Below are 72,089 nucleotides of genomic sequence, written 5' to 3' on the forward strand. Positions count from 1 at the left end.
TCAGGAAAGTCCCTGGACTGGATGGGAGACAGGAAAAAAAAGCTGAATAGAACTGTATAAATTAGACCTAGAATTGATGGAAAAAAGCATTCTCCCTTGTGTTGTCTAGACAAATGGGCCAAAACTAAAACAGTTATTTGAAAACGCCTAAGCCCCCTAAATACTGTGGTCAGTCTTAGGTTGGAGTTTTCTTTCAAGTGCAATTGACTTATATTTTATATCCTTTTGCTAAGACTCAGATATCTTCTTACCAGACATTCCTAAGAACATGGACAAAATAGTGATTTTTAAAAAGCCCTTTTACTCCAGAAAAGTACCTCAAAACCAAAAAAAGTCTTGAATTTGATGAAAGACCAAGAGCTGTGCAATTATTTATGTTGCTTAAAATAATGTTTTCCTATTACAAATGAATATGCAGAACTGAGCTAAGCAACATAAAATATAAATAGAAATTTGTCTTGTTAAAAAAATCACATGTTTTTAACTTTGGTGATCTAGTCATAGTCAACAGAAGTCTCTTAATCTATATATGTTCTTAATTAATTTAGTGCATTATCTCTACCTCTTGTTATAACTCTTCTCACTGTAGAAGACCTGCAGTTTTAAAATATCAGAAAGGATTTAATATGTAAGGAAAGCATCAATTGTATTTCACATTTGCTGATGTGACACTAAGAGTAAATACAAACTGGACAACATATGTAGAATCTGGTCAAGAAATAGAGTGTTACGGAGATGAAGCTTTGTAATAATTGAAAGAGAGTCTATCAGAAAGAGATTTTCAAAGACAGCATACTCTGACTCTCTGAGTTTCAAACTCTTAAAAGAATTAGACAGAAAACTCTATGAAATGGGTCAGGTGCAACATCACCTGGAAATGGAAATATTTAAGCATAAATATACCTTTATAGCTTCAAGATTCTATGGGAGATGATATTCAAATATAATATAAAGCAACTGGATTTTTGTTTCACAAACACATATTCTCGAGCCCACTTCCTGCAAGTCAGAGGTGAAAAGATGGCACATCTTCCAGTTCACTGATTGACTAAAAGATACCTCTTCCTCCAGCTCTACACTGCTGGCCAGATGCCCAAAGAGCAGTAATGAATAACTGGGCTAATGAAACAAAAGATGGTTTATTTTAATATATTTGATTATTAAGAGATCCCAAACTGATATTCCTTTTTCAAACAAAGATTTAAAAGGAAATCAGATAGCATTAAAAAAAAAAAAAAAAGCATTTTTGGTACATGATTCTTCTCTATATTACCTTTCACCAGCTCCTCCTCTTGCCCCCATTTCTTCAACCCCCTCAAATACACACCCAGAATCGAAACCACTGGCGCCTTTGCACAGAAGAGGAAATGTGTGTGCTGCACAGATGTATTGCTGCCTTTGGGATTTGGATCACCCAAACAATCTGAGTTAATTACATCAACTGATGTAACCTAATTCCTTTAAAAGGGATGTCTGGCTGTGAAGAATTTTGAATGGATATTTAAAGCTTTCCTCAGCCCTCTGGAGAGAGTTTGAAATTAGGAGGCTATTTTTTCCTAAAGAAAGCAGTCTATCTTTGTAAATTCAACATTTCCATGCTCTTTACTCACTGATACTTTATTGTCTTAAAAAAATTGGACCTCTTACAGACCCTCCTAATAGCATAGGTGTGAAACTTTCACTAAAAAGAGAAGGGAAGCTAATACTTAGCCAGTAAGGCAGCAGTAAACCATGTTGTGTAAACAAAGCCCACAAAAATAAGCATTATCCTAAAAACCTGAACATGTCCTCCCACCAGGTAAAGTCAGTTCTGTAAAGCTGTTCCCCCAACCTACCCCACCTCACCCCACCCCCAGCCCAGTGATTTTCTCACAAAGCGTGGGTGATCTCAGAGGCTTCCTGAGCTCTTTCTGCTTTCGATGCCCAAGGGTCTCTATCAGCCCTTTGAATCTGTCTTCTGCAGCACAGATGGTGGGGGTGACTGTTTTGAAAACAATTTCTTGCATGACCACCCCTCTGAAACCACCAAAAGCAAAATGCATCCCACGCTTCTGTATTTGTACATTGAGAAAAATCTCCAAAGTTACAAGGATTTATAATATTAGCAGCATGTTTTAGCATGGTGGAGTCAAGCCATCCTAAATACTGCCTAAAACATTTTAGCCATGACCAGACTGGAAAATTGTAGCAATGGCCTGGATGCTGAACAAAGAAAACAACATCATTAAAATACAGTAATTCCATTATTCTGTCCACTAAAACAAATGCATTTTTATGGTACTTGAATGAAAATCTGCCATGTTGGCAGAAGAATTGGTGAAAGTGAACATGAGTATAAACACATATCTAGTAAAGATAACTAGGTGAATCATTTTTTTAAAATTCTAATTGTAGGATAGGGTTATCATAAAAACATCTCAGGAAATTCAATTAAAGCTCATAGTGGATTCTTAACTTATGTGCTTGTAATAAAAAAGTGAGCTAAGAGGAAGAATGTCAGATTTAACTTAGGATTCCATGTTTGTAATATTCCAATGCTACTGAAAATTTAAACATCATCTTTCCCTAAAAACCATTCTAACAGGGGAGTGGGAGAAGAGGATAAGTGGAGAGTGTTACAGAAAACTATAATTCATTCAGGAAAAAAAATTCACTAATACAAGAAATATAGCATCTGACAGTACCTAGGAGTCATGAAACAGTACATCAAGGAAGAAGAAAGAAATCTCCTCAATCAAAACAACTGCAAAATGGCCAAAGGCTATCAGGCACCTTAGTAGCCCCTCATTGCATTATGATATCCATGCATTTATATTGAAGTGCTGAGTATATGGCATTTCATAGAACTTCAGGTCATACTCATGAGTCAGTCACCACCTTCTGTAAACAATGCAAAGGTAAGGTCATTTGGAAATCCTAAGTGATGGTTTGTTGATGCCAGTTTTAGTACTGTGGATAAATATAATATCCTGCCATCACAGTCATTCAAATGCAATCAGTATCTCAGGGTCTGTCTTACCTATTTTATAACCTTGTGGAGGTTATATGGTTTTGGTTGTAAGTGACAAACTGCAACTTGAACTAAGTTTAAGCAAAAGAAGTGAGTTTACTAGCTCATGTAATTGAACTATCAAGAGATAGAGCTGTATTTAGGCAAAACTCTATGCAGAAAGCTTGTCCCTCCATATCTCAACTCCAGTTCTCTTTGCTTGACTTTGTTGTACATGTAGACTTTCTCCACCTTAGAGGCAAGTTGACCGTTGACAAATGAAGTCTCAAAACTTTCTAATGTAACAGTAGGTTCCTCTGCTTACCTGCATAAAGTGAGGGAGGTATATTTTAACATTATCTTTTCCTATTTAGCATAGCTTTCTGTGCCTTACTACATAAAGCAAGAAAGGTACACCCCTCCAAGAAAGGTACACCTTGGTACGCAGCCATCTGTGCTGGCAGATGAGAACAACAAGTCCTCTATGAGAGGTCTTAATGAGCCACATGTTTGAAGTTCTGTGAATATTTCTTCAGAAGAGATCCCCAAAACAATGACCCAAACACACACACACACACACACACACACACACACACACTCCAGATTGGGAAACCCCTTTTATGACTGAATAAGCCAAAGTGGGCTGTGACTCAATGAGGGACTCCTCTTTCTTCCTGCTACACCTCCAAATTTCAGTTTGTGAGAAGGGAGGGGAAAGAGCAGCCCCGCCACCATCCCTACAGTCCCACAATAAGTTTTGTGTTTTCAGGGTAAAGGGAGATCTAAAATTCAATCACAATAAGAGTAATTGTTAGGTATTGGTTATTAAAAAAATTAAAATGACATACTTAGAAGTCAACTAGCCAAGTTGGAATTCAACCCCTACAAAACTGAAGGGCAGAGTGTACACTCATTCAAAATGTCAGCAAGAACTTTAGGGATGATGAGATCCCAACATCACTGCTCTACATCCTCAGGTTTTTTTGTTTTTTGTTTGTTTGTTTGTTTGTTTGCATTTGTTTTTGTTTTTGTTTTTTGAGGTCAAATTTTTCCATGCCTTTTCTTAACAATGAGATGGCTACTAGAAGCCTCAGCAAAACCTATTCACCCAAACAAAGCCATTTTTCACCAGTGACATGAACCCAATGGGTTTCAGTCAATTCAAACAAAGATTCAGATTTGGCGTGTTTACTTTGAAGCTCATCCAATTCAACCAAATGCCATCAAATTTGGCTTGGAAATCTCACTAGAAAGCTTGCTCCCAGGAAAGTTCCATCAAGCTCAAGTTTGTGGAAAATACCCTGGAATTAGTGCATCTCAAGTCAGAATATCAGAATGTCACATTTCTGTCCTCCCAGGTTCAGGACCACAATGAATCTTTTTAGCATTTAGTAGTCTTTAGAGTTTTAAGTTAGTGCAAAGTCAGAGTAGAGATATGTTCAATTTTCATTTTGCATAAAATAATTTTTATCCATGCATCTTCTCTCCACTTCCCTCTGAAATGTCACTTTACACCAACTGATTTACTAAAAGAAATATTCCAAATTATGCTTATTTTCATTCAGTAGTAGTATGTTCAAGCTGTGCCTCGCCTATTAGACAAATCAATATTAAGGTTTATTATCAGAATTTGTATAAGAATATCCAACACCATCAGACTTTATAAAAGAATCAAATGCAAAAAAGAAAAAGAAGAACAATTAACTATGGACCAAATACAAAAGAAGAGAAATTACATAAAAATTAATAAAGGCTCACTTTGTATACTGGAAACTATTAGTTCTAAAAAAAATTACTGACAAAATTCACTTGGGGAAATTTACTTTTATGCATGAAGAAGGCTTCTTTTAGGTTCTAGGTTTTTGGAAAAGTAGAAGGAGCAACGGCTTTACTGAAATTCTGTGTGCGTGTGTGTGAATATATGTATATATAATACATGTATATATCAGATATATGTGTGTGTGTGTGTATATATGTATATATATACCTTTGCTGATTTTGGCTTTTGATATTTTACACCACTATTATAAGATAGAAAGGACTTCTTTGTGCAGATTTGACAAGATTAGAAATGAGTCGATGACTCTCATTCTGGAATTCTGTGAGGCATAAAGAAAAGTCTCCCACTTTAGAATGAGGCACTCCTGGAATTCTATCCCCACACAAGCTGCATATCCTCAACAAGGCACTTAAACGTCTAAACTTTAGCATCTTCAAAAACAGGGATAATACTTATCTGATGATGTTGATGCAAAGATTGAATAAAGTCATGTCTATAAGGTGATTAGAACATTTTAAAAAATCGTTACTATTATTTTAAAATCTTTGACTTGGCAAAGAGTTTATTCAGTTCATTTAGTCCAACTTTTGCTTCACTAACCCATACCAAAGTTTCCTGATAGATGATCCTATGACCTCTGAAGGAGAGCTCAGTATCTCACATGGAGCCATTCCATTCTTATAAATATTCTCCTTACAATAAACCCCCAAACCACCTCCCCAAACTCATATCCATAGCCGGTTCAACTTTCTAACATAAAATAAGGAGTACAGTGGGGGGCGGAGCAAGATGGCCTAATAGGAACAGCTCCACTCTCCAACTCCCAGCGCGAGCGACACAGAAGACCGGTGATTTCTGCATTTTCAACTGAGGTACTGGGTTCATCTCACTGGGGAGTGCCGGACGATCGGTGCTGGTCAGCTGCTGCAGCCCGACCAGCGAGAGCTGAAGCAGGGTGAGGCATTGCCTCACCTGGGAAGTGCAAGGGGGAAGGGAATCCCTTTTCCTAGCCAGGGGAACTGAGACACACAACACCTGGAAAATCGGGTAACTCCCACCCCAATACTGAGCTTTAAGCAAACAGGCACACCAGGAGATCATATCCCACACCTGGCCGGGAGGGTCCCACACCCACGGAGCCTCCCTCATTGCTAGCACAGCAGTCTGTGATCTACCGGCAAGGCAGCAGTGAGGCTGGGGGAGGGGCGCCCGCCATTGCTGAGGCTTAAGTAGGTAAACAAAGCTGCTGGGAAGCTCGAACTGGGTGGAGCTCACAGCAGCTCAAGGAAACCTGCCTGTCTCTGTAGACTCCACCTCTGGGGACAGGGCAATAACAAACACAGCCGAAACCTCTGCAGACGCAAACGACTCTGTCTGACAGCTTTGAAGAGAGCAGTGGATCTCCCAACACGGAGGTTGAGATCTGAGAAGGGACAGACTCCCTGCTCAAGTGGGTCCCTGACCCCTGAGTAGCCTAACTGGGAGACATCCCCCACTAGGGGCAGTCTGACACCCAACACCTCACAGGGTGGAGTACACCCCTGAGAGGAAGCTTCCAAAGCAAGAATCAGACAGGTACACTCGCTGTTCAGAAATACTCTATCTTCTGCAGCCTCTGCTGCTGATACCCAGGCAAACAGGGTCTGGAGTGGACCTCAAGCAATCTCCAACAGACCTACAGCTGAGGGTCCTGACTGTTAGAAGGAAAACTATCAAACAGGAAGGACACCTACACCAAAACCCCATCAGTACATCACCATCATCAAAGACCAGAGGCAGATAAAACCACAAAGATGGGGAAAAAGCAGGGCAGAAAAGCTGGAAATTCAAAAAATAAGAGCGCATCTCCCCCGGCAAAGGAGCGCAGCTCATCGCCAGCAACGGATCAAAGCTGGACGGAGAATGACTTTGACGAGATGAGAGAAGAAGGCTTCAGTCCATCAAATTTCTCAGAGCTAAAGGAGGAATTACATACCCAGCGTAAAGAAACTAAAAATCTTGAAAAAAAAGTGGAAGAATTGATGGCTAGAGTAATTAATGCAGAGAAGGTCATAAACGAAATGAAAGAGATGAAAACCATGACACGAGAAATACGTGACAAATGCACAAGCTTCAGTAACCGACTCGATCAACTGGAAGAAAGAGTATCTGCGATTGAGGATCAAATGAATGAAATGAAGCGAGAAGAGAAACCAAAAGAACAAAGAAGAAAAAGAAATGAACAAAGCCTACAAGAAGTATGGGATTATGTAAAAAGACCAAATCTACGTCTGATTGGGGTGCCTGAAAGTGAGGGGGAAAATGGAACCAAGTTGGAAAACACTCTTCAGGATATCATCCAGGAGAACTTCCCCAACCTAGTAGGGCAGGCCAACATTCAAATCCAGGAAATAAAGAGAATGCCACAAAGATACTCCTCGAGAAGAGCAACTCCAAGACACATAATTGCCAGATTCACCAAAGTTGAAATGAAGGAAAAAATCTTAAGGGCAGCCAGAGAGAAAGGTCGGGTTACCCACAAAGGGAAGCCCATCAGACTAACAGCAGATCTCTCGGCAGAAACTCTCCAAGCCAGAAGAGAGTGGGGGCCAATATTCAACATTCTTAAAGAAAAGAATTTTAAACCCAGAATTTCATATCCAGCCAAACTAAGTTTCATAAGTGAAGGAGAAATAAAATCCTTTACAGATAAGCAAATGCTTAGAGATTTTGTCACCACCAGGCCTGCCTTACAAGAGACCCTGAAGGAAGCACTAAACATGGAAAGGAACAACCGGTACCAGCCATTGCAAAAACATGCCAAAATGTAAAGACCATCGAGGCTAGGAAGAAACTGCATCAACTAACGAGCAAAATAACCAGTTAATATCATAATGGCAGGATCAAGTTCACACATAACAATCTTAACCTTAAATGTAAATGGGCTAAATGCTCCAATTAAAAGACACAGACTGGCAAACTGGATAAAGAGTCAAGACCCATCAGTCTGCTGTATTCAGGAGACCCATCTCACACGCAGAGACATACATAGGCTCAAAATAAAGGGATGGAGGAAGATTTACCAAGCAAATGGAGAACAAAAAAAAGCGGGGGTTGCAATACTAGTCTCTGATAAAACAGACTTTAAACCATCAAAGATCAAAAGAGACAAAGAAGGCCATTACATAATGGTAAAGGGATCAATTCAACAGGAAGAGCTAACTATCCTAAATATATATGCACCCAATACAGGAGCACCCAGATTCATAAAGCAAGTCCTTAGAGACTTACAAAGAGACTTAGACTCCCATACAATAATAATGGGAGACTTCAACACTCCACTGTCAACATTAGACAGATCAACGAGACAGAAAGTTAACAAGGATATCCAGGAATTGAACTCATCTCTGCAGCAAGCAGACCTAATAGACATCTATAGAACTCTCCACCCCAAATCAACAGAATATACACTCTTCTCAGCACCACATCGTACTTACTCCAAAATCGACCATGTAATTGGAAGTAAAGCACTCCTCAGCAAATGTACAGGAACAGAAATTATAACAAACTGTCTCTCAGACCACAGTGCAATCAAACTAGAACTCAGGACTAAGAAACTCAATCAAAACCGCTCAACTACATGGAAACTGAACAACCTGCTCCTGAATGACTACTGGGTACATAACGAAATGAAGGCAGAAATAAAGATGTTCTTTGAAACCAATGAGAACAAAGATACAACATACCAGAATCTCCGGGACACATTTAAAGCAGTGTGTAGAGGGAAATTTATAGCACTAAATGCCCACAAGAGAAAGCAGGAAAGATCTAAAATTGACACTCTAACATCACAATTAAAAGAACTAGAGAAGCAAGAGCAAACACATTCAAAAGCTAGCAGAAGGCTAGAAATAACTAAGATCAGAGCAGAACTGAAGGAGATAGAGACACAAAAAACTCTCCAAAAAATCAATGAATCCAGGAGTTGGTTTTTTGAAAAGATCAACAAAATTGACAGACCACTAGCAAGACTAATAAAGAAGAAAAGAGAGAAGAATCAAATCGACGCAATTAAAAATGATAAAGGGGATATCACCACCGACCCCACAGAAATACAAACTACCATCAGAGAATACTATAAACACCTCTACGCAAATAAACTGGAAAATCTAGAAGAAATGGATAATTTCCTGGACACTTACACTCTTCCAAGACTAAACCAGGAAGAAGTTGAATCCCTGAATAGACCAATAGCAGGCTCTGAAATTGAGGCAATAATTAATAGCCTACCAACCAAAAAAAGTCCAGGACCAGATGGATTCACAGCTGAATTCTACCAGAGGTACAAGGAGGAGTTGGTACCATTCCTTCTGAAACTATTCCAATCAATAGAAAAAGAGGGAATCCTCCCTAACTCATTTTATGAGGCCAACATCATCCTGATACCAAAGCCTGGCAGAGACACAACAAAAAAAGAGAATTTTAGACCAATATCCCTGATGAACATCGATGCAAAAATCCTCAATAAAATACTGGCAAACCGGATTCAGCAACACATCAAAAAGCTTATCCACCATGATCAAGTGGGCTTCATCCCTGGGATGCAAGGCTGGTTCAACATTCGCAAATCAATAAACATAATCCAGCATATAAACAGAACCAAAGACAAGAACCACATGATTATCTCAATAGATGCAGAAAAGGCTTTTGACAAAATTCAACAGCCCTTCATGCTAAAAACGCTCAATAAATTTGGTATTAATGGAACGTACCTCAAAATAATAACAGCTATTTATGACAAACCCACAGCCAATATCATACTGAATGGGCAAAAACTGGAAACATTCCCTTTGAAAACTGGCACAAGACAGGGATGCCCTCTCTCACCACTCCTATTCAACATAGTGTTGGAAGTTCTGGCTAGGGCAATTAGGCAAGAGAAAGAAATCAAGGGTATTCAGTTAGGAAAAGAAGAAGTCAAACTGTCCCTGTTTGCAGATGACATGATTGTATATTTAGAAAACCCCATTGTCTCAGCCCAAAATCTCCTTAAGCTGATAAGCAACTTCAGCAAAGTCTCAGGATACAAAATTAATGTGCAAAAATCACAAGCATTCTTATACACCAGTAACAGACAAACAGAGAGCCAAATCAGGAATGAACTTCCATTCACAATTGCTTCAAAGAGAATAAAATACCTAGGAATCCAACTTACAAGGGATGTAAAGGACCTCTTCAAGGAGAACTACAAACCACTGCTCAGTGAAATAAAACAGGACACAAACAAATGGAAGAATATACCATGCTCATGGATAGGAAGAATCAATATTGTGAAAATGGCCATACTGCCCAAGGTAATTTATAGATTCAATGCCATCCCCATCAAGCTACCAATGAGTTTCTTCACAGAATTGGAAAGAACTGCTTTAAAGTTCATATGGAACCAAAAAAGAGCCCGCATCTCCAAGACAATCCTAAGTCAAAAGAACAAAGCTGGAGGCATCATGCTACCTGACTTCAAACTATACTACAAGGCTACAGTAACCAAAACAGCATGGTACTGGTACCAAAACAGAGATATAGACCAATGGAACAGAACAGAGTCCTCAGAAATAATACCACACATCTACAGCCATCTGATCTTTGACAAACCTGAGAGAAACAAGAAATGGGGAAAGGATTCCCTATTTAATAAATGGTGCTGGGAAAATTGGCTAGCCATAAGTAGAAAGCTGAAACTGGATCCTTTCCTTACTCCTTATACGAAAATTAATTCAAGATGGATTAGAGACTTAAATGTTAGACCTAATACCATAAAAATCCTAGAGGAAAACCTAGGTAGTACCATTCAGGACATAGGCATGGGAAAAGACTTCATATCTAAAACACCAAAAGCAACGGCAGCAAAAGCCAAAATTGACAAATGGGATCTCATTAAATTAAAGAGCTTCTGCACAGCAAAAGAAACTACCATCAGAGTGAACAGGCAACCTACAGAATGGGAGAAAATTTTTGCAATCTACTCATCTGCCAAAGGGCTAATATCCAGAACCTACAAAGAACTCAAACAAATTTACAAGAAAAAAACAAACAACCCCATCAAAAAGTGGGCAAAGGATATGAACAGACATTTCTCAAAAGAAGACATTCATACAGCCAACAGACACATGAAAAAATGCTCATCATCACTGGCCATCAGAGAAATGCAAATCAAAACCACAATGAGATACCATCTCACACCAGTTAGAATGGCGATCATTAAAAAGTCAGGAAACAACAGGTGCTGGAGAGAATGTGGAGAAATAGGAACACTTTTACACTGTTGGTGGGATTGTAAACTAGTTCAACCATTATGGAAAACAGTATGGCGATTCCTCAAAGATCTAGAACTAGATGTACCATATGACCCAGCCATCCCATTACTGGGTATATACCCAAAGGATTATAAATTATGCTGCTATAAAGACACATGCACACGTATGTTTATTGCAGCACTCTTCACAATAGCATAGACTTGGAATCAACCCAAATGTCCATCAGTGACAGATTGGATTAAGAAAATGTGGCACATATACACCATGGAATACTATGCAGCCATCAAAAAGGATGAGTTTGCGTCCTTTGTAGGGACATGGATGCAGCTGGAAACCATCATTCTTAGCAAACTATCACAAGAACAGAAAACCAAACACCGCATGTTCTCACTCATAGGTGGGAACTGAACAATAAGATCACTTGGACTCAGGAAGGGGAACATCACACACAGGGGCCTATCATGGGGAGGGGGGAGGGGGGAGGGATTGCATTGGGAGTTATACCTGATGTAAATGATGAGTTGATGGGTGCAGCACACCAACATGGTACAAGTATACATATGTAACAAACCTGCACGTTATGCACATGTACCCTAGAACTTAAAGTATAATAATAATAAATAAATTTAAAAAAATAAGGAGTACATTTAATCCCTTCCCCTGCTTATGATAGATCTTAAAATATTTAAAAACTACCAAATTGAAGAAATAATTTCAGCATTAAGTCCTTCAAAGAAAATGACTTTTCTTACCAAAACTATATATTTTATGCTTTTAACCATTGTTTTCAGACCCTTAAACATCTGGTTGCTCTTCCCTATCTACTATTCTAGTAGATAAAGCTGTTTTATATTTGCAATTCCATTATTTTTCCTGTAATAGACTATTATACACACTTTATTTTTTTGTTTTAGAGATTGCACTTAAAATTTTTAACTTTCATAATTAAACAGTGTGAAGTTAATAAAAATTTTTATCCACCTTGAAAAACTATACAAATCTTATAACAATTTAACCTTAATTATTTCCCTCCCAAGTTACATGCTTTTGATTATCTGTATTTTCATTTACCTTTTTATAAGCCCATACATTTCAGATTATCTGGCCCTATTTTTATTTATATGTGACAGATATTTGAAATTTCAATGTTATTATCTAGTATATCAGCTATTTTTACCAAATTTGCAATATTTATTAATGTCTTCCTCCAGGGCATGGATGGAAATATTGAGGCTTCTTTTCTGTTCTAGCTATGGTCGATATTGCTACCTGTCCACTAGACCCCATTCCTGTCATCCAAGAACATTCCTCCGGACATCATTTTTTCTACAAATCACATCAATAATTTTTTTCTTTTCTACTGAATCATTCTCATACCAACAGGCTATTATTTGGGGAACCATTAAAAATATAAAAAACTCTTTATGACCTTACACTCCATTTCTCTTCTTTCTTTATAACAAAAGTTTATGAAAGTATTGTCTATACCAATTGTCCCCTATATGTATTTACTCTCATTTTATCTTAACTTTATTTCAGTAAAGTTTTGCCTCACCAATCTATTGAAGCTTCTTTTATGAAAGTCATCAACAACCTCCTCCTTACTATTGCTTCATTAGTTGAGTTATAAACTAGACCAGCAAAGTTTATCACTTGCCCTTGAACACTTTTGTAGCCTGGTTTTCTCTGCTTCTCTGGAATTTTGTGTTCAGTCTCCTTTACTACTACTTCTGCATCTCCTTGATCTCCAATGCCAGATTTAAGAGGTTTTTGTAAACTTTATCCCACATACTTTTCACAGGAACTCAGCAAAATAAGCAGTATCAACCCAAGTAATAAATTTTAGCAGATGATTTTGGAGCCCTCTTGGAAGCATATGGTTATCAATTTATCAAGTTTTTCCAGGAAAATCTGATCTTTATTGCCATGCATGTTTGATATAGATCAGAGGAAAATAGATATAATTAACTGTGTTTTCACCATGTCTTCAGGCACCATCGTACCTGACATTTTTGGAGAAGAGATGATAAAATGTCTAGAAATCTGAAAAAACAGATGCAATTAGAACTGATTAATGGATCCAAATAAAAAACAAGAGGGGTCTTTAGTGCCACTTCATTATTATGTTTTGCTTCCAATTGCTTCATTCATTAATTGATTGGTTAGAAATATTTATTGAGTGCCTATTTCCAGGCATTTTTTTAAAATGCTGGGTCTGTGAACACAAAAAACTAAAAATCCCTAGCTTCATGAAATTTACATTATAGTGGGAGAGACAAGTAGTAAATAAATAAAATATATCACATATTAGATGTGAGTAAGGGTTAAAGATAGTTAAAGCAGGGAAGAGTGATAATAAGTGTGTGCGTACGTTGTAATTATGAATAGGTTGACCAGGATAGGATTTAGTATTACAGTACATGTAAGTAAAGAACTGAAGAAAGAGAAAGAAGGAGCTCCTTGTTGCTCAACTCACAATTACTACACACCACTTAACATAATGTCTCACACAAGCTGGCACTCAATAGTATTTTTTAAAATGTGAACAAGGAAATAGAGGAAGGTGGATTATTTGTAAAGGTCTTATTAACCACAGCAGAATCATAATGAGCATTTCCTATAGAGCAAAGTCATATGCCTGTGATTTTTCACTTATTTTTTGGTAGCTCAATAGAGCCACAAAGTGAAGAAAGCAATAATTCTCTGGCCACCAGAGCTGCTATTACCGTGTCACCTGTTGTTATATCCATTGTCTCAAAGACGGTTTTAAAAAAGACCCTATATGCTTCATTAAGAGCATTTGTTGACTGTGGGGTGGAGGCTGTGATATATCAGGGAGTGTATCAGGCCATTCTTGCATTGCTATAAAGAAATACCTGAGACTGGGTAGTTTATAAAGAAAAGGGGTTTAATTGGTTTATTGTTCTGCAGGCTGTACAGGAAGCTTTTACTCATGTTGGAAGGCAAAGCAGATGCAGGCACTTCACAGGATGAAAACAAGGGCAAGAGAGAGAATGTAGTGGGAGGTGGCACACACTTTTAAATGATCAGATCTTGTGAAAACTCACTTACTACACAAGGACAGCACCAAGACGATGGTACTAAACCATTCATGAGAAATCCAGCTCCATTATCCAATCACCTCCCACCAGGACCCATATTCTGCCCACAGCCCCTCCCAAATCTCATGTCATTTTTTTTTTTTTTTTTTTTTTTGATGGAGTCTTGCTCTGTCACCTAGGCTGGAGTGCAGTAGTGTGATCTCAGCTCACTGCAACCTCCACCTCCCAGGTTCAAGCGATTCTCCTGCCTCAGCCTCCCAAGTAGCTGGGACTACAGGCATGTGCCACCATGCCCAGCTAATTTTTTGTATTTTTTAATAGAGACGGGGTTTCACCATGTTAGCCAGGATGGTCTCGATCTCCTGACCTCATGATCTGCCCACCTCAGTTTCCCAAAGTGCTGGGATTATGGGTGTGAGCCATCACGCCCTGCCTCTCATGTCTTTTTCACATTTTTAAATACAATCACTTCTCAGTGTACCCGCAAAGTCTTAACTCATTCCAGCATTAACTCAAAAGTCCCAAGTACAAAATTCAAAGTCTCATCTAGAGATGAGTTCCTTCCACCTATCAACCTGTAAAATCCAAACAAGTTATTAACTTCCAAGATACAACAGAGGTAGCAGCATTAGGTAAACATTCCCATTCCAAAAGGGAGAAATTGGCCAAAAGAAAAGGGCTACAGGACCCACACAAGCTCAAAATTCAGCAAAGCAGTCATTAAGTCTTAAATCTCCAAAATAATCTCCTTTGACTCCAAGTCCCACATCAGGGTACACCGCTACAAGGGGTAGAATCCCAAAGTCTTGGGCAGCTTCATCCCTGAGATTTTGCAAGGTTCAGCCCCAAGGCTGCTCTGACAGATTATTGACTTCCTATGACTTTTCCAGGCACAGGGTGCAAGCTGCCGGTGGATTTATCATTCTCAGGTCTGGAGAGTGGTAGCCACCTTCTCACAGCTCCACTAGGCAGTGACCCAGTGGAGACTCTGTGTGGCAGGTCCAACCCCACATTTCCCCCTTGGCATTGCCCTAGAAGAGGTTCTCTGTGAGAGCTCTGTCTCTGCAACAGCCTTCTGCCTGGACACCCAGGCTTTTCCATACATGCTCTACAATCTAGGCAGTGGCTGCCAGGCCTCAACTCTTGCACTCTGTGCACTGCAGGCTTAACACCACATGGAAGCTGCCAAGGCTTATGGCTTACACTCTCTGGTGCTGCAGCTTGAGCTGTATCTGGGTCCCTTTGAGCTTAGAATGGAGCCAGAGTGGCCAGGATATGAGGAACAGTGTCTTGAGACTGAGCAGGGCAGCAAGACTCTGGGTCTGGCCCACTAAACCACTCTTCTGTCCTAGGCCTCTAGGCTTTTGATGGAAAAGCCTGCCTTGAAGATCCCTGAAATGTCTTTGAAGTCTTTTCCCATTGTCTTGGATATTAGTATTTGGCTCCTTTTTAGTTATGCAAATATCTAGCAAGTGGTTTCTCCATGGTCTACTTGAATTCCTGTCCTAAAAAAGTTTTTTCTTCTTTTGCCACATGACTAGGCTACAAAATTTCCAAACTTCACATTTTAATTCCTGTTTGAATATTACTTCAACTTCAAGTTATTTATTTGTTCCTGCATCTGAGGATGAGCTGTTAGAAGCAGCCAGTCCAAATTTTGAACACTTTGCTGCTTAAAAATGTTTTTCTGCCAGATACCCTAAATCATCACTCTGAAGTTCAAACTTCCACAGATCCCTAGGGCAGGGGCACAAGGCAGCCAAGTTCTTTGCTAAGGTATAACATGCATGAATTTTGCTCCAGTTCCCAATGAGTTCCTCATTTCCATCTGAGACATCAGCAGCCTGGACATTACTATCCATATCACTATCAGCATTTTGGTTACAACCATTTAACCAGTCTCTAAGAAAATCAAAGCTTTCTCTCATTTTCTTGTCTTCTCCTGAGCCCTCCAAACGTTTCCAACCTCTGCCTGTTACCTACTTCCAAAGTCACTTCCACATTTTTAGATATGTTTATAGCAATACCCCACTCCTTGTACCAATTTTCTATATTAGGCCATTCTTGCATTCTTATAAAGAAATATCTAAGACTGGGTAATGTATATAGAAAAGAGATTAAATTGGCTCACAGTTCTGAAGGCTTTATAGAAAACATATCACTAGCATCTGCTTCTGGAAAGGCCTCGGGAAGCTTTTACTCATGGTGGAAGGTGAAGCAGGAGCAGGCACTTCATATTGTAAAAACAGGAGCAAGAAAGAAAGTTCAGGGGGAGGTCCACACACTTTTAAATGACCAGATCTTGTGAGAATTCACTGTTGTGAGGACAGCACCAAGAGGAGGAAGCTAACGCATTCGTGAGAAATCCACCCCCATGATCCAATCACCTCCTATCAGGTTCCACCCGTAATACTGGAGATTACAATTCAACATGATATTTAGGTGAGGACAAATATGCAAACTGTATTAGGGAGCATGAATATTAGTGCTTTTATTCCTTTTGAGATTCCCGTAACTATATTCTGTAATGACTTGAGTTGGAGTCAGTCCTGAGGGCTGTCTAAAGAGGACAAGGGAAGGAAGGATGAGACTGGTTCCATTGACCCTACACATAAAGTAGACTCAATCTAATAAAGTATTTTCTAATAGGGTGAAATAAATATCTCCAAAGAGTTTTTACAATGTCCTCTAATATTGATAAGCTTTTTCTTCAGTGGTTTCACCAAGGTTCCTCAAGCTCATGGCTTCTTAAAACAGCCTGGGTTTCCCAAGAGAAACTAATGCATGTATCACTGGTATTCTTTGTCTCATTCTCTAGCTCCCTGGTGATATACTCAGCAGGCCCCTTTCTTTTTTGGACTGTCTGAAATGGCAAAAAAAAAAAAAAAAAAAAAGAAAACTATTTTTAAAACTGCTATGACTACCTTTGTAACAGCAACAGCCATTAGGGAATTCTCTCCTCTTCCATTTCTTGTGATTAAATTGCTTGTGATTTTTTTTTAATGCAGTTACATCAAGCTAACCCGTCAAAGCAAATTCAACAAAGTTAAATTTTCCTAAAAGACTAAGGATGAAAAGTCAGCAACCCACAACTAGGAAAAAAGTGATAGGGTTGGCCTTATTGTTTTCCAGAGGTTTACCAGTAGACATTAAGTTGTTCCTGAACTAGAGTGGTCATGAATCATATAGGTCCTAAATATCAATTTACAGGGCATTGCTGTTCTTCCTGATTTTTAATATATGTCATAGGGTCAAAAAGTATAAAGGGCTGCTTTTCCTTTAAAATATCTACAGTCTAAAAATAAATTGTCCTTATCATATTTTATTTCCCACTTTTCTATTCCAAACTCCTGAAGAACTAAATGAAAAGTAAATGGAAAGAGCAGGGTATGATCTCCTAAGTCAGTTTAGAATTAGTGTTTGGGGAACAGCACCCTCCCCTTCCTTCTTTGTCCTGAGATTCAGATTCCCATCAGCAAAATGTGGTCCATAGATAATAATGACACTCATCTAATGATTAAATTAAAGCACGTTGAGATCTGTCAGCAAAATACATGATTTTAAAACCAAAATATTCAAAACTATATAAACTTTTAAGTCTGAGCATACTAAAAATTGCTATTCATTAGAAAAAGGTCTGGAATGAAGTTAGTTTTACCCTATCCCCATTTCTGGATGATTTTATATATACTCCAAAAGCAAAATTGATGACCACAAAAAATAACATATTAAATAGTATATTAATTAAATACTTAAAATGAGTTTCCTTAAAAACACCATTAGATAAATGTGTTGGCCTGGCTCTATTTGTTTTATGTACTTGAAGGCAATGAATTGTGCGTCTTTGTTCTACAAATTGTTTCTTTTTATCAACTCATGTATCTCTCTAAAATGAATGAGAGCTTGGGGTTTACCACTAATATTCATCTTTTCTTCCTCCATTTAACCAGTCAGGGGAATATTATCCAATTTTATAGTGAGAAGTCTAAGGGTCTAAACAACGTTAAAAAACATTACCACAATTTGGATAAAGTTATTTTCACTTCACAAAATAGATGAGGCAAACATTTTAAAACCTTCCAGAATACTGGATTATTTTTGCCTTCTAACTTGGTTTTCTAATTATGATTTTAATGTACTTATTTGGAAATTAAACTCTGCTCTTTACCAGAGAAAATGGGGAGGGGTTAGATATGGGGAGCAAATGTTTCAGAGATAGTTTGCCAGAGCCATGTCATCACTCTTCGAGTGAGTCTACCTGAATTATTTTGGTTCTGCCTTTAATTGCCTTTGTGATCTTGGCCAGGACATTTGTTTATCAGATTCCTGATCTTTAAAATGTGGAGGGTCATCTAAATACTATCCAAAGTTGCTTTCAGCTTCCATAGAAGCTAAATTCTTCCACGTTATTCTTTCATAAGTTGATACGGGAGAATGAACAGAATTAAACAAGCCAGGTTTCTGATTCTACCCTGTACTGAACACGCCAAGCTTCTGAATCACTGCCATGTGCATGACTTCTTCTGAGGAAAAATTTCTGTTTAGGCATCTCCAGGGCCAGCCTCACGAGAGCCAACATGAGTGAATCCAACATGGCCACTTGGCCCATAAGTAGGAATCCAGGCCATGTTCTTTTGCAACTCAATGAGGAAGACCAATAAGATACTCTGAATGCCTGGAATTTTTGAATTAGAAAAAAGAGTAAGTCAATTACTCATAGGATTTGGAGGTCTACAGTCATTACCAGCAGAGAAGCTGGAGAGGCCATGGTGGATTATATGCAAGCTCAAGAAACTTCAAATAATTTTATTCAAAGATTAGGGAGGCTTGATTATCATTAGTATCACATTAATTAGGCTTTTTATAAGTTAGCAAATAGAAGGTTTGGAATTCTTTGAGACAGACATTATTCAAATTCTTTCAAAAAGGCCCCTTTGTTTTCTCCTTGGGATAATATTTTTAAAAAATGAGTTATTAGTCACAAGGGTTGTGATTAGTCACAGCCCCCTGTGGTGAGATTTCCCTCCATAACTGCTTCAGAAATGCAAGTACAGCTTGGAGACATCCCTGTCTTCAGGGGGCAGAGGTTGGACCTGTCATGGGTTCTCTTATGTGGAATGACTGTCTCCCTCTTCCATTTCCACAAGGACCAACAGAAACGATTTCAGTTACAACTTCTCCTCTCATGAAGCATGAAGAGGTTACCTTCCTCACTCTATAGCAGGGCAAATATAAAATAGCAATGTAAAAAATTCTTATGATAAAATGTAATCTGTCTTTACCATAAACTTTCATTTCCTGGGATAATCTGAGTGATTTTCTGATCAGAATCTTAAAATTAAAAAAGACTAGTTAAAACAACTCTCAAATCAACTATCTAGGGGTACTTTAATGAGGGGAAATCAGAGAACTGCAGAATTAGATGGTCATTAAAGAAGAGAACTAATTGAGGCCTCTGCCTGCAAACTTACACCGCACACAATGGATGATTGTTGTTTCTATTTTGAAGCTCTCTGATGAGGCTGATCCTAATGAATGTAAAAGCTCCCCAAATCATGGTTATTGAAAGTAGGCTGGAAGGTCATCGACCTTCTAATTTCTTTTGTCTAGTCTTTCTCCTGCCTAATCCCAAGATATTGGTTAAGCTGACCTCAGAGGGGTCAGACTGATCTATTGCAACTCTAGGGCTTTTGTCCCAGTGCCATTGTCCTCTCTGTCAAGAATCCAAGGGTCTAATGTAGCTTCCAGAAGTACCCTTTATTGGTAGAGACTTCCCTTCATTTGTTCTTTGATTCACTCAGTTAACCTTCTATCTCAAATTGCTTACAATATCCAAACATTGCTTAGGACCAGGGAACACAAGACAGTAACAAGAGCTTTGCTGTCACAGCTCTTACATTCAATACGAGGAGAGAAAAATAAAAACAATTCAATGAGAAATGACAATATACAGAGAATAACTTACTCATGAGTGTCTGGGTGTCTTCTTCAGATTATGAAGAGGTTTTCTCAAAAGAGGTTGAGATCTGAAATTATGAGAAAAATAGTCAAAAACTGTTTAAAATATATCCTTTTCTTTTTGCAGACCTGTGCTACAGTGACTATTTCTAAAGCGGCACCTGAAGACTCTAGAACAGGTAAGACCAGCAGCCGGTCTGCCTCATCCCCAGTAGACACAAATCTGCACATGTCACCAAGAATACCCCTGGTTGCTATAGGTCCCAGAGGACTAGGGAAGTGGAGGTGATGACTCCAGATGGCTGTGCACTCTATGCCCTGAAAGCCAGACTCTAGGCTTCTGAGGAAGAGGAAGTAGTATAGCACCTTCATCCACTGGGGATAGAGAGGGTGCAGGACACCTCTCCAGTTTCTATGTAGTGCCAAACCACCCTGGAAAAAGTACCCAGAGGATGAAACGTCAACCCTTCATTTTGGAGGGTAATCATTCACAATCCCCCACACTAAGAAGCCTACCTTATTATTCCACAACTAAAGTTAATTTCAAAGTCTTTTCTCCACAGTGGACCTAATATGAAGCAGATGTGGGAACCACCTCAGGACCAGGAGAAGCCCATTCTCCTATCTCTCCCAATCTCTGTCTGTTGCAAATAAGCCAAATTTAAACCAGCAATAACGCATGTTTCCAATCAGCACTCCAGCTTTCTCCCCACGGAAGTAACTCCTTGGCTTGCACAAGGGAAGGAAATGTTTTCTTCAAAAAGCAGTGCCAGGACAGGGAGCAGCTTATTCTCACGATAGTTAACACGCTCACCAGCCAGTGCAGTGAGAAAATCAGTGCAGCAGCAGCCAGGGCAAGACAGGAGAGGCCTTATGCCAGCTGAAACAATGGGAAAGACAGAGGAGGATTGGGAAACACATCTATAAAGTTTAAGAACATGAAGCTTGTCTTCCTAAGCTATTGCGGATTCATAAGGAAGTGTGGTTCATGTTGAGAATGTTTTCTCTGTCTTATCTCACACAGGCCTGATCAGAAACTTAACAGATGGAAGTGATATCCTGAAGCCCATGGAGAGGGTGGGGGCTGGCTTTTGGAGTATGTAATAGGAGGACATTAAACTAGAGTAGACTAAAACCAAAAATGTCCTTAATGTGTTTTATGACAACTCTTCCTGCTCAGGAGTAAGAAAATTTTAGTATTTTGCCATACCATGAAAACTAAGAAGACGTCTTGGTTGCCCAAATAGGTCCCCACGAACAAAACCTATTTGGAAGGAAAAGCAAATACAAACATAAGAAGTCGTCACTCTTCCTTCTAGCCTCACACGCACCTTTCTGGATCTGCCCCCTTCAGTGCTTTTCACCCATCCTTAAAAAATGTATCAACTCAGGTGTGAAAAACTGAGCTATTCGAGGATTCTGGACGTTTTGTGAAAGAAATAAGCTATCTGGGAATATTGTTGTTGACATTGGCTTTTGTTTGAGGTTTTACGTATGCATGCAGAGAAAGATTATGTGTGAGAATGTTAGAGGCAAGTTTCGCTGTCTGCAGTCTTTATCAAAAGTAATTAGTAATAAGCCAGTCTTCCATTTACAAGTCTTTTCTCCGAAGAGACCACCAGTTCAGTTGTGTGTGATTGCCTCTTTCTGACAGCAGTTCTCAGAGCGAAGCAAAGCAGTGGCATCTGTAGTAACAATCAAAACACCAAAAGCCTGGTGGTTAATTCAATAAAATTCTTGAGTACACAAATAGCTGATGATGTTTAATTGACTGAACAGATAGTGAGTAGCTGACAGTTCTGGGAATTACACTGGATATTTATTTTAATCTGTTTAATTTAAAATTGGAACAACATTTTATTGTGCAGTAAGTTTATATAAATTTTTTAATGGTTGGTTAAGTTACATGCTTGTTTTTAGATGGCAATTTTAAAACATTTATCACATGTAGCTTTTAAAGATATTTTCAATTTTCCCAAAGCATTGCAGAAATGAGTTTAATGGAATAAACATAAAAAGTCAACAGACCATCACACTATGTTTAAAAGAGCCTTCTCAGCAATAAGCAACTTGCATTCAAATCTTGTCCCTGCCACCTTCTAGCTCTGTGAGCTTGGACAAATTATTCTCTAAGCCTCACCACAACTATTTATTAAACAAGATCAAAATATTCTCAAACTCCTAGGTTTTTTTTTTTTTTTTTTTTTTTGAGACAGAGTCTCGCTCTGTCGCCCAGGCTGGAGTGCAGTGGCGCGATCTCGGCTCACTGCAAGCTCCGCCTCCCGGGTTCACGCCATTCTCCTGCCTCAGCCTCCCGAGTAGCTGGGACTACAGGCGCCCACAACCGCGCCCGGCTAATTTTTTGTATTTTTAGTAGAGACGGGGTTTCACCGTGGTCTCAATCTCCTGACCTTGTGATCCGCCCGCCTCGGCCTCCCAAAGTGCTGGGATTACAGGCGTGAGCCACCGCGCCCGGCCCTAGGTTTGTTTTTAGCATTAATAAAACAAAGCAGGTAGAGCAATTGATAGAATGCCTGGTCCATGGTCAGTATTCAGTCACTATTACTCACTCTCTTCTGCAACTTGGCCTCAGCTAGTTAATTTACATATTTGCCCTCAAGAGCTCACAGACCCCAGCTCTGGAGCCACATTGCTCATCAGAAATCAAATAGTACAAGGATTATTAAAGAGCACATGGCTCTTTTTGTTTACTGAAGTCCAAAATACAGAATTGTAGTTATCAACAGAGAAACACTCCTGCAAGGGCCATTAATTAAAGAACATGTTTCAGAATACATTTCATTTGTACTCTACGCAAAGAGAGCTACCCATCATAGACTCATAAAATACTAGCCCAGCAATACATCTTAGACTAGTCCACACCCAACACCCACCTGCTCTCCACCAGCCCACTCTCCATCACCTTACTTTGCAAAGGAAAAAAAAAACTGAGTTGTTGTGGCTCCCCCACTATTCATCCAAGTTTAGAAGCAATCCAAAACCAAATCTGGGGTGTCCCAATACATGATTAAATTTGGAGAGTTTTCCTGAATATGGAATTTGTACACACAAACTTGCTCCCTGGCATTACTAGATAAATGTGACCTAGAGGCCACATGGCAACCACGCTACCGATTTGTCAACCAATCAAAGCTCACTGACTATATTGGTATCTTGAGTTTCTTCATCAGAGAAATGGCAGTCACTTCTGGTCAGGGCTTGAATCCCAACTTGGTATATGAGGCAGGCTCACAGGTACACCCTCCAGTGATGAGGTCTAGAGGACATAATTCATAGACATCCTGTTTCCTTTGCCCACATTACGGCAGAAATGCCCTTGGACAAGGGGACCAGGTTCCTTTCATTCAAGTCCTACCCAGAAATCTATAGAAATGTCTCTTCTTGGTTGCTCAGGACAGCCACTTGCAACTACTCTGGGTGAAAGGGAAAGTACTTAAAAAGATTCTACTGGCTACAGTGGAAATCTCCAAAGTGACTTACAGTAGCTTAAAATTAGCACACTCCTTCAGCAAAACTTTGCCAAATAACTTTTAAAACTCTAAGAAAGAGAATCTTTCCAGAGCAGGTATTGCAATGCTGAGATCCCCCGTTGCTGCTGGTGTTTCCTCACAATAACCTGCTTGGAAGTCTGACATCGTGGGATGCAAGGGTCCTCCAGGATTCAGGCAGCCACAGCCCTGCCTGAGCTCTTCAGACTAGGAGAGGCTTCCCTTCAGTTCCCCTCCTGAATTGGCAAGTACTAACAGTTCATCCACTTAGAGCTTCAACTCCAGTAAAGTTAACTGGAGATTTTCTCCACAGAAGCCTCATTCCTTCTCATCTCAGAAGCTTCTCTAAGAACAAAGATTCATTGAGAAGATGGGAGTCTTGTCTCTGCACTGAGGACATGCTCTTTAATTCCTTCATTATAGCATTTCCGCTATTCATGCTACTGACATTTAACAGGATGGACTCTGGATCTCCCTCCTATCTCTCCAAAGTGGAACTGACAACCCTTTCTTCAAGAAACTACCTTGTAGCAACATCAACATGTGTATTTAAGTTACAGAAAGTTAGGCATACAAATTTGGGAACTGAGTTTGCAATTGAGATTGCAATTGAGGACAAACTTGCTTGCCTTCTATTCCATGAGAAAATGCCCCAGAGATGAAAGAGGTGAATCCACTTTTCCCTTCAGTGTGATTGGATAATTTTTTACAAAAACACATATCTTTGAAACAGCATGGCTGCAAAACACAAGCCAGCCTCTTCATCTGGTGCTCATCTGCTTGAAAATCAGAAGGAAAACTGGCTGTATCTTAGTTTCCAACAGAGAATCTTTCTTAAAGCTTTCCAAGAATTATTCTGTCTCTATGTGATTTTTCACTTACTCACTGCCTTTGGAATCTAATCCCCCCTTTACCATATGACTTTACTGTAGTCCATTCTTGACTGAGGTTTGATAAATCATTGTGGTCTATCTCCCAACATATTGTCCTAAAGCAATAGATTAAAACAGCTAAATCAGGAAAGCTATCACTTATCTTCTTCAGACATTCCCTGTGAACTTAGAGTCTGGGTTATGGACCACTCTAAGGAAGGTATAGAAATACGGATAAACCATGATAAAAGTGTTATTCGAAAGTAACATAGTGTCTCCCCCATCTTAGAATGGTATCAAGTCCGTTCAGCCCTTTGAGAGGCTTCATAACATTTCCTAAGAGTTGTTAATTCCTTACCTTTAAAATGTGCATCAGTGTCATTCCTGAATAGCCCTCGAAAGAGTCAGGGTTTAGATGGTTCCAAAATACAGTAACGCTACTTCTCAGCTACTGTACAGAATTTGGAGACTGAGGTGACCAACCATCTTTGAGATTTGCTTTAGTTGCCTCCCTCCAAAAACACAACAGATGGAACCTGAGTGAGTTAACCTCAGGTTCTAACCTGAGTTAGAGCTGAGAGTCAATTGAGAGTGGGCAGGATGGAGGTTATAATGCAGCTGGAATAGACACACATGAGGGAGCCCTAACTGGATCCCAGTGGAGGCAACTAAAATGTTAAAATACTTTTTAAAACAAAACAGGAAGAGACAGCAAATGTTGGTGCAGTAAACCTCAATGCAAACAAGGCAATGAGTTCAAAAGCTGGCCCTGCTGAGACAACATAGAACTGCCCTCATAGAAGACAAGACATGCCTTGAGAGATGAGGCTAAAACTATTACAGAGAAAACTGACACAGAAAAAAAGCCAAATGCCTAAGGGAAAAACTTCTAGAAATAGAAATCTCCAATTTGAGAGAAGGAGATAATTTTAACCAATAAAAATAATTAAGATGAAACTTAATGGAGAAAAAGAGAAAAAAAAACACGCAAAAAATATTGCTTGCAATTTTCTAAACATCTTCAACCCAGAAAAATGTGTTTGGGGCATCTGGCATCTTTGCCATCTGCATGTTCCTTGGAGCATGACACAAAGCTTGGAGGCTGCGAGAGGCAGGCAGAACCTTCTGTCAAACACACAGGAATGTCCTGGCCAAATGGCCCAGGGAACAATGTTGTAAACTTCCTTTATAGTGATCTATTGTTTTGTTCTTGTCTTTGGAAGAATAATACAGAGAATATCTATCACTTTAACCCTGGAAATCCCTGAGAAAGAAGAGAAGCTAGTGCCAAAGCCAGAACTACCCATTACAGGCCATAGTAGCATCTGTCATTAAATAGCAGCTCTATCATCCACACCATTTCAACATGGAAAAGCGGTGTCTGCAATACTGCATTACATGTCAAACATCAGCCTTTGCCAGCTATCTGCAGGAATGGGTAAAATCACAGCATCTGTGAGTGAATGACAGTTATTACCTGTACTCTAAGACTGCAACTAATTTTGTTCCTCAATACTCAATAGCCTCAATAACCTAAATATTAATATAAGCTAGACTACTGATTGAACATTTTCAAAGACTGCCATTGTGAAGCTTAAACAAATTCCAAATTTGTAGGCAGGATTTTCCTTCAAATAACATCTGTTTCTGCAAGGTCAGTTCATAGAGCAGATAACCTGAGAATAAGGAGGACATTTCACACAAAAATCGCCACGTTCTCCAGAACATGATAGGCTCCAGTAACAAACCTCAAAATCTCAGTGGCTTAACAAAACAAAGATGCTTTTCTCTCTCAAGTAAAGTCTGATGTGGATAGTACAAATTTTCCATGCTCTTGCTCCTTCATATGGGAATTCAGGGATCTAGGTTTCTCCACCTTTCCTTAAGCAGGGCGTGAGAGATAGGGGAAGAACAGTAATTTTAGTTTGTACTCATAGCCTATGGGCCCAAACTGGTCACATCATCTGAACTTAACTGCAAGGGACTGAGGTGATTTAGAAAAGCACAGGAAATCTTTAGCTCATACTAACTGTCTTTGCCACATTCACATTTCTACCTTTACTTAATTTCTGATGCTGGGTGAGTATATGGTTTGGTTGTGTCCCCACCCAAATCTCATCTTGAACTGTAGCCCCTACAATTCCCACATGTCATGGGAGGGACCCAGTGGGAGGTAATTGAATCATGGGGGAGAGGCTTTCCCATAATGTTCTCATGGTAGTGAAAAAGTCTCACGAGGTCTGATGGTTCTATAAAGGGGAGCCTGCCTATATAAGCTCGCTCGCTCTCTCTCTCTCTCTCTCTCTCTCTCTCTCTCTCTCTTATCTGCCACCATGTAAAAAGTCTCTTTGCTGTTCTTTCATCTTCCACCATGATTGTGAGGCCTCTCCATCCAACGTCTCTGGGTAACAGGCAGAGGTTAGAACACTTTGGAGGGCTCAGAAGAAGACAGCAAAATGCAGGAAAGTTTGAAACTTCCTAGAGACTTATTGAATGGCTTTGACCAAAATGCTGATAATGAATGATATGGACAATGAAATCCAGGCTGAGGTGGTCTCAGATGGAGATAAGGAATTTGTTGATACCTGGAATAAAGGTGACTTTTGCTATGTTTTAGCAAAGAGACTGGTGGTATTTTGCCCCTGCCCTAGAGATTTGTGAAACTTTGAACTTGAAGGAGATGATTTAGTGTATCTGGCAGAAGAAATTTCTAAGCAGCAAAGCATTCAAGACATGACTTGGGTGCTATTAAAAGCATTCAGTTTTAAAAGGGAAACGCAGCATAAAAGTTTAGAAAATTTGCAACTTGATGGCAGCCCCTCCCATCACAGGCCCAGAGGACTAGAAAGAAAAAATGGTTTCGTGGGCTGGGCCTAGGGCCCCCCTGCTGTGTGCAGCCTAGGGACTTGGTTTCCTGCATCTCAGCCACTCTAGCCATGGCTAAAAGGGGCCAAGGTACAGCTTGGGCCATGGCTTCATAAGGTGCAAGCCCCAAGCCTTGGCAGCAGGTACATAGAAGTCAAGAATTGAGGTTTGGGAATCTCTGCCTAGATTTCAGAGGATGTGTGGAAATGCCTGGATGCCCATGCAAAAGTTTGCTGCAGGGGCAGGACCCTCATGGAGAACCTCTGCTAAGGCAGAGCAGAAGGGAAATGTGGGGTTGAAGCCCCCACACAAAGGCCCCAATGGGGCGCTGCCTAGTGGAGCTGTGAGAAGAGAGCCACAGTCCTCCAGACCCCACAATGGTAGATCCACAAACAGCTTGCACCATGTGACTAGAAAAGTCACAGATACTCAATGTCAGCTGGTGAAAGCAGCCATGTGGGATGCTGTCCCCTTCAAAGTCAAAAGGGTAGAACTGTCCAAGACCATGGGAACCCGCCTCTTATATCAGTATGACCTGGATGTGAGACATAGAGTGAAAGGAGATCATTTTGGAACTTTAAGATTTGACTGCTTCACTGGGTTTCAGACTTGCATGGTGCCTGCAGCCTCTTCATTTTGGTCAATTTCTCCTATATGGAATGGCTGTATTTACCCAATGCCTGTACCCCCATTGTATCTAAGAAGTAACTAACTTGCTTTTGATTTTACAAGCTCATAGGCTAAAGGGACTTGCCTTGTCTCAGATGAGACTTTGGACTGTGGACTTTTGAGTTAATGCTGAAATGAGTTAAGACTTTGAGGGACTGTTGGAAAGGCATGATTGCTTTTGAAATATGAGGACATGAGGTTTGGGAGGGGCCAGAGGTGGAATGATATGGTTTGGCTGTGTCCCCACCCAAATCTCATCTAGAATTATAGCTCCCACAATTCCCATATGTTGTGGTAGGGACCCGATGAAAGGTAATTGAATCATGGGGGCGGGTCTTTCCCATGCTGTTCTCATGATAGTGAATAAGTCTCACAAGATCTGATGGTTTTATAAAGAGGAGTTTCCCCGCACAAGTTCTCTCCCACTCTCTTGCCCACCACCAGCTAAGTCCCTTTGCTCTCCCTTTGTCTTCTGCCATGATTGTGAGGCCTCCCCAGTGATGTCAAACTGTGAGTCCATAAAACCTCTTTTTCTTTATAAATTACCCTGTCTCAGGTATGTCTTTATCAACAGCATGAAAAGATTAATACAGGGAGATCAGGTTTGATGACACTTCAAGGAAGATGCAAGGGCTGACTCTGTACGCAAGTGATGTAGGTCACTTCTTTGGGAGGAGATGGGCTTGGGAGGCAGGGTGGAGAGCCAGGACAAAAGCAATGTTTCCCTTGTCCTATACCTAAAATTTCTACACAATTCTATCACTTTGGTTAGGGTATTTAAGGCTACTTATAACATATGAAGATTATCAGAGAGGAATATATTTTGAGCTAGGATGTTCAACAAATAAGGACCCTTGAAGGGACAAGTGAGAAGATGAAATTTCTCCTGGGTGAAGGGCCAAAAGCTCACCTCCTGAGATCAAGGCTCATTACAAGGGTAGGATCACCCAAGGGCAAGAATGGCTGACCTCAGGAGGAAGAACTATAATACTTGCAGACAAATGGTGGCCCTCCTCCATGCTCCCACTGATGATATCAGCCATTAATACCTTATCTGGAGCTGGTTTGTGAGTCATTCTCACTTTGCTGACCTCTAAAGAAGTAGAAAAATTAAACTAGTAAATTAGACTGGAAAGCAGCATTTTATGGTGGTAAGCATATGAGATGTCACCCAAACACACCTGGGTCCATATCACTAGTTCTACTAATCATTACTGATACGAGTTGGGAAATTTGTTTAATATATATAAGCCTTGTGTATAAAATGGAAACAATGTCCTCTAACACTACTTTGAGGTTGTTGAAAGGATAAAACAATGTCAAGTATCTGACTTGAAGGTATTCAATGCATGTAAGATTCCTGTTGGACAAAAGGAGATGGAAAAGTTGGGCTTCACTCAGGGTAAGACTTTTCAGTAGAAGAATGTTGGGGCAATGTTAAGCAACTGCGTAACTGATCACAGTGGGTAGGGCGTGCAGGAAAAGGAAAAGGAGGGGAACTCAGGATAAACTTGGCTAAATTCACCGTTTTGCCCAGACCAGGCTTACACTTCTGCAGATTCTCATCGTCATCCATTGTGCTCTTTCATTTGGTGAGACTTAGTAGAAATGATGATAAATTAGCCTATGGAAAGACTCTGAAGTTTCCTAAAACACTTAGACAAGATTTTGGCTCTCTATTTATATACTTGTGACTTTTAATGTCCCACATAGAGTGATGACCTTGAGGGCACCTTTGGTGTTCAATCACAAGGGAAATGAGGCAGGCACTTTGACTACCAAAATGAGACTGGCTCAAGGGAAAGGAATTTATTTTCTAGATTCAAGAATCCTATTTTTCTTGCAGTGTCTTAAATTATGCAAAAATAGAAAAGCACTCTTAACTAAGCAAACAGTATGTTGGTTTAATTTTCAAATCAAAGTTTTATTAAATATTGCAGGAAATATCTCCAGAGCCTTTTAAATAGAATTTTAAATACAAGTGTCTTTTTCTATGATGCTACTTTTGCTAAACATTATATATATTAGCGAACTGTTGAAGGAAATTATCCCATTTTTGAAGAAAATTCTTCATCATATGATAATACACTTTCTTTCAAAAACAATCAGTTAACCAAAAAAACAGCTGCTCACAACGTTAAAAAAAAAAAAAAATTCAGGGTTTCAAGTAGCCTCATTTAGGCATGCTGGATTTTATCTACAATTAAATCATGATAGTGTTTTGGACTAGAGCTGAAATTTTTTTACTGATTAGTTCAAAAGCTAAGCTATGATTGCCTTTCTTATAAGAATCTGCCCTGCTGCTGAACATATATACAGGAATATGTAGAAGCAAAAAAAAAAATGTTTTCTAAAATATAGATTGAAAGTAGCCACAAAGTAGACTCTCCATTTGAAAAATTTATCATAATGTAAGTAGTTGTGCATATGTCTCTCACTAGTCACAGTGTCCTGAAGCAATCAATCTAAGTCCCTCAAGTACTGCCTAAAGGACAAGGTGGAATCTCTGAGGTGCTTCCTGAAAACCACAATAAAAGCAAAAAAATTTAAAAGAAAACAAAACTATTTCCTCCAGAAACAGTGGATTCAAGATAAAATGTAATAATTTAGCTACATCATTAACCAGCAATGTAACACTGGAAAAGTTACCTTTTTTGATCCTTATATTTCTTATCAGTAAAGCAAAAATAATAATGCCTCCTTCACAGATGGCTAAAGTGTGATAATGTGAAATTCTCCACCACTGCCTTGGGCATATAGTAGCTGTTCAGCTACCCTTTGTTGCATATTAATCCATTCTGTCTTTTTTGTTGAAACTGATCTTTCAGGTATGCTCTTTAACCATTGTCATCTGGGTCCTTTTACTCATGAAATCTACATAAATAGAAACGAAGTTATCACATTATGTGGCAAGAACTGAGTAGACAGTATGTCTGGGATGATGTGCCTTAATTTAAGACCTAAGGATTTTTGAGGAAATTCACTTTGGAAGGCCTGGGGATGGAAGCTTAGAGGAATGACTTCATGTTTTACAGAACAGCTGAAATTGGGTGATATGGTTTGGCTGTGTCCCCACACAAATCTCATCTTGAATTGTAGTTTCCATAATCCCCATGTGTAATGGGAGGATCCAGGTGGGAGGTAATTGAATCACAGGGATGGTTACCTCCACGCTGTTCTCATGATAGTGAGTTCTCACGAGATCCGATGGTATTATAAGGGACTTTTCCCCCTCTTCAATCTGCACTTCTCCTTGCTGCTGCCATGTGAAGAAGGACATGTTTGCTTCCCCTTCCATCATGATTATAAGTTTCTGAGGCCCTGCCAAACTGTGAGTCAATTAAACCTCTTTCCTTTATAAATTACCCAGTCTCAGGTGCGTCTTTATTAGCAGTGTGGGAATGGGCTAATACACTGGAGTACACAAATCCAGTACATCTGTTTATTAGAAGGCATTTTAAGACTCTATGGTTTCAAATATGAGTCCCAATCAAAGTCACAAGGGTAGTCTCTCAGAATCTGTAATCAAGAGGCTTCTTACATGGGCAACTGTATATTTAAAAATGGTTAATAGTTTTCCTGAGCAATGTGGCTAGAGGCAAACATACTGTTTGTAGATGTCTTAGATCTTATGTGTAAATAACTGTTGCTTATATATTTCAAACAAGAACCCTTACACATCCTAACAAAATATCACTCCAAAGAACTAATCAACTTTGAGATTTAGATTACCCCAAATAAGGATCCTTGTTAGGATCCCAGGAGGTGGTAATAAGAAAGAATGAAACTTCATCCCTAGTCTTTACAAGACTATACTACAGTTACTCAATAAGCATTGTTGGTTTCTCTTGGGAGCCCAGTGTGAGGGCACCAAACACACATTGTCAGAGTCCTAGACTGTGGTTGTCCATAACTGAAGGCTTTTGACCTAAGCATCAGAGAGATTTAATTCTGTGCCATCCAAGGAGCAGCAACTTAAAAATACTCATATTTGGCTTCTCTGATATTGACTAGGGGAGCTGTTGATTGGTTGGTTGGTTGGCGATTGGTTGCTTTTTTTTCTTTGTTTTGGTTTGGGTTTTTTGTTGTTGTTCTGGGAACAGGAGGATAAATATACCCCATATAATATCATAACTCAAAACTCACCCCAGTAAGAGGGTACCTTGAGCCTGTCATTACTGTTGATTGTTTGCCCTTTCTAGTCCTGGACGTTGGAAATTCTCCCTGATAATACCAACAGTCCATTTTCTCCTTTGTTGGATTTTCTTTGGAAAAATCAAAACAATTTATGTGGAAAAAGGCAATAAGCCTCAGTGGACAAAATGGTGGGCTAGAAATGCCTCTCTAATAATAGTTGCTCTACTGTAATTTTTATAGTGGGTTTCCTTCACTAGCTTATAGCTTTTGAAAACTGGTTGTTCAAGTCAGTATGTTCTGAATCTTTCTGTCTAGTGTGAGAAGCAAGACACATTCATAAATAACCATAACATAATAAAGCCTTATGCTTTATAATAAATTGCAGGAAACAAGTATTTCATGATCTCTTTGGACTTCACAAATAAAGAACTATGGTATTATTCTCAATTTACAGATTAAAAAAATGGAGAGTTCAAGGAGTGAAGGAATTTGGCCAAGGTCAGCCAACAAGAAATGGGAAGATAATTAGATCTTCCACTTCTAGTCCTGTGCCTACAAGAGAACCACGCAGCTACCCAGCAATCTATCCTTAGGAAAACAAACTGACACAGGAAAATGAAAATGAGAAAAATGACTTTCAGTTTAAGAAAGTGAAAAAAAAAAAGCCCTGCTTACTCACTGTTTCACAGATAAATATCCTATGTCCTCCCCTAGACTCTAAGTCTGTGGGGCAGCGCTGGCTTTCAGTAATAATAGTGTGACAGTTATTTGTTGAGAACTAATAATTACTAGACATATTGCAAGTAAAATAGATAAACACACACACTATCTCAGGATAACCCTATGAAGTAGAGATCATCACACCCATTTTACAAATAATGAAACTGAGGTAGAGACAAACTAAACATTTTGCATGGAGCTATACAACTGCAAGTGATTGTCCCCAAATGTCATCACCACAATTCCTACTAGCTACACTAACCACCACACAACACCCCTAGTACACATAGTAGACTGCACAAGCACTCGGCCAAAGCACAGGAACTAGGCCAGCTCACACTGAGGTGTGTGAAGCTTCATGCAGAATGCTGTGTTTTATACACACATACATTGTTCGTTTATTTGCAGAGAAGTCCTCTAGAAATCATTGTCCATTTCCACCGTGTAGGATTAAGAGTAGCATATAATTTAGGGTTACGAAAATGTGTAGAAAATATGCCAGGCAGAAGAAAGGCCCTGTTGTTCTTCAGCAGTGACCCAGGGCAGGTTGAAGGGCAGAGCCATTTCCTACTGGCTTCCCACCACATCACCTTCCTCTCTTTCCCTCTGGGCAACTCATGTGCACTTTGGGGGTTCTTCCCAACATACATCTCAAAACTCCAAAAATTTGCAGAATGTGGAGTACAAGGGAGGAGATTTGGGCTAGAAGAATTTCAAGTACTCAGTTTCTAAGTAATATTATGACATCACACTTCCTTATTTCACATAGGACACATTCCTATCTCTAGGGTCCCCTTGGTACCATTTGATAAATTGTTCTGCTGGCCCCAAATAGTCCTACAATTCTCATTTTTACATGTCAGCTTCAATGCCGTGATTTCAATACTGCTAGCTCTTATGTTTTGCCAAATGATACAGGCCTGTGCATTTGTGGTTTAACTCAGCCTTCTGTTTATTTCCATTGTTGGCACTATTTAAATGGTTACATTAGAATTCAAATTTAGAAGGAAAGCAAATTAACCTTATCTTTATGGTTAATGACTACCATTGTGCCCTTGTTTCAGATATATCTGGAAATGAGGAGAGTGATTCTCTTCTAGTCTTCCTTCAGGAAGTTGATACTGTAATTGAGAGCCTAGCTAATAGTAACTGTTGGTGTGGAAAGCTGGGCTTTGTGCTGGGTCAGCTTTTGGTCAGCCTTCTGTTCAACAGAAGAGACCACAGTCTGGTGGGCAGACAGCTTGTGTGGCCGTGGATGGCATGTTGAGAGATGGGAGCTTTCAAAGCACAGTTTTCCCAAAAGAGATGAAAAGAGATTAAATGTTGTGTAGGCTTGTAAGGTAGATAGCTGCAAGCTGAGTTTCATTTACAGTTATATATAGTACTCAGGGCACTTCCACAGACAACAGATAACAAAATCCAAGAGTATGTTCATCACCTCTTTGGACACAAAGCCCCTTAAAAAGAATGCTTGAGGACTTGCTGCCAGAAAGGGGAGGTTCTGCATGCTTGCTCCCTTTCCAAACTTACAGGTAAGTTGTGGAAATTACATGGATTGGAGAAGTCATTGCCCACAATGAAAAATAACCTGAAGTCACTCCACTGAACTGAGAGACCAGGAGTCACTCTGCAGAGAAGTAGTCAGCATTCAAGAGATTTGGGAATGAGAGAGAAAAGAGAGAAGAGGCAGAACAGAAGGACATACGTTGTAGGATTATTTGGAAGATTTAATAAGCTGATACGTGAAGAATGCTTAAAACACTACAAGGAAGGAATACTCAATAAATGTTATCTATTATTACTATTATAATTATTTCACAAGGATCCATGTAAGCAATGAAGAAACTGAGACTTTAAGAAGGGAAACAATTGATATTGTAGTTGTTTTCTGTCTCTGTTATGAACTTCCAGAGTCTAAGAGCCTCAGCTCCAGATCCCTGTTGCCTAGCCCGGAGCCTCCAGCCTCAGAGCAAGCACACAGAGAAGGAAGGATGGAAACACACTGCCCTCAGCACTTCCACTTTCATTGAGCTACAGTCCTGGGTCCCTGTTCTTTCAGAATTTATGCAAAGACTTTTTTTCCTGAAATCCATGACATGTCATAATATACAAATCCAAATTATTGGTAAATTGGAAATCTGTTGCTATTAGTAAGGTCTTGAGCCTTGTATTAGTATTTGAAATCACATTGCAGGTTGAAAATTAATTAGAAAAAGAAATTTATGTAAGATATACAGAAAATCATATATTTGTATACATCTTCCTTATAAAAATTCAGTCGAAAGAGGTCAAAAGAAAAGTTTGTGAAGCATTTGAATAGAGCTTCTTTTTATCTTTTCTTTCTCTCTTTCTTTCTTTCTCTCTCTCTCTTGTTTTTTTTTAGAGGTGTGGTCCCAGGAGGGAAGAACTCCTGGACTCAAAGTGATCCTTCCACCTCAGCCTCCAGAGTAGTAGTCTCACATTTGTTGTCAGTGTTTTCGTATGGGTTGTTTTCAGTAACCTATTCCCATATTTCTTTCTTGGAGAGACTATTCATTTTCCAGAGTAGCCTGGAATACAGGCACTTGCCACCTCATCTAGCTTTTGAATAAAGCCTTTAAAAAAATAAATGCATAAGAGATAGAAGCAAAATACCAAAACAAGATGTGATTTCTGGAAAGTTCCTTGCTAATCAGTGTCCAAAAACTGGAACAGCTTTGACTTTAGGGGCAAAGACTGATTTCTCTCAAAATGTGAACAAATGGTGCCACCCCAATTCAATGTAGAAGTCTGGGGGCCTCTGACTTCCTTTGGAGTATCCTGAGGAAATGTCATCAAATAATGCAAAGGTTGTCTTTGGCAGAATACTAACATTCCATTTACATCACAAAAGCCCACCTGATCCCAATCCAACCAGCAAACCACTCTCAACCCTAGGAAAACCAGAAAACAAAAGGATTTGAAAGAACCAATGTCTAGGCGGCATTTCCTAGAAAATCTGCAAAGAATAAATGCTTTCAACTAATTGAAAATCAGTCTGTTCCCAGACTTGATCTCCTTGGCTACATTTTCCAAATCACCCTGTGATATATCCTTCTTCAGATTAAGAATTTGCTTTAATTTTCTACAGCCTTAGCTTTGGTTGAAAAAATAAGGTTAGAGAAAGGGATAAATTAGATTCTTTTATGTTGTTGTTGTTTTCATTAGAATATTTTTCTCTTTTCTCTAGGAGTATGGTCTCTAGGACCCTTGGCATACTCTCATTTTCCAGTTCAAGGAACATCAACTCATAGCTTCATTAAAAAAGAAAAAAATTGATATAGGCACTGAAATTGGCCACAGTAGGGAAATTACACAGCCTAAAGACCATCTTTAGATGTAGGAGTTTTTCTATGAGAGACATGTATCTACTGGTGATTTATAATCAAATAAGGCAAAAGGGTGCCAATCTAGAAATTCTGCTCTGTCACCAATAATTGTTCATGGCTATTCGGTCCACTGCATTGCCAATCTTGCGTAGGTAGAAACTTCCCACGATGTCAAAGACCTGTCAGTGGCACTAAGTTAAAATCAAGACTCATCCAAGTAGCAGCTGACTCCCTTTTTACTACTTATGTACGGTTCATTTCCTTCCCTGGGCCAAAGTGCCAAAGTCAATTTTCCCAGCTCATCTCCATCAGATCACAAGCTCTCCTTTGTCTCCTTTCTGGCTCCACTGAGCTCAGGCAGAGAAATCGATTCTCAAATTACTCCAACGATAAAATCTTTTTTCTGCTGGTAATTCCAGTGAAGTCTCAAATTTGTTGTCAATGTTTTTGCACGTGTTGTTTTCAATAACCTATTCCCATATTTCTTTCTTGAAGAGACCATTCGTTTCTCTGTGCTTTTCTTCTTCTCCAAACCCCCCTCCACCTTTGAAATATTTAATACATATTTCAAACAAGGGAATTTAATAAAAGAAATTTGATTCTTCAGTGAAGGCATAATATAGAAGCTGATAAAAGAAAAACTTTAGACAAAACACATTTAACAGAGTTTATTTAAGCAAAGAACAATTAATGAGTCCGGCCACCCTTAGAACCAGGAGAGGTTCAGAGAGCTCTTCTCTGCAACAAAGGCAGTGAGTATTTAGAGAAAAGAAAAGGCTGAAGAAAGCAGAAACAAGGAAAAACAACAACAAGAACAACAAAAACAGTTTGGTCATTTCAAAGTAACTTTTCTTGTAAAGGTTATAGCAGAGGGAACTAGGGAACTTCCTTGTCATATTGGCTAAAACTGGCTGGTTTGGGAATTTGGCTACTCCCTTCCTCTGTCTATCCCTCTCTCTCTCCTGATTTCTTGGAAGGCCAGACAAATAATTTCATTTCAGCTTAGTGACATGGAACTCTTTAGCATGAGTGACTCCATTTGGTTTGTCCTACTGGGACCTAGTACAGAAGCACAGTCCAAATCAATGGCCTCCTAAAAATGTTTTTTAAGAAAACCAAATAGGAATCAGTGAGGCACTCAGAGATTAGCAACATAATAAACCACTACCACTCAAGGGTGAACATAGGATTGTCAGATCCCGAAAGCCAGTAAAAATGGAGCCACGGCGGCTTGTCCAGCAGGATATGGAGCCATTGAGGAGATAGAACCACTCTGGCTCCTCTCTCCCACCCTCCAATCTCCCATCAGCCTCTTCCCAACTGAACTCAGCTGGAAGCCTGAAAAATGCAGTCCACAAGGTCAGTTTATCCGGCATTCACAAAGAGGGGCAAGCAATGCATGTGAGAGCAAGAGGCTGGGGACTGACTGGCCCAGTCCTCACAGTTCTACCTACCTAGACATAAAGGACAGGCCTCAAAGCTCTCCTCACAACATGTTCACTCCAAACATTGAACTAAAGTCAAAAATTGAACTTAGAACTAGACCAGGCCCCTTCTGATCTAACATTCCGTTGATTCTTCATTTCTAAGACATGAACAAGTAGCCCTTGTTCATGTCACCTATGCAAGGACACCTTTCATCTGGCATATTTACTGTCCTGTGCTGATCATATATTCCTTCAAAAAATATTTTTTTAGAATCTCCTAACCACAGTAATAGGTACTGTGGAAAACAGAGGAGATGACAAGGGAGATTAGAGAGTCCAAATAAATGACAAATGTAGGGTAATGGTTCGCAAGGTATCAAAAAGCAGGCGATGAGGAAAGCCAAATGAGCAGAATATGCCATCAGAGGGCAAGCCTGGAAAGGAAGTTTTGGAAGAAGTAAGATTTTTGCGGGTTGTGGAGAATGTGTGGGACAGGGATTGGCAGGGAATAGCAGTTCAAAAAGAAGTGTGGGCACCACGATTTGGAGGCAGAAATACACGCATAATTCAATATCAGGACCATAGTATCATAAAGGGGAACAGGTTTATGTCTCAGATTCGGGGAATACTTGTTGAGATTCTTCTCTCTCTCTTTGGCCAAATGATTTTGACATATAATCATGATGCCCTTTCAGTTGAGGTATTATTTGGTAGCATTTTGTTTATTAAAGCAAGCATCCCATAAGACTTCTCAGTAAAAGAGGGACAGGTAGTATAAGACTGCAATGGTTCTGGCTGTCTTTAATTGAGAAGAATTTAGTAATTTTTTAGACTTCCTGTTCTATTATTCAAACGTCACTGATTGACATGACATTTTAGAAAATTTTGTCCACAAATTCATCTGTTTTTACTTTATCTTCTTTCCCCCTTCTTTAAAAGTCAACATGCTTCCAGATATTAACATCTCCACAATACTTAAGTTGTGCTAGGCTCTTGGCCAGTGGCAAGTACCTGGCTATAAATAATGATGGTTTAAGTTCAATGTGACTAGAAGAATATGGCTATATTTACATCCTAGAGAAAATAGTCCTACATGGTGGTGAATGTTTTGTGTCATTTTTTTGTTACACATTTACTTTATTCCTGATATCCAATACATAGTCATTTATTTACCAAGCAGATTAAATCAAAGTGATATTGCCAAATTCAGTAGACACTATCCCATATGTATATTATGTGGCAATTCTACAGCATTTGCACCTGTTGACCTTTCTCCTCTAAAGATGCTTCCCTCTTGGCTTCCAACACCATAGCCTAAGGGTTTCTCCTGTACTCTCTAGCCATTTGTTCTCAGCATTCTTCAAGGGCTCTTCTCTCTCTACTTATATCTTAAATGGTGCTTCCCAGGGATCTGGTCTTAGGGCTCTCCTCGTCTTATGCTACACACCTCTCAAGGGACCCCACTCCCCACCCATGACTTCAGCAACCCCTGCACACACTTATGACTCCTAAATTCATAGCTCAAGCCCCGACTCTTCTCCTGAGATCCTTTCCCAACTAGGCAACTGATTTTGGAGTATCTCAAGCTGAATAGTAATTGAACGTCACAGGTAAGATCTGTAGATTATACATCCTAAATATTTCTTCAACTCATCCATCCTCTTTATTCTCACCGTCATCATATTAATTATCATTTTTTGCCTGCCTTTCCTGTTTCTTGTTTCTTGTTTCCCTCTCTCCAACCTTAATCTCTGTTAGTCTGACTGCTCCTAATCTTTGTGAAATTCAATGGTTATTTTATTCCTCTGAAATATTATGCTTTAAAACTTATGTAGCCACCCCAAACTCCCCACTTCAACATTGCTGGAGTCTAGAGTAAGAGTAGAAATGGAGGTGCACATACTATGTACCTAAATATTTGAAATCTATAAATCCAGCTAACAAGCCATTAAATATGTTCTTTCTTTATCTTGAATAAACTTTCATAACGTGAAATGCTTGGTTCAGATTTAGCCTTCTCAGGCTCTTTGTTCTTTGCCAGCACTTGGCTGCACACAATGAGCCATCCCTAACCCAGAGTCCTCTTCCTTTATCCTCTCACCCCTGGCTTCATCCAGCATGTCAGATGACTCATGTCCATATGTAGATATCCCGGTCTTCAATTTTACCCTCTACCCACATTCCACACAAACAGCTCTCCCTTCCCCACCCTTCAGGCCTAGCAGGTGCACACAAGTGTCCCCAGGAGGACAAGCCCAGGAAAGAGGCTGTGCAGAGTTGGAATTCCAGGATCCCAGGTATTCTGACCATGACCCAAAGGAAGGGTAACATGCTGTGGATGAATATATCCTCTGAGGCTTGCAAACTTCTCACCTCGTGTAGAACAGACCTGACGAGACTCTGAAACATGATTTATACCATATGTGAATAGTCTATTTCCTTATCTATCCCTTCCATTACACTGTGAGCACTGTGAGCTACTTAAAGGGATTGTGTCTTTCTTCTTTTTAATACTAGATCTTTTCTTTTTTTTTTTTTTTTTTTTTTTTTTGAGACAGAGTCTCACTCTGTCACCCAGGCTGGAGTGCAGTGGCGCGATCTCGGCTCACTGCAAGCTCCGCCGCCTCCCGGGTTCACGCCATTCTCCTGCCTCAGCCTCCTGAGAAGCTGAGACTACAGGCGCCCGCCACTACGCCCGGCTAATTTTTTTTTTTTTTTTTTTTTTTTTTTTTTTGTATTTTCAGTAGAGACAGGGTTTCATCGTGTTAGCCAGGATGGTCTCGATCTCCTGACCTCGTGATCCGCCCGCCTCGGCCTCCCAAAGTGCTGGGATTACAGGCATGAGCCACCACACCCAGCCAATACTAGATCTTTTCTTTGGTAGTCTTCAAACTAGATTACACATATCTCTGGGGTTACACAAAGATTGTCCAAGGTAAATGCAAGCACCTATATAATAATTTCACGGGAATCAATTTTCAGTTGTTCAACTTTCATCTGCAGCATTTGCCCCTGCTTTTTCCTAAATCTTTTTCCTAAAATTGATCTGCCTGATAATTCACCAGTAGTTTTCTTTTTCTTGTGTCCTTCCACAGATGCCTTTCTCTTTTTTTTTTATTTTTTTATTTTTTATTTTTTTACCATATAGAAACATACCCTTCTCCCATCCCAAACCTTACTATTATGCATCATCCCAAGGAAAAGGTTGGTATATTACTCCAGGAAGTCAAGCAATGTTTGTCAATTTCCATAGTGTAAATATGCAATTTAAAGCTGCCACCATGCTATGGAATAATTTGTTTCCCCCTAAAATTCACCTGCTGAAGCCCTAACAGCCAGTGGTATTTGGAGATGGGGCCTTTGGGAAGCAATTAAGTTTAAATGAAGTCATAAAGGTAGGGCCATCATGATGGGATTAGTGCCCTTCTAAGAAAAAACACCATTGAGGTTGCTTCCACTCTCTGCCATATGAGGACATAGCAAGAAGGCAGCTGTCTGCAAGTCAGGGAGAGAGCCCTCACCAGGAACCAAATCAATTCCTAGTCTGGGACTTCCCAGCCTCTGGAACTATGATAAATAAATGTCTGTTGTTTAAGCCACAGATCTGTGGTGTTTACTGTAGCCCAAGAAGACTGAGACACAATGCTGGCTGATTTCAAGCTACCAAAGTCATGTCACTTAACTCAGAGTTGAGAAGTCAGAACATAATTAACTCTTACAAATTCACACACAACTGGCTATATTAAAACAAACATAAATAGGAACATTTTTAATAGTCATCTCAAGTACTCCATAACTCAATGCAGGGGCAGAGATTCTTTGGAACCCCAGCTGTATCACTTGTGAGCAAGCACTGCATCTTAATCGACTTACTTGAGCTTTCTGGATTTCCTCAACAGTATATTCTGCTTAATAGTATATGTATTGCAGTACTATTTTGTAGAACATAAAAGGTTAAGAAGTGAAAAATGCTTAGGACAATACCTGGCATAGGGAATCAGTAAATGTCAGTAGCCTTTCTCTTGTGTTTTCTCCCCTTTAAATGGCTGCCTATGAAGCTGGACTCAGCTAATTATGGAAGAAAAAGTCTACTGCTTCTTCCTCTTCTTCCCTGTCCTTCCCTTTCCTTCAGATCCCTGTCCCAGTGTCCCACCCTAAGCATTAGGATCTCAGGCTCTTTCTGCAGGTAAGACTACCTGAAATAATGTATCCATGGTATTGCCTAAAGGGCTCAGGCTTTGCATGTTTCTATCTCTCTCCTCCAAGACAAAAGTCTGAAATCCTCTTACCATTTTTTCAGCATAGCCATTTGGTTAAAAGATATTGTGTAAAATGAGATCATTCACTGTTGTTTCTTAAGGTGGATAGTGAAACTAGATATGCACATGCCATAATTTTTTGACTGGTCTTGGTAGTCTTGCTGCGTGAGAGGAAAGTACAAGACTAGACATTGGACTTCCCTTAAGTAAAGAAATAAGCTGGTCATGGCAAAATGTTACAATATAACATTGTTGTATTGGTTTACTATTGAGCCACACAGATTGGCGAAATTAAAGAGCTATGTGTAAAAAGAGCTGATAACAGACTTCGAAATGGATTATACATTCCCTAAATCATAAGGGTTTAAATAATAAGGTATTTTGGTACCCTGAAGCTGTAATTGTTTATCTAGAAGGTGAAAGTTAGCCCTGTCAAATTAGAGAAAAACATTCCCTCCAGAACGCTGTTTGTAAAAAGACAAACACCAGCATCACTGCTTACCAGCCATAAAACTTAGCAAGCTATTTAATATCTCTAAAGCCTTAATTTTTCTATTATAAATAATAATATATAAAAGAAAGATAATAGTACTTATTTAAAAAAAAAAGCTAATGTTTAGCAGGTGTCAGGCACTATTCTAAGGACTTCATATGCATTCAATAACTTATCCTCCTGAGAATTCAGTGAGATAGGTGACTATTACTAACCCGTTTTGTAGATGGAGAAATAGATACTCAGAACTTAAGCAACTTTATCAAGATCACATGAGTGTTAAGCAACAGAGCCAACATTTTAACACAACCCTTGTATCTCCAGAAACAAATTTATTATTAAGCCATATTGCTTCTCCTAAGCCTATTAAGGTATTCTAAAGGAAAAAATGAGAAAAAACCATAGGAAATTTTTAGCAACATGCCCATAGCCCTATTCTCCGGGGTCTCCACTCTGTACTCCCAGGGACTTCATTCATGCTGTGTTCTCAGGAGTGCAACACAGGCAAAAAGGACATCCAGAATGGTGCTGTGCAAAGCAGCTACCCATACTGAGTAATGATGATTTAATCAGATTACATATGTCTGTCATTGTGTTTGCTAAAATGTCATCCCTCCACAACAAGGCATGTTGCACATATAAATCACCCAGAAGAACTTTTTCTTCTTCTTCTTTTTTTTTTTTTTTTTTTTGAGACAGATTCTTGCTCTGTCACTCAGGCTGGAGTGCAGTGGCACGATCTTGGCTCACTGCAACCTCCATCTCCCGGGTTCAAGCAATTATCATGTCTCAGCCTCCCGAGTAGCTGGGACTACAGGCGCCTGCCACCACACCCTGCTAATTTTTGTAATTTCAGTAGAGACAAGGTTTCACCATATTGGTCAGGCTGGTCTCAAACTCCTGACCTCAAGTGATCCACCTGTCTCAGCCTCCCAAAGTGCTGGGATTACAGGTGTGAGCCACTGTGCCCAGCCCAGAACTTTTAAGAACATATGCAACTGGAGTAGGAAAGGTGGACTCCAGAAGGGACATCAAAGTGCCAGACACTGTGTCATCCTGAGGTGGTCAAATAGTATCCTGCCTCAGGTCATCATAGTGAGCTCAAAGGAGCTCTGGAGGATATTTTACATTATAATCGTGATCCTCTCCATCTACAAAATGCCGCATGAGCTACTAATTGGAGGAAGTTAACAGTTTCAACATTAGATCATGCTACATTCTTTCGGATGACATTAAATCTTCATGAAGCTGGGTGTTCCACAAACACTGTGATAAAAAAGCAAGTGGCACTGGAAAATCAATGCAGAACAGGAAGTGAGAGCAGCAATGTCCAATCTGATTTTGTCTGAGAAATTTGTCAGTGCCCAATAGGCACATACCTCACATTGATAAGAAATTATGGTTAAGAATGAAACGTATATTTTTAATTTCAATGCACATATATTATCTTTTAAAGAAGCCACTAAGTTGTTGGGACATAAACATGTATTAAGTTACATGGACCTAACCACTTAATAAATGGAACTCTTGGGTATTTCTTTTGGCTTGAGACCCTGAGGGCTTCATGAACTGAGAACTTCTGGGAACATCTGCTGCATCCCTTTATGTGCATAGTCTCTTGTAATCCTTGCAGCAACCTAACAGATCAGGTACTGCTCATGTCTGTAATTTACAAATAAGGGAACTGAGGACTTGGACAGTAACAGGGCTAGGCAAAAATCACAAAATGCCTCAGTTATTCAAACACAGCCTTCTGACTCTGAAGCCACCTCTCTTTAATGGTTATACCATAGGCCAAATAACAGATACTTTTGTCCAGGCAGAGTTTCGGACAAAGAAGGTTACTCCCTCACAGAGCTGAATCTGACCCCAACGTATATCAGCATATGTTTTCCTACCATCTTGTCAAAGGACATATTAGCTCAGGCTCTCAAAGCCATTTGTTGAAATAACTACTTTGCAGAAATCACAGGCTCTAAAGCTCCCAAAAACTGTGTGTGCTCTAGATGAAAGTCACCTCGTATCCAAGCGAACAAAGAAAATCAAAGACTTTCTGAATTGGCAGCTTTAGTTCATCAACTCTATCAACTTGCTTAACAAACATTACCAAGTACACAGGCTCCTGTCTGAAGGAGTCTCTATGGAAATCCCAGATAAAATAGCAGAATTTGGTAAACTGTTCCAAAAGCAACATGACCTATCCATTTTTGACATGTCTGTAAAATCTGAAATACAGTGAAGCTATTACAAGCTAACACAGAATAGGAGCTAAAGCTATAAACAATCTCTAGAAAGCTAACAGCTGAAGCAGTGGCCAGCAACCTGTGGGGCATATGATTTTGAACTGGGCTTCTGCCAGTCTTAGGGAGCTGTAGATAGATAGACCTAGTCCAAGGTCCTTTAGTGGTCTTTAGATAAAACGAGTCCTTGTTTCTCTGTCTGAGCCCCTGCAGTTATAGGTTCCTCCAGAGGAAGCAAACATAGTTATAACTCTGAAGAACAGACCATCGACAAATTAACATCACTCTATTTATTTCTACCTCTATCATCCTTGTTTGACATCAGCTTCTATCTCAACCCAACATGCCACAGTCCTTTTTGGAAAATCTTCCAAGAAAATATACTTCTTGGAAAAAATTATGGTTTTTCTTCTTGGAAAATATATATATTTGTTTCTATAGATAGATAGATAGATAGATAGATAGATAGATAGATAGATAGATAGAGTATAGATATATCTATATATAGAGAGAGAGAGAGAAATATATATGTGTGTGTGTGTGTGTGGTGTGTGTGTGTAAATATGGCAAATCATTCTCCAGATGAATTACAAAGCTTTCAGATAGATAGATAGATAGATAGATAGATAGATAGATAGATAGATATTGATATTAAGGTGTTGGCACTTGGAACTGTGGAGGCTTGGTGAGTCCAAAATCTGATGGGCAGCCCAAAACACTAGAGACTTAGGAAACAGTTGCAATTTGAGTCCAAAGGCAGTCTTCCAGGGAATTCCTTCTTTCTTTGGAAGTGGTAAAGGAGGTCAACCTTTTATTTATTCAGACCTTCAGCTAATAGAATGAGGCCCATTCACATCATGGACAGCAATCTGCTTTACTCAAAGCCCACAAATTGAAATGCAAATCTCATCCAAAAGTACTTTTGAATCATCCAGAATAATATTTGACAAGATATCTGGGCACTGAGGCCCAGATAAGTTGACACATAAAATCAACCATCACAGCTACTACAGACTAGAAGAGACAAGAGCAAATTAGTAACTTAGATTCTGGGAACTTCAGGGAAGAGCCTATGAAGAAGTTCTGAGAGCCAGATCCATGCATAGTCCCTGTCTAAGACTATACTCCCTGGCTAATACACACTAGTTGTAGGTGAGAACGTGAGGAAGATTTTTAATGATGTCAGGAGGCAGGCTGCTGACTTTAAATTCATTAGAGAAATGTACAGCAGAAAGCATCAGCACATCACACACCTCTAATGCTCCACTTCCAAGTCCTCCTGATCCACTCCACCTCTTATTCCAGCTGCTGCTATGGCAACTAGGGCAGCACAGTCTCTGGCCAGATTCAACAAGGACAACTGGACAGAGCCTCTGCTTGGGCCTGCATGGCATACCTCTTCTTCCTATCTGGAATTTCTCTGGCATCCCAGGGCGGGCTACTCAAAAAAACGTACTTGGAACTCACATGTGTACACATAAGGAATGAGAGAAAAATTAATGCCCTTGGAGCCAGCCTTAGCCAGTGGAGAATGCGCTGCCAGACACATTTAATAAGTGTCCCTAGAAGGAATAGTCACCTGTAACAGTGGCCAAAATTTTCTCCTGCATTATTTCACTTCCTTCCCTGCACTCCTGCTCCCTAGGATTGTGTTCTCAAGTAAACCACCTGCCCTGCCATTCTTAATTTCTGACTCTGTTCTTATATCCAAATCAGAGGGTGAAAAAAATCTTTCCTTTCCATTTGCAAGGGAGGATTTAAGTTAAGCATTACAGTCTATTGCTTATCAAATAATATGTTGAACATTATCTTATCTAATGGCACAAAAGTATATTTGAACAAAGAGTACATGGGAAGCTGGTGGGACTCAAATATAAATAAGTTTTAAAAATCCATTAATCATACTACTGTACTCCAGCCCGGGTGGCAGAGTGAGACTCTCAAAAAAAAAAAAAAAAAAAAAAAAAAATCCATTGTTTCTGAACTACATTGAACTACATTGGCCTCTTCTCACTCTTTATCTGGCCAAATTGCTCCCTTGATTTAAGGATTTCCAGGAACTCAGAGATGCTCCTAATGATTAACTGATTGCTGCAAGACATATTAGAAAGCATAATCTTTATTTCCACAAATCCCCACCAAAGGCTATAATTATAACTATTTATTAAAGATCCAGAAAAGTAGATTTCAAAATACATTTTAGAGATTAGGAAAATAGATAACAAATAGCCTAAAACATAAAAACTATTGATAGAGTCAGAGATGGCCAAGTAATATTCACTCATTCATTTATTCACTCCTTCATTCAATATTGCACCAGGTACAATGCAAGCAGAGAGGGGAAGACCTGGGACCCTCCCAGGAACCTCAGAAATAGCTAAAAGGTTCCCAAGTTTAGCATGATTTTTGTGGAGGGGTCAACCACAAAACACTATTCTCTGACCACAGGGAGATGGTAGGTGACCCAGCCGGACCATTCTCCTGGCCAAGGAATTGGTTCGGAGGCAGGCATGTGACAAGTTGACCAATCAGAGAATCTGCTTGGTGTTTTCCAGTTTGAAGGGGTCTTGACTTTTGTGTCACAGAGTTAAAAGACCTTACTTGCCATGTGAAGAAAATTTGCTGGCAATAGGAGAAAATGAACATGAACAAGACAAACAGGAATAAGAAAGAAACAGAAGGAGTTTTTAAAAAATGTTTAAATACCTGCACCTTCTAAGCCTGAAGCCTGCTCCTCCAATTCTTTCCAGTTGCAAGTTCAAAAATCCATGTTATACTTATGATAACATTGGTTTTCTCTTAATTCCAATTAAAAGGAAACTTGCAGTATCCTGTGGAAAAAAATGAACTGCCGTGAGGAACATTTTTTCTCTTCTCCTATGAGGGGAGGTATTTTCCAAATACTCCTGGCCGCCCTGTCTTTGTTCACTTCATCTCAGAGGACATAGACTAACTTATCTTATCTGTAAATCTGAGAAGAAAAAACAGAGCATGCTCAGTTTAGCTACTTTATTTTGTTCTCTTGAGAGCAAGCTTCCTGCAGTGGGAGGAATTTCCCAGCCTCTCTGCTGCAAGTTTCACCCGAGTAGGCCTTCCTCAGTGAAGGCCAGCCTGGTCCAGGCCTGCCATGACTCCAATGTTTAATCTCATTAATTCTGGGATTCAGTAATAGTAAGATTACTATCCTACCAAGAGAAGCATATCTTCCAATCTACCCTTTGAAATAATAATAATAACAATGATAGCTAATACATACTGCTTACAACACGCCAGGCATTTTTTTCTCCTCTTGGAACTTTAAGGGCTTTACATATAAATGTATTTAATCCTTACAGTGATCAGTTGTAGATGTACTCTTGTGACCCTCATTTTACATTAAAGAAAATGAGACACAGAGAGTGGAAGTAATTTTCCCTAAGATGACACAGCCAGGAAGCTGCATGCCTAGGATTCAAATGTAGTCCGTGTGGTCCTAGCATCCAGGCTCTAACCACTATTCCATGTATCACATGCGCTAAAGGAGCTACACTTGCTGTACTAGTTAGCCTTCCATTTGCCTTCCTCTTTTATCTTTAATCTCAGTTTGTTCAAAGGATATTCTTTACAGGGCCCTCTTAAAATTCCCAACACCCATCTAATCAAAGGTTCAGGATAATTTCTCCATTGAAGGTATACCTGAAGAAAAGGTTATACTACCTAATACTATAATTCCTAGGAAATACCAATCAGCTTCCATTTAATCCATATCACATTTATAGTATGGTAGACCTATACTAGCCAGGAAAATCCAACTTCGTAGGCCACAAATTCTTTTTCTTGATCAACAAATAAAAGGCAACTCTGCAGTTTTCCTTAGTGGGCTTTAAAAGTTTCACTGCTGATTTTTATGGTGCCTGTCATAAAGTTTTGAAGACTTTAACATATACAGTGTGATGTTACGCATGCACCAGTTAGTTGAGCTTCAATCTGAAGCAGTCAGTTGCCCTAATGGAACCTGGGCAACTTAGGGACCGTCAGTTAGGAATATAGACAAAGGCTACCACGAGCCTGTCCAGTTTCCCTCAGGGCAAAATGGACATTTTCTTTAGTCCTCAAATGAATAAGTTGTAAAGAAGTTTTAAGTCCCTGAAAGTACAAATATGAAGTGGTTAGGGCAGATTTCCTTCCCTCAGGCTGGTAAGACACAGAACTCACTACATAGGCTGGTCTTCCCTCAGAGACTTGTCTGAATGCCTGTTGAAGAGGATTGCCTTACCATGTGATCTTTTCCTAAGGCCAGAACCTGAAACATCACAGAGTGCCAACTGAAGGTACAGCTGACAAATTCTCTAATTCAAAGCTGTGTTCAAATGGAATTCCTGCAGATCTGTGACTCTCCCCACCCCGCGAGTGACACCTTTACATTTCATTTAATAACAAACACCAGGAGAGGAGGTATGTGACAATCCTCAAAGTGTAGTTAGTTGGGTCCTTGATCATTACCTTATCTGCAAGACTGTGAGGCAAAAGCAGAGTCACAATATTCCTAGGAAATTTCTTTGAACTAATAGTGTGTGGCAGGGAGAATAACAATCCCCCCGATGTGTCCACACCCTAATCCCCAGAACCTGTGACTATGTGAGGTTGCATGGCACAGGGGGACTGAAGGCTGCAGATGGAATTAAGGTTGTTAATCCAGTGACCTTGAGGTAGGGAGATTATTCTGAACTATCCAAGTGGACCCATTGTAATCCCAAGGGTTCTTATAAGTGGAAGAGGGAGAAGAAAGAGGGAGAACCAGAGATATGGCAGTGTGAGGACTCACCCTGTTGTTGCTGGCTTTGAAGATAGAGGAACAGGGCCACGAACCAAGGGGCAAAGGCAGTGTCTAGAAGCTGAAAAAGGCACAGAAAGAGATTTCCCCTAGGGTCTTTAGAAGGAACAGAGCCCTGCCATGATTTTAGTCATGTGAGACCAGTTTTAGATTTCTGACCTCAAGGACTATAAGGTAATAAGTTTATGTTGTTCTAAGCCCCTACATTTGCGATAATTTGTTACTGCAGGAATGTAATACTCATATACAGGGTAAAAAGAAATGAGGAAACGTTAAATGCCGGTTCTTCTCCATTCACCCCCAACAGCCATGCTCTACGTTTTCTGCACTGTTATGTACAGGGAGTGGAGGGGGCTGACCATAAGGACGGCACAGCCAGGCTCCCTTGCCTTCTGGCTTCTGGAATATCTGACAGTGAGTAGAGAAAGGTGCCAGGATATTTCTTCCCTGAGTCTCGTTCGACTTTGATGCTGTGATCCTTGCAGGGACTATACCGCCAATTAAGACTGTAGTTCCTGCTGGGCAGCCTTTGTCCACAATGCAGCCAGCAGGCTTTAGCCACACTACCTCCCTTTCATGCCCCTCAGGCTTGGAGTTGGTGTTGTCTTCATGTGGAGCTAGACTCAAGTAGCCAAATATTTTATGTTAGTTTCCCTAAGTCTGTTTATCTCTGGGGGGGGGGGGGGAAGCTCTATGTGAAATTCCCTATGAAATTCTCCTCAGTTAAATCCCCTTTTTACGACATTGTCAGAACCCTGATGTATAGGTGTATGGTAATATATTTCCTCTAGGCTATTGACTTATTTCCTTAGAGGCTTCTGTTAATATTATTCTTGACTTTCTAACAAGACTGTAGGTGACTCAAAGCCCAGACCATCTATTTCTTTGTGATTCCCTATAGCCTCAGCACAGGAGTAAAATGCCCTTGAATTTAATAAATGTTGAATTAATTCATAATATGGTTAAAAGTCAAGTAAAATATTCGAATGGTAAACTGGAAAAACGTTAGAAACAGGGTTGTTTTCTATCCAAGATGGCAGGACATTCCGAGGCAGTGCCAAACACAGTCAGCCCCTCATACTCATGGGTTCTGCATCTGTGGACACAGCCAACCATAGGAGGAAAATATTTAGAAAAAGAATTGTGTCTGTACTGAACAGGCATAGACTTTTTTTCTTGTCATTATTCCCTAAATGATACAGTATAACAACTATTTACATAACATTGATATTGTATTAGGTATTGTAAGTAATCCAGAAATGATTTAATGTATATGGGAGGATGTGCATCGGTTATATGCAAACACAACACCATTTTATATCAGGGACTTAAGCATCTGTGGATTTGGGTATCCAAGGAATGTCTGGGAACCAATCATCCATGGATACTGATGTACAACCGTATATATAAATGGCCTAAGTATGTGCAGAATCAAGTACTACAAAACGAATGTGTCATAGAAATAATGTGAGAAGCAGAAAGTATGAGCCACAACCATTTCTTCTTTAACAATGTTTATGGCAGGAAGGAGTATTAATAAGACTACAGATAACTCTATGATGAAAGGGTCATTCACTTGCATGGCCCCTTTCAGGGCCCTGAGAGAAATCTAGAAATTTGTTCATACAGTCACACATATTCCATTCACAAAAGTAAGATATATTAATGGCAATCAGTAAAGACCATTGTCTTAATTTGGTGTAGTCCAGTGTAGAGTGTCAGAGCCCAAGCAGGGAAAAGAGTGCGTCCCAGGGGAGAAGAGGCCCAGTAAGGGTGTCACAGCACAAGTAGGGTAGAAGGACATCCATGTGGGGGTAGGACCCGGCACAGAGAACCAGAGGCTGGGAGAGATGAAGAGGTGTCCACACAGGAGGATTGCCAACTGTGAGGGGTTGGATCCCCAGCAGGGTGAGAAGAGTGACCCAGAGGGTGGGAGCAGCAGCAGCAGTGGAGATAGGTTACACACAGATAAATCAATTACTTCCTGGATTAATCAGAACCAGTAGGAGAAACACACACATACACACACATATATGTATATATGTGTATATGGTGGAAGAGATGCACCAGAGAGAGATATTTGTTCTAAGAAACCAGCTGATGTGATTGTAGTAACCTCAAAGGGCTTTCCTGCCAGCTGTACAGACAAAATCAGTTCACTCAGAACACAATATTGTATTAAAGAAAGAGTTTAATTAACACAAGGCTTGCCACATGAGAAAATTGGAGTTATCACTCAAATCAGGCTCCCTGAAGGCTCAGAGGTTCAGGTTTTTCAAGGATAGTTTGGTGGGCAGGGGGACTAGGAAACAGGTGCTACTGACTGGTTGGGGATGTAATCACAGAGGTGTGGAAAATGGTCCTCGTGCACTGAGTCTGCCTCTGAGTAGGGGGCCACCATCATGTGTCCTGGTGGGGTTAGTCAATTACCAGAATGTAAAAGATTGAAAAACATCTCAAAAGACCAATCTCAGGTTCTACAATAGTGATATCATCTATATGAACAATCAGAGAAGTCACAAAACTCATAACCTCTGGAACAATGGCTGTTCATTGTTTAAGTGTGCCTAGATCTTAGCAGAATTCAGGTGTCTCTCATAATCCTAACCTTGTGTACTTTCATTAGTTTTACAAAGGCAGTTTAGTTTTGGGAAGGGCTCTTATCATCCTTGCTTTAAACTATAAACTCAATTCCTCCCATGGTTAGCCTGGCCTACTCCCAGGAATAAGTGAGGACAGCCAGCCTGTGAGGCTAGAAGCAAGATAGAGCCAGCCATGTCAGATTTCTCTCACTGTCATAATCTTTGCAAAGGTAGTTTCATGATGATGGAGGCTAAGTCCCACTATCTACCAATTGCAAGCTGGAGACCCAGAGAAGACAGTTGATGTAATTCAGTCTGAGTCTGAAGACCTGGGGACCAGAGGAGCTGATGTTGTAAACCCCAGGCCATGAGCTGGAGAACATGAGATAAGATGTTCCCAGTGAGGCAGGAAATTAAGTGGTGAATTACTCCTTCCTCTGCCTTTTGTTCTATTCAGGTCCTCAAGGATTGAGTGACGCTCAGCCATATTGAAAAGGGCAATCTACTTTATTGAGTCCACTGATTCAAATGTTAAATTCATTTGGAAACAATCCGATAGACACAAGGCAAGCAAAATTTAATCAAGGTACCCTGTGGTGCTGTCAAACTGACACATAAAATAAATCATCACACTTAGCAAATAAGTAATTATATTAAAGAAAATATAAACCAGTTTTGTTACTGTCAGAGACCCATACAAAAATGTTCGGGGGGCATCTTTGCTTATCATAGCTAAGATAGATTATGTATTGCTTAAATAGCCACACTTCTATAAACGGTCATTCCCATCAAGAAGTAAAGTCTAGGCCGGGCGCGGTGGCTCAAGCCTGTAATCCCAGCACTTTGGGAGGCCGAGACGGGTGGATCACGAGGTCAGGAGATCGAGACCATCCTGGCTAACACGGTGAAACCCCGGCTCTACTAAAAAATACAAAAAACTAGCCGGGCGAGGTGGCGGGCGCCTGTAGTCCCAGCTACTTGGGAGGCTGAGGCAGGAGAATGGCGTGAACCTGGGAGGCGGAGCTTGCAGTGAGCTGAGATCTGGCCACTGCACTCCAGCCTGGGCGACAGAGCGAGACTCCGTCTCAAAAAAAAAAAAAAAGAAGTAAAGTCTATTTCTCCTCTCCTTGATCCTGGGCAGGACTCTATGACCACTTCGACAAAGAAAATGCTCTGGAAATGCTGGAAGTGCTGCTATGACTTCTGAGGAGAGGTCACATAAAAGAGGTCACAAGGTCACATAAAGAGGTTGTTTGAATTGCCTGGCCAACAACTCCAGCCAAAATCTCAGCTAACTGAAAGCATCAACCAGCAGACATATGAATGTGTGAGCCTTCAGAAGACTTCAGGTCCGAGACTTGGGGACATTTTAGCCAGTGCTGAATGGAGCAGAGATAAGCCATCCCCACTAAGCCCTGCCCCAGTTGCGTATTCATGAGCAACATAAATGATATTTTAAATCACTGTTATGTAGCCATACATAGTAACTGTAACAATACTAAAATCTAGAAACAATCCAAATAGTCATCAGCAAGAAAACAGATAAACAAATGGTGGTATATCTATGTAATGAAATAACAGACAACAATAAAAAGAAATGAATTACTGATACATGCAATAACATAGATAAACCTCAGAAGTATTCTGCTGAGTAAGAGTCCAGACACGTAAAAAAATGTATACTCTGTGACTCCATTTACAAGATGGTCTAAAACTGGCAAAAATAATCTATGGTGAAACAAAATACTGGTTGACTTTTCAGGGGGAATACCTTGGGGTTGACTGGGAAGAGAATGTAAAAGATCTTTGTAGAGTATCGGAAACATTTTATATCTTGACAGAGATAGAGGTTATACCAGTTCATGCCGTTTTCAACACTCATATAACTATACACAAAATATTTGTGCATTTCACTATATGTAAATTGTATTTTAACTTTAAAATTTTTTGTGACATCACCAATGACAATATGTAAGGCAGAAAGAAACTAGAAATTTTTCTAAACTGTAAATGGTAAATTTTAAAAAGAATTCAATTAACCATGCTAGAATCTGAGACATCTTTCTGTTCTCTCTATACAAAATTGTTATATGAAGATGCAGTTCAGTGTATGCAGTCAAAAATGTAGATTAAAAAGTTCTTATAGAGGTGTGTCAGGCAGTTAATTAATATACATATGTTATTTTCTGGAGTTTGTGACATTCGTGGTATTAGCTTTTAAAGTTTGTATACTTGGCTATTTCTCACTGTAAATAAATATTCATTTTTAGATCTAATTTTGAATTAGTAATTATAAATTATTTTTCTTAATGAGGATCACCCAAATGGCATAAGCTTTAGGTCCACAAAATCAGAATCCATTCCTGTTTCTGTTTAATACACATCTTCTCAACGTCATCCTAGTCTTGACCATATAATTGATTGAGGGGTCTATTTTCCACCTCAAAGAAGGCTGCTTTTACAAATTATCAGACTCAGAACAGAAAGTAGCAGCCAATTGCAGAAGATCAAACCTCAAATAAAGACCAGGTCTATTTTCTCATTCACTCGTTCTCCAAGTAGCATACTTAATCCACCATTCCCTTTTCCTTGCCCTTTATTGCTCTTCTTTCTTTTCTCTCTCTTTTTTTCTTCTCTACATTCTCTTTCATTTTCTTAATTTATCTTACCTGCCCCCTTCTTTCTTCATTGCTTCCTCCCTTTTTCATCATCTTGATCTCTACCTCCACTATGTAGTCACATTTTAGACACTAGAAAGTGTCTTATAGAATTGAAATGGTTTAGAGCTTGCATCACATATGCAAAATCACACTTTGCCAAAGTAAAAGGTGCAGAAGAAGGTGGAAGGAAGGAAGGAAAGAGTTGAATTTTAACTCCTAATAATAACTGAAACTTGAAAGGCCAAAAGGAAGATGGAAGAAAGAAAGAAAGAAAGAAAGAGAGAGAGAGAGAGAGAGAGAGGGAGGGAGGGAGGGAGGGAAAGAAAGCAAGAAAAGAAAAAGAAAGAGGAGGGAAGGAAGGGAGGGGGAAGGGAAGGTAGAAGGGAAAACAGAGAGAAAGAAGGGAAGTAAAGAAAACAAAGAGAAACAGAGAAAAGAAAAGAAAGAAAGAGAAAGAAAGGAAGGTTCATTCTTGTGAGTCTGGCTAAAAAAATGAGGAAAGAAGGAAGGAAGGAAGGAAGGAAGGAAGGAAGGAAGGAAGGAAGGAAGGAAGGAAGGAAGGAAAACTGAGGGAGGGAGAGAGAGAAGGAGGAAGGAGGGAAGGGAAGGGGGAGGGAGGGGAGGGGAGGGGAGGGGAAGGGAGGCGGTGGGGAGGGGAGGCAGGGGGAGGGGAGGCAGGGGAAGGGGAGGGAAGAAGGAAGGGAAGAAGGAAGCTGTTGAATGTTACCTCTTAAGAATAACTGAAACTTAACCTGAAGTCATTTGAAGGGTCAGTAATGAATCTGACCACATAATCGATCTGAAATTCTGACCTCCTGCACTATTTCTGTTTATTGCATGAGATTCCCTCTCAAAAGAAAAATTAAGCCTTTCCTGGAAGGTACTATATTCTTGCATTAATCTGGGGACAGTCCCCAGCTGTCTGATTAACCTTAGGGCACAGCAATAATTAATACTAAATCCCTTCTCTTGTTTCTGTAAAAAAAAAAAAAAAGCTTAACACCCTCAGTAGTAAAACTTCACATGCTACAGAAATAAAAATAAAGAGGGATTATGCTTTCTTCATTGCCTGCAGAATGCCACGGGAGGTTTTATTTAAGAGCAATGAATGTGAACGTGAGAATTATCAAAGAAATCTTTACTGCTTTAAAATTTATCTTCTTTTAAGTATTTTCTAGCTGCTCTGAAACCTTTAAATTTTTTTTTGCACAAAATGCAATTTTTTGGTTAGTTGAATTTAACTATACAAATGGACTCAATGCAATAATAGAAAAGAGCACTCACAGTTTGCTGTGTATTTTATTAAACTAATTATAGAATTTATGGAAAGAAGAAATCAAGTTAACTACCATAGGAAAGAAAAAGGAAAATAAACTCTTTTGTACTTGATCCAACCTCTGCACGGTTTCACAGGTGCCCCATGAATGTGATGTCATTTTGATTGGAGTAGCCTCTCTCCCACAAAGACAAATGAAAGAACTCATTTTAAAATAACCCCTGCACCTCACACAGGTGGCCACATCTAAAATAAACCTCCAGACTGCACCTCAGAAACAGTTTTCTAAAGAAATGTTCTTTTAGGGCTGTCCAAAGGGCAAAAAAGTGATTCAGAATGTGCCGACGGCTCTTTTGAAGAAAACTAAAGCATATGGTTTGCTGCTCTGATTATAGTGAAAAGCACGTTCCTCGACTAGTGGTTTTATAACTATGGATCGGGAATAAACCTTTTCTGGACTCCTTTAAAACTGATTTTCGGTGGGTTCTGAATTCAAACACTGGCTCCTGTCCAGAAGCTGGGCAAGGGATTATGACTTTTGGGGCGCATGCCCTCAGCCTCCTGATTGTTCGTCGTTGGTTTCATTTGATAGTACACATTCTGTAATGTCCTTGTTGGCTCCCGTCTATGTAGCCCCTGGGGATCTCATGTTCTATTAACCATCTCCAAAACTCTCTGTGGCTCAGGCTACTGTAGCAGCCCCTCCAACCTTGCCACTCATTGTAATATTCGGGTCCAAAGAAATATATATGAGCACCATGCCTCTATTGTTTTGAAGTCCTACCACACCAGATATATTTTGGCTGGATGTTTAACTCACTTTGGAGCTCTACTAATTTCATAACTAAGTATTGGGCTTTCTCTGCCTTTCTACTGTAGGAGATGAACTGTTGCTTTATATGTTACCAAGGAGACCCTCTGGCTTTCACACTTAGCTTTTGTCAATTAAATGTTCTCATCTTTTTGTTGTTTTCTCTAGAGCATCAGTTGAGCTTAGCAATGGTCATCCAATTCCATTGTCCTTATAGTTACTAGTTTCCCGTAATTTTCAAGTGCTAGAAACATCATGCAAACTAGTGCATTTCTTTCCATCGATAGATCATTCCAACTCTCCACCACAGAAAGTTCTAACAATTAAACCATTTGCTATTTTATGCCTGGAGCTATCTGTGCTCCACCTACCTTCAGTTTTAAAGTTTACAGGACCAGCTGAGAGTGAATGATACAGTTCCAAAATCTCATTCCCAAGTTTGTTTTCTTTGACCATTCAGGTGCCATTTGTTGCAGACTGGGTTTCCAAGGAAACCAAGGCTGAGACAGAGATTAGCATACAGGATGTTTATTAAGAAAGGCGGCGCAGTGGCTCAGGCCTGTAATCCCAGCACTTTGGGAGGCTGAGGCGGGTGGATCACAAGGTCAGGAGATCGAGACCATCCTGGCTAACATGGTGAAACCCCATCTCTACTAAAAATACAAAAAATTAGCCGGGTGTGGTGGTGGGCGCCTGTAATTCCAGCTACCCAGGAGGCTGAGGCAGGAGAATGGCGTGAAGCCGGGAGATGGAGCTGGCAAGTGAGCAGTGATAGCGCCACTGCACTCCAGCCGGGCTGACAGAGTGAGACTCCGTCTCAAAAAAAAAAAAAGAAAAGAAAGTCAAGGCCGGGCGTGGTAGCTCATACCTGTAATCCCAGCACTTTGGGAGGCCGAGGTGGGCGGATCACAAGGTCAGGAGTTCAAGACCAGCCTGGCCAGTATGGTGAAATCCCATCTCTACTAAAAATACAAAAATTAGCTTGGCGTGGTGGCCCGCACCTGTAGTCCCAGCTACTCAGGAGACTGCGGCAGGAGAATCGCTTGAACCTGAGAGGCGGAGGTTGCAGTGAGCCAAGATTGCGCCACTGCACTCCAGTCTGGGTGACAGAGCGAGATGCCGTCTCAAGAAAAACAGAAAAGAAGGAGAGAAGAAAGAGAAGGGGGGGGGCGGAGGGGAGAAAGAAATGCAATGAAGCAGGATTGACCAGAGAGAGAGAAGTCAAGACGTGATGCATTCTCAATGGAATGCCTTAACGAACATGTGGGGAGTTCTAAAGATTGACTGACCATTCAGAGTGCCCCATGTTGGTCTATCAGTCATTTGTTTCGAGCTGCCTGGAAAGTGGGTGTGAAGTTGGTTGAGGAGGCCCCAGTCTTCTTAAGAAACTGACAGCTGAGGGCTCTCTGCTGGTGACACTCACAGCAATTGAAATGATAAGTCCTTTAATCCTGAAGAGGGATATGGGTAGCATATCACAATCCTCCTATTAGTGATTTAAAACTTTTATCACTATATAATGACCTCATAACTTATATAGTGCTTTTTATCTTGAAGTCGATTTTATCTTCTACAATATAACTATACCAACTTTCTCTTGGTTTGCATTTTATTATTTATATTATTATTATATTATTTATATTATTTCATTTATCATTTTCTGTCATTTTACTTAAAACTTTTCTGGTCTTTATGTTTTAGATATGATCTTACAAGCAGCATATGGTTGGATTTTTTAAAATCCAGTCTTGATAATCTATACTTTTTAATAGAGAGCTCACCTTATAACTATTATTATTGATATATTCAGATTTATTACTACCTATTTAGGGATTTTTTTTTTGTCCCAACATTTCTGCATTCATTTTTCTTCTCTTTCTTGGTTTCTTGCCTTACTTTCTTACTTTTTTGTATAAATTACATTTTTTTTCTATTGTTCAAAACACATATACCCTCTTACATTCATTTAGTTGATGGCTTTACAAATTTTAATATACATACACAATCCAATATAAATGGTATAAGTTATTTACTTTTCTGTCCTGTTAAACAATACAAGGAATTTAGTATGCTTTACACCTAATCTTTCCTCCTGGTTTTCATGATTTATTTTATTCAGCATTTTAGCTTGTTTTTCATTAACTCTACAAATTAAATCATAAAACTATTGTTTTATAAATCAATGTAGTTCATTTGTCTTTCATATTTTTAATATATTTTTAAGATCTCTCTTAGATTTTATGCAGCTTCACTAAACTTTTTCTAGATAAACATGTTATTTTATATTTCTTAAATCTGTAAATTCGTATCTTTCATTAATTTTTGAAAAATCATCAGGTGTAATTCTTTGCAGATTTTCTCTTAATCATCTTTTCTATTTTTTTCTGGTGTGCCAATTAAGTATATAGTAGACCATCTCTCTCTGTCTTCCATGTCACTTAGTATCTCTTTCATATTTCCACCTCTTTCTATGCCTGTTGTGAATGCTAGCTTTTTTTTTCAGATTTATCTTCCAAACTAATTCCCTAATTGGTTGTGTCTAATATGTCTATTGAGTGTCTAGTTTCAATTATGATTTTTTTCAAATCTGTATGGTAATTTTTGATAATTTCTTATTTTCTGCTAACATTTTCAATTCTATACTTTATTTATTTAAACAAGTAAATGTATACAACTGAATCTGAGTTAGCCAGTATAGTATTTTTATGTCTGATTCTACAATTTGTTGTTTCTAGCTTTTGGTAGTTTATTTCTTCAGATGTTTTGTAATTTTTAAAATTGTGAATTTAATTATTTGGACCTTCATCTGTGTGAATTCTTTAAAACTTTTTGCTTTTCAGAGTTTAGTTGTATTTGCATCTGCCAAGCTTGGGAAGGGAAAAGAAATATATTTCCAATCGAACACTACTTTAAATTTTCAGCTTCAAGTTTTTTTGAGCTACTTGAGAATAGCATAAATTCTTTCTCCAAGCATACATAATGGGGGTCTTGTGGTTGGAAATTCTCAAAAGTAGACATTCTCCCCATTTATTCGGAAGCAAGTCTAAGAAGGCACGTTTCCTTGCTATGGCTTTCTGTGGAGTGGGATTTGTTTTAAACTCAACCTCTGAAGGGATTGTCATTCAGTAGTCTCAGTTTTGTGCATGGGTCTTAGATTTATTATCCCACCTTAGATCAGCCCTAGGCTGGAATAGGTGTTCCCAAAAACTCAAACTTCATCCCACCCAAGACTTCCATTTGTCCAAGATGATTTACTGACCTCTCTGAATTCATGCTTCCTTGTCCATTTCATATCTGAGGATTTTATTTTCTTGCCATTTAAGTTACATAATTATAAAGCTTCTCAAAAAAAATTTTTATCCAGAATTTTTCCTTTTGTTTTTACTGGGACCAGGTTTCTGGTGTTTAGTCTGCTATACTGTCAGAAACTAAAGTCCTACTTTACCCTTAAACCCATTCCAATCTGACATCTAGCCTTATCTCTTAATTAAAATGTTCTTGTTTTGGACATTTTTTGTATGTTGAAACTATCACCTCACTTAGCTCTGCTATCATGCTCCACCCCTTCCCCCCCCCCCCCGCTTCCCCTTTTTAAATTCCCTCCCTCAGTAACAGTTTATTCTCAGTCTCTTTTGGTGTCATCTTTTCCTCTTTCTTATCTCTAAATGGGTCCTCAGAGTTCTATCTTAGGCCACCTTTCTATTTCCTTTTCTTCCTCCTCTTAGGTGACTCCATTAATTCTCATGACATCAAATAGCAGTCACATGCTCACCACTTTATTTCTATAGCCCAGACCTCTACTCTGGGTTCCAGACTCATCCATCCACTTAACAACATGACATCTCACTGATTGTCTAGAGGTTTCTCAAACTTAAACTGGAACTCTTGGTTTTCTCCCTAGACATGGGTCTTCTTGACTTATTCCCTTTGACAGTAAAAAGGAGTTCTATCCACTCAGTTGCCAAACCAAAATCCTAGGAGTCATCTCTCACTCCTAAATCCAAATCATCAAGACCTGACTTTCCTGCCATAAAAATCTTATTGCATATGTAAAACTCTTATACTCTCCACTTATCTTCCTTATCACTACTACTACTCTAGTTCCCTAGTTCAAACCATAATCATCTGTAGTTTGGACTTCTACAAACTCTTGTCTCTCTCTCCATCAAGGTTTCTGAGCTTTCTATTTCTTCTGCCTAGAACACTTACTCCTGTGCTCTTGACATAATTACTCCATTTCACTCTAGATCTCAGCTTAAATTTTACTTCCTCGGAGAGGACATCTTTGATTACTCACGCTATCCTTGCATTCTATTTTCTTCCTACTCTATTTACAATTTTATTTATTTTTTGATTTATTGGTTTATTTGTAATTGTTCACTCCTAGCCTCCTCAAATGTAAGCTCTCTCAGGGCAGGAAGTTTTATATTCCCAGTATCTGTCTTGTATTTCTCTGTCTTGTTCACTTGGTATTCCCAGTATCTAGTATATTATCAGGTACAAAAGAAGCATTCCATAATACAAGTTATTTGTCTACAAAAATGCCTTTAAAAATGCATCTGTGGCTTTTCCGCGCTACCTACAGAGGGGTCCATACGGCGTTGTTCTGGATTCCCGTCGTAACTTAAAGGGAAACTTTCACAATGTCCGGAGCCCTTGATGTCCTGCAAATGAAGGAGGAGGATGTCCTTAAGTTCCTTGCAGCAGGAACCCACTTAGGTGGCACCAATCTTGACTTCCAGATGGAACAGTACATCTATAAAAGGAAAAGTGATGGCATCTACATCATAAATCTGAAGAGGACCTGGGAGAAGCTTCTGCTGGCGGCTCGTGCCATTGTTGCCATTGAAAACCCTGCTGATGTCAGTGTTATATCCTCCAGGAATACTGGCCAGAGGGCCGTGCTGAAGTTTGCTGCTGCCACTGGAGCCACTCCAATTGCTGGCCGCTTCACTCCTGGAACCTTCACTAACCAGATCCAGGCAGCCTTCCGGGAGCCACGGCTTCTTGTGGTTACTGACCCCAGGGCTGACCACCAGCCTCTCACGGAGGCATCTTATGTTAACCTACCTACCATTGCTCTGTGTAACACAGATTCTCCTCTGCGCTATGTGGACATTGCCATCCCATGCAACAACAAGGGAGCTCACTCAGTGGGTTTGATGTGGTGGATGCTGGCTCGGGAAGTTCTGCGCATGCGTGGCACCATTTCCCGTGAACACCCGTGGGAGGTCATGCCTGATCTCTACTTCTACAGAGATCCTGAAGAGATTGAAAAAGAAGAGCAGGCTGCTGCTGAAAAGGCAGTGACCAAGGAGGAATTTCAGGGTGAATGGACTGCTCCAGCTCCTGAGTTCACTGCTACTCAGCCTGAGGTTGCAGACTGGTCTGAAGGTGTGCAGGTGCCTTCTGTGCCTATTCAGCAGTTCCCTACTGAAGACTGGAGTGCTCAGCCTGCCACGGAAGACTGGTCTGCAGCTCCCACTGCTCAGGCCACTGAATGGGTAGGAGCAACCACTGAATGGTCTTAAGCTGTTCTTGCACGGGCTCTTAAGCAACATGGAAAAATGGTTGATAGAAAATAAACATCAGTTTCTAAAAAAAAAAAAAAAAAAAAATGCATCTGTGGTACGATGATAGAATAATACCATTTCAGTCAAGTTTGTCACCTGTAGGGGTCAGGAAATATTTCTAGGTCTCTAAATTCACACTATGATGATAGCTTCCACTCTTTGGGATTATGCAGATCTAGAAGATACATAAACACCCCTACGTAATTAAACTAGAAAACCTAGAAGAAATGGATAATTTCCTGGACACTTACACTCTCTCAAGACTAAACCAGGAAGAAGTTGAATCCCTGAATAGACCAATAGCAGGCTCTGAAATTGAGGCAGTAATTAATAGCCTACCAACCAAAAATAGTCCAGGACCAGACGGATTCACAGCCGAATTCTACCAGAGGTACAAGGAGGAGTTGGTATCATTCCTTTTGAAACTGTTCCAATCAATAGAAAAAGAGAGAATCCTCCCTAACTCATTTTACGAGGCCAACATCATCCTGATACCAAAGCCTGACAGAGATACAAAAAAAAAAAAAGAGAATTTTAGACCAATATCCCTGATGAACATCGATGCAAAAATCCTCAATAAAATACTGGCAAACTGAATCCAGCAGCAAATCAAAAAGCTTATCCACCATGATCAAGTGGGCTTTATCCCTGGGATGCAAGGCTGGTTCAACATGTGCAAATCAATAAATGTAATCCAGCATATAAACAGAACCAAAGACAAAAGCCACATGATTATCTCAATAGATGCAGAAAAGGCCTTTGACAAAATTCAACAGCCCTTCATGCTAAAAACTCTCAATAAATTCGGTATTGATGGAATGTATCTCAAAATAATAACCGCTATTTATGACAAACCCACAGCCAATATCATACTGAATGGGCAAAACCTGGAAGCATTTCCTTTGAAAACTGACACAAGACAGGGATGCCCTCTCTCACCACTCCTATTCAACATAGTGTTGGAAGTTCTGGCTAGGGCAATCAGGCAAGAGAAAGAAATAAAGAGTATTCAGTTAGGAAAAGAAGAAGTCAAATTGTCCCTGTTTGCAGATGACATGATTGTATATTTAGAAAACACCATCGTCTTAGCCCAAAATCTCCTTAAGCTGATAAGCAACTTCAGCAAAGTCTCAGGATACAAAATCAATGTGCAAAAATCACAAGCATTCTTATACACCAGTAACAGACAAACAGAGAGCCAAATCATGAATGAACTCCCATTCACAATAGCTTCAAAGAGAATAAAATACCTAGGAATCCAACTTACAAGGGATGTAAAGGACCTCTTCAAAGAGAACTACAAACCACTGCTCAGTGAAATAAAAGAGGACACATACAAATGGAAAAACATACCATGCTCATGGATAGGAAGAATCAATATTGTGAAAATGGCCATACTGCCCAAGGTAATTTATAGATTCAATACCATCCCCATTAAACTACCAATGACTTTCTTCACAGAACTGGAAAAAACTGCTTTAAAGTTCATTTGGAACCAAAAAAGACCCTGCATTGCCAAGACAATCCTAAGCCAAAAGAACAAAGCTGGAGGCATCACGCTACCTGACTTCAAACTATACTACAAGGCTACAGTAATCAAAACACCATGGTACTGGTACCAAAACAGAGATATAGACCAATGGAACAGAACAGAGCCCTCAGAAATAATACCACACATCTACAGCCATCTGATCTTTGAGAAACCTGACAAAAACAAGAAATGGGAAAAGGATTCCCTATTTAATAAATGGTGCTGGGAAAATTGGCTAGCCATAAGTAGAAAGCTGAAACTGGATCCTTTCCTTACTCCTTATACGAAAATTAATTCAAGATGGATTAGAGACTTAAATGTTAGACCTAATACCATAAAAACCCTAGAAGAAAACCTAGGTAATACCATTCAGGACATAGGCATGGGCAAGGACTTCATGTCTAAAATACCAAAAGCAATGGCAACAAAAACCAAAATTGACAAATGGGATCTAATTAAACTAAAGAGCTTCTGCACAGCAAAAGAAACTACCATCAGAGTGAACAGGCAACCTACAGAATGGGAGAAAATTTTTGCAATCTACTCATCTGACAGAGGGCTAATATCCAGAACCTATAAAGAACTCAATTAAATTTACAAGAAAAAAACAAACAACCCCATCAAAAAGTGGGCAAAGGATGTGAACAGACACTTCTCAAAAGAAGACATTCATACAGCCAACAGACACATGAAATACTTCTCATCATCACTCGCTATCAGAGAAATGCAAATCAAAACCACAATGAGATACCATCTCACACCAGTTGGAATGGCAATCATTAAAAAATCAGGAAACAACAGGTGCTGGAGTGGATGTGGAGAAATAGGAACACTTTTACACTGTTGGTGGGACTGTAAACTAGTTTGGCCATTGTGGAAAACAGTGTGGCGATTCCACAAGGATCTAGAACTAGAAATACCATTTGACCCAGCCATCCCATTACAAGGGATATACCCAAAGGATTATAAGTCATGCTGCTATAAAGACACGTGCACACATATGTTTACTGCGGCACTATTCACAATAGCAAAGACTTGGAATCAACCCAAATGTCCATCAGTGACAGACTGGATTAAGAAAATGTGGCACATATATACCATGGAATACTATGCAGCCATAAAAAAGGATGAGTTTGTGTCCTTTGTAGGGACATGGATGCAGCTGGAAACCATCATTCTCAGCAAACTATTGCAAGAACAGAAAACCAAATACCGCATATTCTCACTCATAGGTGGGAATTGAACAATAAGATCACTTGGACACAGGAAGGGGAACATCACACACCGGGTCCTATTGTGCGGAGGGGTTCGGGGGAGGGATAGCATTAAGAGATATACCTAATGTAAATGACAAGTTAATGGGTGCAGCACACCAACATGGCACATGTATACATATGTAACAAACCTGCACATTGTGTACATGTACCCTAGAACTTAAAGTATAATAAAAAAAAAAAGATACAGGTAAGTCTATTTCAGATACCTCTCTTAAATACAAACTAGGCACTTACATTAGTACTGTATCTTCTCTAAGAATGCTGAGTGTTTGGTTAAAATCAATGTCATATAATAACAAAATGGCAAGCTGTACCAGGTCAATGGGAGCAGGTCATTGAGTATATTCAGCACCTAGCACTAAAAATCATGGGTTAGAAAATGAATGAACAAATGAATGATCTCTTGGGATATCTGACACATTTCACACACATACAGCCTTCACTTCAAATGTAAATTTTGCAAGTTTGTGCTGTATGGATTGAATGGCTGAGAGGGCTCTGAGATTCCAATAATGTATTCATCTACTGCTCTTGTTAATTCTCTAAATGATAAACTCCTGACACCTAGTGCTGTAGATGGAATTGTGTCCCCTAGAAATTTATCTTTTGAAGCCCTAACTGTCCATGTGATGGTATTTGGAGATGAGGCCTTTGGGAGGCAATTCGAGTTAAATGAGTGCTTGAGGGTAGCATTCCTATGATGAGGAGAGAGCGCTCTCTCCCTACCACATGAGAACACAAGAAGGTGGCCATCTGCAAGCCAGGATGCAGGCCCTTACCAGGAAACAAGTCAGTTGGCACCTTGATCTTTGACTCTCCAGGCTCAAGAACTGTGAGAAATAAGTTGTTGTCACTCCATATATAGTATTTTTAAAGGCACCTCAGCAGACTAATATACCTAGATTATCATATAGGCTGGTAACATCATAGTTCTTCTTTTTAAATCTTCTATTAAAGGGAGAAGACATTGCAAGGGTGCTGACATCCCGCTCAGCAGCGAGGAAGTAACAGCTGTGGGAATTCTCAAAATCAGAGCAATGCTGAACATGCTGCATGTGCAAAACAAATATATTGACTAGTCAAATCTAATGACTAGAATGAAATTTTTCATGTGGAATGAAAAACTTTCGGTCCATATCAATTCTATAAAGTGACACGCTGAAATACCCAATGAGTCTATATTCTGAAATCTACTGAGTCAAAAAAGCAAATCCTGAAATAGCAAACAACTATAATTAGGTATAGATTCACTCCATAATAGGACCCTATAAACAACGAAAAGAGATTGTGTAATTTGGAAGAAAATGTCATTCAATTATATATAAGGGAAGCAAATTGTGTTTGGATTTAGAAAGCCAGTTATTTGCAAGGACGTGAGACTAACAATTTATTAGGATAATTACTGCATAATTTATATGGCTTGAAGGTTAAGGATTTTTAAATAAAGTTAGTTAGCATAAGACATTTCAATTGCTTAACTTAGTTATAATCCCTTCTCTGCCCTCCCATTTATCTGCCATGTGAACCTGGGCAATTAACTTTTCTATGTTAAGCTGTCGCATCTTAAAATGAAATAGTAACAATTTACCTCATATTTTACTTATTGACCTATGTGATGCCATGTACAAGGCTTCTAAGCACACTACAAATATTAATTTCTTTAATCTTTATAACAATACCCTGAGTTGGGAAACATTTTTATCTCCTCTTTAGAGATGAAGAAATTGGGATTTCAACTTGAAAAAGGATTCAAGTGCATTACATTTAATGTGCACTTTACTTCTATTAATATTACATACTCACCATAATGTAGAATCAGTGGGAGCCCTGAGCTTGTTTTCGTGTAACTAAACATTCCCATCTGGGGGTGATGGGAGACAGTGACAGATCATCAGGCATTAGATTTTCATAAGGAGCATGCAACTTAGATCCCTCACACGCACAGTTCATAATAGGTTCGTACTCCCATAAGAACCTAATGCTGCTGATGATCTGACAGGAGGCAGGGCTCAGCTTCACTTACCTGCTGCTCACCTCCTGCTGTGTGGCCTGGTTCCTAGCAGTCCACAGACTGGTACTGGTCTGTGGCTCAGGGGTTGGGGACTCCTGCCCTATGATATAGATTCAAAGTTGAAAGTTGAAATCAAATTAAATTAAAGGCAATAAAGTGGTATTTCTTGCACCTCTGGATGTATGGACTAGGATGCATATCTGTTACAAAGATGCTGTGAAAGTTCAAAAGAAGGATTAGTACCTTCTATCTGAAAAAGAGGGATGCTGATATTTCAGGTAGGTCTTGAAGGCTGGGGGGTGACCTATGTGACCTATGGCAGAGACAAAGGAGGATGTTCCAAACAGAAGAACAAGCAGAAGCAAAGGTAGAGGGAAAGAAAATATGCAAACTCCTTGGTAAATGAGGAATATTCTAGATTATCCAGAGAAGGGGGATATAAAAATATAGGACCACTGGGGAAATGTGAACATTGAATGTCTGATTATATTAATGTATTGATGTTTGGGGAGTTTACAGAATGTATTGTATTTACACATAACAATTTTAGATAATATCTAGAAGTTTCATACAGAAATGTTTACAACACAGTGGTGGAAAGTTTGGGGTCTGGAAGAAACCAGTGGAAGTGTATATGAAACAAGATAGACCATGCTCTGACCGTAGCTGAAGCAAGATGATGGATTGTAAGGGTAACATAATGAAATCAGGACATGGCAGCTGCTTCTCACTCTTCTCTCCTTGAAAACATAATCTGCCCCAAAGAGTCCCAACCTGTTGGTTTTTAATGCCAAGTTGTAGGCTTTTTGACCCTTGGAACTGTAAGTACCTATTTCTGAAATTAACTCAGTAGTCTCCCAGGAAGTACACAGCAGACAATCCCAAGGAGTAAACATTTATCTCTCAAGAAGATGAAAAGAGTTTAGCTATTCTTTCTCCTACTTTACTGTATAAATTTGTGTGAAATTCTGTACAGACTTTGAAGTCATTTTTGTGCTGTCTTATGTACATAAATCTGCTAGTGCTTGCCCAATAATAAATTGTGCTCTTACTTTATTCTGTATTGGTACAGAGGGGTCAGGGCCAGGATTGCCTTATTTCTCCAAAAGAATATATGAGAGTTTATAATATTCTCTCTATATTTATACATATTTGAAATTCTCTATAGTAAAACATTTTTAAATGATATTTGATCATTTCAGATACTCCAGCAAGATAAGAATCAAGAAATTGCCATCAAATTTGGCAACTAGGAGGGCAATGGTGACCTTGGAGGAAAGAGGAGAATGGAGAATGAAAGCTTTACTGAAAAGGAGTCAATGGGAGGACAGAAAGAGAAAGCAATGAATACAGATTGCTCCTTTTCAAGACATTTGGCAGAGAGAGAGAGGGAGAAGGTGAAATAGATGGAAGGATTATTTTAGAGTAGGACAAATCTACTTGTGAGCATTAGCAGAGAAAAATGAGCCTGAAAGAGGGAGATTAAAGCTGTGGTCTAGGGGAAGAATAATTGATGGGCAACATCCCAGAAGAGCTGGGAGAAGATGAGATGCAGGACTTTTCTCCAGCCTATTTTCCAAAAGTAATCAAAGCAACCTTTGGTTTTGGTTTTGTCCGGTTTAGAAATATTATCACAAATATAATCCATGTACAATGAATAAAATTTAGAAAATATAGATAAGTAACAATTTTTAAGCATGGGTAATCTCATTTTGCTATAGAAATACCTAATATAGATAACGGGTTGATGGGTGCAGCAAACCACTATGGCACATGTATACCCCAGGCCGTCTGCTATCTGTTTGCTTATGTATACGTTAACATGTACACAAACACACACACTAATGCAATCATATTATGCAGACAACTCTGCAGTCTAATTTTTTTCTTTTAATGAATTGTGAAAGCCTTCCTATATCAATAAGCACAATAATCTTTTAAAAACAAACCGTAGATGTTATCACCTTCCCTGCTTAATAAAATATTTCACTGGCCAAATACTATATTTAGAAATAAAAAATCCAATCTGCATAATTCGATCTACAGCCCTGAGTGATCCGGCCTCAGCTTCACCTGACATCACTTTATGCCTTGATCATTTTGTTCGAAACACTCTTTCTTGCAGTTCCTCAAACTCACAAACTTTCTTGATTCTCTGTTCCTCTGCCCAGATTGCCCTCTTTGAGACTCTGCATGGCTGAGTCCTTCTGATCCTTTGGGTCTCTCTTCTCTGTATAGTCAAATAGAAGTCAGGTTCCCTGTATGGTGACCATGGATCCTGACTAGACTGGCATAGTCCTGGTTTTCACCTCCTGTTCCAATATAATACTTAATGATGCCTCCTTTCACTCTCAAGAGTGCTCCGGTTTGGATAATGAATTATAGAGTTACTCCACTCATAGCCCCGGGATCTTTCCCTTCACAGCAGTCATTTCAATTTGTAATTATGAAATTGTCTCTTCATTTACCTATTTGCTGTGTGCCATTTATTAGCACATAATCCCAGTAACAGTGGGAAAAAAAATTTTTGGTCTCCACTACACAGATCTAGTCCTTTGGCTTTGACCCTTGCTAAACATTGGTAAACGTAGGTAGAGCATCAAATGGGACAGCCTTGATAAAATCGACTGAGGGGAGTTGGGGAGGAGGTGCAGGGGACAGAAGCTGGACTGAAGTAACCTGAGGAAAGTGAAAATGTATAAGAATTCCACAGACAGGAGGAGGAGCAATTGATTTTTATAGTCACTATTAAAATTTACTTATCTGTTGCTGGAGAGAATGTGGAGAAATAGGAATGCTTTTACACTGTTGGTGGGAGTGTAAATTAGTTCAACCATTGTGGAAGACAGTGTGGCAATTCCTCAAGGATCTAGAACTAGAAATACCATTTGACCCAGCCATCCCATTACTGGGTATATACCCAAAGGATTATAAATCATTCTACTATAAAGACACATGCACACGTATGTTTACTGCAGCACTGTTCACAATAGCAAAGACTTGGAACCAACCCAAATGCCCAGCAATGATAGACTGGATAAAGAAAATGCACATATACACCATGAAATACTATGCAGCCATAAAAAAGAATGAGTTTATGTCCTTTGCAGGGACATGGATGAAGCTGGAAACCATCATTCTCAGCAAACTAACACCAAACACCGCATGTTCTCACTCACAAGTGGGAATTGAACAATGAGAACACATGGACACAGGAAGGGGAGTATCACACACTGGGGCCTGTCAGGAGGTGCGGGGCTAGGGGAGAGATAGCATTAGGAGAAATACCTAATATAGATAATGGGTTGATGGGTGCAGCAAAGCACTATGGCACGTGTATACCTATGTAACAAACCTGCACATTCTACACATGTATTCCACAACTTAAAGTATAATTTTTTAAAAAATCAAAAAATTTACATATCTGTATTTTTTTAATTTTGTTCATTGAATATGGACAATGAATTTTGTTCATTGACTTGTAACTATATGATGCTTATAGTCTCAATTGATAGTCACAAAATTGGGTAATAAAAATATCATTTACCCAATTTAATAAAAGAAACATGGTCAGGCCTGGTGGTTTACCAGCCTGAGCAACATGGTAAAACCCCATCTCTACTAAAACTACAAAATCAGCTGTATGTAGTGGTGCATGCCTGTTGTCCCAGCTACTTGGGAGGCTGAGGTGGGAGGATTGCCCTAGGGGGCAGAGGTTGCAGTGAGGCAAGATTGTACCACTGCATTCCAGCCTGGGTGACAGAGCTACAACTCTGCCTTGAAAAGAAACATGAAAGATTATAGGTAGTAATCAGATTCTACCCAAATGTGGAAACTATCCAAAGTTTGCTGTTTCATGCAAAGGAATACTAAGATAATACAAATCTCAACCAACTGTTTAGCCAGCTAACAGCAAGGCAGACCAGGCAGGGTGCCATTCTCCTGAGTGGAGACCCTCCCCTACATGGCTGAGGCAGCTGGAATCCTGAGTCCTGAGTGAGACACACTCCTCACTTACACAAGAGCCCACCTCCAGTCAGCTCAGAGCTCATCTAAGATATGAGCCCAGAGAGCTCCAACCAGTCAGCAACACCCACAGGCCTTGCTTTCCCAACATTGGAGAGAAATGGTGGTCTTCTGGCTTTGAAAGACCTGCTGGCCATTTCCACTTCTCAAATCTCCTCCCCAGGGACTGGGCTCTGAGTGCTGAGTCAGGCACCCTACCTGCAGCAGAACTTCCCCACTCAGAACTCAATCTTTGGTCTCTGGTCTTTATTAATTTTCTTTTGCAATAATATTATTTAAAAGAAAGTGAAATGTAGTTATTATCTTACATTTTATTCCTATCTCAGTCTCCTTTGAATCTAGGGTTTTGGTTTTCTTCAGTGATCTCAGCATTTTGGGAGGCCAAGGTTGAGCTCAGGAGTTTGAGACCAGCCTGAGCAATATGGCAAAACCTCACCTCTACAAAAAATACAAAAATTAACCAGGCATGGTAGCACAACACCTGTGGTCCCAGCTAATCAGGAGACTGAGGCAGGAGGGTCACTTGAGCACAGGAGGTCAAGGCTGCAGTGAGTCATAATTGCACCTGCTGCACTCCAGCCTGGGCAACAGAACAATACCCTATCTCAAAAAGAAAATAAAAGAAAGGAAGAAATAAAATCATTCATAATTCTGAACATTAAAAATGTTTTATTTCAGAAAATGGCTCAATTAATTAACATAATAAATGTGGTGTGAAATCTACTAACAGGTTTTTGAAAGATTAAGTTCTTTTATTAGCATCCGTGTTTTAATTTAATGTAGTTTTTTTTATTTATTTGTTTGGTTGGTTTTTGGTTTATTTTTTATTATCTGCAATTAACTACAGAAGCTCCATAGGAGGTTTACTATTTAAAACCAACATGAGTCCAGCAAGATTTTCCTTGCTTT

General features: G+C 39.6%; 1 protein-coding gene and 1 long non-coding RNA gene across 2 annotated transcripts; both read left to right on the plus strand.

Moving 5' to 3' along the window:
• The first annotated feature begins 48,685 nt into the window (after positions 1-48,685).
• LOC139363601 (uncharacterized) lies at positions 48,686-53,359 on the plus strand. Its single transcript, XR_011624271.1, has 3 exons — positions 48,686-49,054; positions 49,741-49,847; positions 53,157-53,359. It is a non-coding gene; the product is annotated as an uncharacterized lncRNA (long non-coding RNA).
• Positions 53,360-61,310: 7,951 nt separating this feature from the next.
• Positions 61,311-62,379, plus strand: LOC139363833 (small ribosomal subunit protein uS2). Its single transcript, XM_071098713.1, has one exon. It carries the CDS (start codon positions 61,406-61,408, stop codon positions 62,291-62,293), a length of 888 nt encoding a protein of 295 aa, XP_070954814.1. The 5' UTR covers positions 61,311-61,405; the 3' UTR covers positions 62,294-62,379.
• Positions 62,380-72,089: the final 9,710 nt, after the last annotated feature.

This window comes from Macaca nemestrina, chromosome 6, assembly GCF_043159975.1.
Source record: "Macaca nemestrina isolate mMacNem1 chromosome 6, mMacNem.hap1, whole genome shotgun sequence".
Taxonomy (NCBI): domain Eukaryota; kingdom Metazoa; phylum Chordata; class Mammalia; order Primates; family Cercopithecidae; genus Macaca; species Macaca nemestrina.

Coding starts and splice junctions, on each gene's coding strand:
- LOC139363833 (XM_071098713.1), top strand. CDS start 61,406: ATGTCCGGAGCCCTTGATGTCCTGCAAATGAAGGAGGAGGATGTCCTT.